Source organism: Python bivittatus, unplaced genomic scaffold, assembly GCF_059951505.1.
Source record: "Python bivittatus isolate LINGU-HERP-01145 unplaced genomic scaffold, Pbiv_v1 ctg000480_np1212, whole genome shotgun sequence".
Classification (NCBI taxonomy): domain Eukaryota; kingdom Metazoa; phylum Chordata; class Lepidosauria; order Squamata; family Pythonidae; genus Python; species Python bivittatus.
Genome location: NW_028277075.1, coordinates 26,268,464 through 26,340,552, shown reverse-complemented (window position 1 = coordinate 26,340,552; position 72,089 = coordinate 26,268,464). Strand labels below are relative to the sequence as shown.

Below are 72,089 nucleotides of genomic sequence, written 5' to 3'. Positions count from 1 at the left end.
GTGGCCGTGACTGCACAACTGAAGCCCTGTCCTTTTTTATGTATGTTGTATGACACATGGAAAAAAAGGAGCAGGACTTTGATGGTGCAGTTGTAGCTGTTATTTTGACTTTTTTTTAATTCACACTATAGAACCCCCTATTTTAGTAGCACATCATACAAAGTGATTTTGTCCTAAAATGCATGGAAGTTTTATTTTTAATTAATACTTTATTAAACTGATTTATATGGGTGCCCATCTTGCAAATGTGACTCTGGATGGCTAATGATGCTAAGAGATGGTAGAAATGATGAAAAAATGATGAAAAATGCTTTCTAAGGATGCAAGGATGCCCATTTATAAACACTTTGGGACTTTTAAACACTACACCCATGGTTGTTTTCTTAAGAAGAACAAGAATTTTTTTTTCTTTCAATATCTAATTCTATGTTAAACTGCCCCTTTACTTGTTCACCCAGTTACATAATAATGTCAGATTGGGTCCAGGCTGGAAATGGAATATCAAATCTTTACAGAATTTTTAAAGTATTCTGGATAGCTGCAACTAATGCAACATGGATACCAAGTCCATCTTGATTTTTTAATTTTAAAATAATAACAAAGAAGGAAAATGAAAAAAACACAAAAATAATTATAATGCAAATACATACCTTCTTAAAAAACAAAACAAAAACAAAACAGAGTGCTTTAAAAAAGGTGAGAAAAGAAAAAACAAAGTATAATATTATATATACTTATCTAGGGTAAATATAATTCAAGTACATACGTATATATTTCTAATACATGTATATAACTATCATTTGTCTTTGATCTACTGTATTTTGTATAAATGAGTTCTATATTTCATTATACTTGTTCCATACAAAGCCTACATCTATAGGCAATCCGCTCGTAAGTAGCAATTGCAATCAGGTCTTCAATCCATTGAGTGAATGGGGCCATCCATTTATCTTTCCAATGTCGCAATATCAGTCTTTTGACCATAGTAAGGGCATGGAGAATCCATTTACGTTGTTCGGTTGTCAATTTCCATGTAATAGGTATGTAATTCAAAATAATATTATCTTCTGAAAATTTTAATTTTTGTCACACAGTCATATTTATGTAATCCAGAACTTTTTCTCAGAATTTAGAAAGTATGGGACATTGTAAAAACATGTGTTTTAAAGAAGCATTATCCTTATTACATCTCCAACAAAATGCTGATTTAGACAGACCTTTTCTATTTAAATATAATGGTGTCCAATAAATCCTAAATATTATTTTGTGTTGTATAAATCTTAGATTAAGGCCCATTGACACTCTTGGCATAGAAATTAAAACACTTTCCCATTGTCTAGGCAATATAGGAACCTCTAATTCTTTATTCCATTTCTTAACATCTGCATATCAAATTGGTTTATTGATAACAAATATATATATAAATTAATAGTAGGGTTTTTTTAGTTTTAAAGGATTTAACAAGTTGTTCTAGTATCACAGGTATCTCCAAAGCTGAAAATGCTGCTGGTCCAAACAAAGTTGTTAACAAATGTTGTAGTTGTAAATATTGCCATTGGGCTACATCTGATAGTTGATATTTATCTCTTAACACAGTGTATGTTAAAAATTCATCTTCATCATCTATCAATTGGTCCAAAGTCCATATCCCCACCTCCATCCAATTTTTCCATATCACAATCTTTTCCCCAATTTTTAGAGTTTGGTTTCCCCATAAAGTCAATTTATTTATTTTATTTATTTATATATCAAATTTGTCACCACCCATCTCAACTCTGGGTGGTTTACAGAAGAGGTAAAATCAATTAAAATACAATATAAAACAATCTTAAATAAGTAATAAGTAAATTCCAGGGAATGATAAAATTAGTGAACAGCTTGGGGAGTGTCATCAGGGCACCAGCCACCCCCAGGACTGATTAAAACTCTTATCGGCCCTTGTAAGCTGATAGACCCAGGTCTTAAGTCCTTTCTGGAAAATTGGGAGGGTAGGGGCCCACAGCACCTCTGAGGGGAGAATATTCCAAAGGGTGGGGGCAATGGCAGAGAAGGCTCTCCTCCTGGGCCCTGCCAGCTGACATTCTCTCACTGATGGGGTCCACAACATGTCCTCTGCCTGACCGAGTGGGACAGGCTGATGTGATGGGGGGTGAGATGGTCCCTCAGGTTTAGCAGGGAGAAAGGGGTCAGATATTTTATTGGACATCACATTCAATAACTTTCTGACACAATTGTTTCTAGAGACACTAGAGTTCTAGTATATTTTGATGCTAATACTGTCCATCCAACTAAAGGTGCTATATATGTATATTCAAAGTTGCCCAACCCTAACCTTAACCCTAATGCAATAACATCTGGTGAAGGTGGATGCCAAGTCAATCTTCATCAGGTGTCATTGCATCAGATCCACCTTATTTAGGATCCACAGCAGGTAATTAGGATGGGCTCAGGATCAGATAGTTCTAATCACTATTATTTATCTGAAAAGTGCCACTAAGCCCTTTGAAATGAGAAACATTTCACAGTTGACATAACAAGGTAGTAGGTTCTATGGCTGCACGTTTCTAATTAGTACATGTTGCACTGGAATTAAGCTCCAAACTAGAAAGCCCTTGCAATCTTCAATTACCAGGTTAATGGTTTTCACCTAGCCAGCAAGGAGGAGCACCTGTCTTCAAGGGAGAGGTATCCACCTCTTTGCAATGAGAAACTACAGAGACCTCAACAGTTCAACAACAATAAAACTTTATATGATTCCAATCAAACCAGCAAATATCACACTCCTTGTACATGCCTCCCACTGGTAGGTGGGCCAAGGCCTTCTCCTTATTGGAGAAGACGGGATAGCAGCAAGAGGGAGGGGTTCATACAAGACCGACTTTTCACAAGCCTGGATTTTTTTTAGCAAGCTTTATAATTTTACATGCTTCAGGTTGAACAGTCCCACACCTATTTGCACATTCTTTGGAGCTGATGAAAAGTCTGGCATGTATCAAGCCATTTAACTCTTTGTTCTCAAGTGAAAAATGCTGTTAATCATTTTTCTAATAATAGCTTATCTAGTTTGACATACCTCGCCTCCTCAGTTCTCTCCTCATGGGTTACATGCAGTTACCATGATCCTTACCCTAGTCAGGTAATATGGAGTTAGTTTGGCCTATTTTATCACATACATAGTCACTTATTGTAAGAACAGTTTGTTTTAACTGTGCTATTCTTCATTCTTATTCACCCATTGTCTTTGTGCTGTGTTCCTAAGAAGAATATCATCCTTCTGCTTTATTGATGATTGTGGCAATTTAGACTGACTGGCTGACTGATGTGAGATCGCCCTGCAATTTCACAGAAATTTAGTCCTTCAGCCCTTGCCGTTCTTGATGGCGCACATGAATTTTTCCACCTCACCATTTGCATGTGGCCATGAGGCACTAATTTCCAAAGATAAATACCCAAATAACTACCAAAACATGAACAGTCAGTGTCACTGAAAGGAGGGCCATGGTTTTTTATGACAATTTCAGATACGCCATAGGCTAAAGGGTGATATTGAAATTTGATATGATAACCCAGAGAGAGATGGACATGACTAGCTGAGTGACTGGAAAATGAGAATTGTCACTGATGGTGGCAAGAAGGTGCAAACCCAAAGGGAGAATGCAAAAATCAATCCTGATTTCTTGTCAGGTGTAAGATGGTAAAACAGTCGTTTCAAGAGAGGCCCGTATAATCCAGCACCAATGACTGGCAAAGGGAGAAGATCTGATGTATGTGTCTCCTTTATCCATTGTTGAGAGCTCTAAGGAGCTGCTTTATTTTTATAATGCCTTTATGACCTTCACATGTTAAAGAGGCAGTATGTGCCCAAAAAGAGGAGAAAACATGAGAATTCTAGCTTGGAGCAGGAGGAGGAGGAGGAGGAGGAGGAGGAGGAGGAGGAGGAGGAGGAGGAGGAGGAGGAGATTTCCATTTCCATTATAGTCAGCCCTTGTCTGATATTATAAAAGGTTTGGAGGAGAAGGTGGTTCTGAGAGGAAATGCCATCCATCTCCTGCTGGACTATGGCAATTTTATGTTATAAATGGTAGTCAGTATCTGTAGCTTCTTCTATAATTTTAGGGTCATAGCTTTGGGAATGGCATTGAAAATGAGAAAGAATACATGTGCTTCTACTAAATCTCTTACAGGGTACCAATAAAGCCCTGAAAATAAGGGTGCCTAGGAACATTAGCATCAGGATTACTCCTGGCAGGATGACAGGTAAGGTGTAGTCATTAGCCTATGAAGCGTAACGTTCAACATCTAATACAAACAAGGAGTCAGGCCAAAAATTGGTAAACCTGGACTGTAAAATTATATGGAGGTGACTGTAAATGGCATGAATTAAAATGTAAACAGCCCCACACAACAGCGAGTGCCATGTATTCCATTTACAAATAGTGGAGCTCCACACCTGATAGAATTTTGCTGCCGTAAGCAATGGTTAAAACATATACATCATCCAGTCTTCTGTATCACTGCAAACCAACATGAATGGTGAATGTGGTGCTATATCATGACTCTGGTTACCTCTTAAGGTCTGGACTCCAGCTATCAAGATCTAGCATGGAAAATATTTGAGTGTGATTTGACATTCTCAGTTGATTGTCTGATCAGTTGTCTGCCAATGCATAGTCTAATTTTTCCAGGCTGTTTAGGTTTAGGGGCTACCCATGGCTCTCTGTCTAGTTTTTCTAGTCATACTTCTGCTAGCTTTTTGTGTGCAGTGGAATGTTGCAATATGGCAAGACAAAGGGTTTTACCAATATATCTATGTGGAGGCTCATTTGAGAAGCCTTGTGTTTTCCAAGTTCATAGAAACATAAAGTGGGAAGAGACCTCTGAGGTCATCTAGTCTTGAACTTAAACTAAGGAGAAGTTTTCTGACTGTGTGAGCTATTAAAAGAGCTGTTAGTAGCCTGCCTCCTGAAGTTGTAAGTTCCAGTTATTAAAATGGGGTATGATGAATCTGGTTATAGGTACATGTCCACAGGTTGTAGGGTATATCAAAAAGCAATACCATCAATACTTCCCACATTTTGTAGCTCTTCCCCAAAGAAGCTATAGATAAAGGTAGGAATTTGCATAGGATCTCATATGTGCAGATACTCTGCACTATTGGAATTCCTGCTCATATGGTGAGCATTATGTGTACAAATGCACATGTGCAGGATCACTCTTTACAGACATCTAGAGGAGTGACTACATAATGTAACAACTTTTGGAGAGGAGTTTCTAAATGCAGCTTGTTTATCTACCTGCATGTTCTGATAACCTGAATAAGACTATAGCTCTAAGAGCGGAGGTGGGCTACTGGTAATTTCTGGGGAATAATGACCCTGCAGTCACTTAATGAGTTCTAATATGTATTTCTTCATATATGCTTCAGTTCAGCTCACAAAGATTTGGGATTTGTGTTTGGGATTTGATCTCTCTAGAGAAGAGAAGGCTTTTCTACACAAAGGGAAGAAAGTGGTTGCAGAGTCAGTTAGATCATGAAGTATGATGGGTAGAATGCAAGGACTGAAACAAAGATGAGAACATATATAAGTATTTCTGTGTGTGTGTGTGTGTATTTTTATATATATACACACATACATACATAACATGTATTTCAAAAGGAAGATGGCAGTTTAGACTTAAATCAAATCATTTGCAATCTCATCAGATTTTTTAAAAAAATGAAGCTAAAACAATAAAGTGGGTAATAGCAGCGAAAGACATACTCTGTAGAAAATTTAGGTCTATTCTGCTATACAGCATTGCTTGGCTGCCCAGTTCTTCCTTTCTGTTCTCTGTATAGTAATTATAAGGTTATTTATTTATTTATTTATTTATTTATTTATTTATTTATTTTCAATATTTATAGCCTGTTCCAAACAATTAGAAGAATCATACACACCAATACAAAATAAAGATCAATAAGAACAAGTATCATAGGTGGCCATAAATGTTACTACTACACGCCTCCGAAGACATGTTGAGTGCAACTATTTCTTTAATGAAAGCTTCTGAAGGAATAAGTTGTATGTTCATTAACAACATTCCTCTGGAACTTGCTTTTAGCTTTTCCTGGTAAATGCTCATCATGCTGTGAGAAATGATAAAAGTGTTGTTTTTGCAAGTAAGCTAATTTGACCATATATGCTTTAAAATAAACTCTAATGAGCAATTAGTAGTGAAAGGGGATCTCCCAGGCCCCTGATTTTCTAAGCAAAACATATATAGTGACACAATCAAGTTACTAGTCCTCAATTGCATAGGGGGGTCTTAGCATAAAGTAGTACTGGATTGCTTAAAATAAGAAGAAGAGCTGAGATGCAGAAGATGTGGTAATATGTAAGGAAGCCTGTGTACGCGAGTCTCTAAATAGAGAGTTAACAAACCGACCTGAGTTGGTTTTGTAATAGTTGCACAAGATCTGAAACCACCTCGCTGAGCAAGTACTGCTAATGTCAAAAACTGCCATAGAAGGAAATAAATAAATATGGGAAAAGGGCTTCTAAAATAAGGGTAATGGGAGATGTAAACTAAGGCGGGACTTCCGTGAGTTGTATTAGGCGTATCAGATAGGTTGTAAACTCCTGAGTACCTAACCAATGGGGAAATGGAGGAGGGTCTTTTCTCTCGGGCATAGGGAATAAAAAGTGCATGCATCTTATCACAGGGTGTGCCTACTTGCTGGACACCTGCTGTTGCAACAACGTACTCTTTTAATAAATGGCCATGCCTTGCTGCTTCATTGGATCTTTGTCTTAATTCTTTGGAACTTGGGGTTTGTTTCTCACAATGCCATCCAACTGTATTGTGACTAGAAAATATGGGTGCAAGATTCGGTTACAAGATGTTTTTATTTTGTTTTCCCTGAAGCTCCACAGAACGAAAAAGCCTGAAGCCTACTGAACAAAAAAGAGTATTGATAAGGAAGAGACTGCTGTCTGGAATTGGGGCTTTTGTATGCAAATTTACTCATTTGCAGAGACTGGTTATACCACTGGGATGTGCTAGAACCACGGGCATCCACAGACTTCCACTGTTTTTGTCAAAAGGATGACAGCAGCACTGCACCTTTGTGCTACAAGCTCTGCCCCTTTTGGATGGGCACATGTCATCACAAGGCATTGATAAAGGGACACGGCTTGCATTGCAAAATGCCGCCTCATTGAACACTCCTCCACCCAGGTGTTGAAGATAAACAGTTGGATCCAATCTGTAAAAGCAGGATAAATAAATAATTATTCTTTTGAACGTGCAAGTGAGAACACGGTCCTTTGCCTCTCTCTGGCCCTACTTGCTTTGTAAGGTTTTGCATATTCAAAGCAGGTAATTATACTTGTAAGAATTAGCTATGCAGAAACACTGCAGGTGTTGTATCATGTTGCTTCCTGTAATCAATACGCAGAGTGCTCACCACTCTGTTAATCCGTGAAGTTGTTCAAGCTGGATTCCACAGAAGATTAGAGAATATAACAGTGCATATAGAGCTTATTCAAAGAGCAAGACGGCTTATTTAAAATAAAACGGGCCTACTGTATCCTATGGCAGTGTTTTTCAACTCAGCGACTTTAAAATGTGTGGACTTCAACTTCCAGAATTTCCCAGCTTATATTACCAGTTTACATCTCAAAGAGATGTTGACTCCAGCATGCTACTGTGTGGAAAGCTGAATGGGGCAAGTAAAAACACAGATGAAACTTCTCCACTGCTTTACAGTATTCCAACTGGAGAAGCCAGGCTGAACAAAAGTAGCAGGGAACTTTATTTCTTGAAGTGCTTATGAAGAACATTCATCTGAATGGCTGAGCAGCAAATACAGCAACACTTGTAAACTTTGTCTGCTTTCATAGTGGCAAGCCACAATGTGTTTGTTATCATGTAGCAAGGTAGAACACATTCTTGGTGTTGGACCAGCCCAACAGTGGGTTCGTTTTCACCCGCGTGATGAGCCAATAAATCACGCAGAGTCGAGGAAAATGGATTCCAACTCTTTATTTCTGTGCAGAAGCAAAGAGGCACGCTTGGGACCCAAATCCAAATCGAGCACCCCTTCATGAAGCTAGAACCATCTTTTATACAGTTTAAGCAAGGAAGTACAGTGGTACCTCTACTTATGAACGCCCCTACTTACGAAATTTTTGAGATACGGCCAGCTCCGGCCCCAAAAATTACCTCGATGTGCGAACTCTGCCTCGAGGTACGGCCATTTTTCCACCCTGACACGTGGTCTGTGGCCATTTTTCCACCCCTGACGTGTGGTCTGTGGGCGTTTTTCTGCCCTGCCGCGCGGTGCGCGGGCATTTTTCTGCCCTTGATGCGTGGTCCGCCAGAACGGATTAATGATAATTACATTGAACCTTATGGGAAAATTTGCTTCGGGGTGCGACCAAATTCAGAGGGCGGAACGGATTAACCATATTTACATTGAACCTTATGGGAAAATTTACCTCGACTTGCGACCAACTCGACTTGCGATCAGAGTCATGGAACGGATTAAGTTCGTAAGTAGAGGTATCATTGTAATAAGCTAATTGGTACAGTACACGTCTTAGACATGCACACAAAAGCATTCTATCCCACAATAGTCTGGGGTGTGTGGATATTAGCATATGAGATCTCCACCTCTGGGTGTGCTTTTTAGCATGCTAATTTTTGTTCACTTCTAGACCCTTGTCCAGACACCTCTAACCGCAGCTAGAGCTGAATGCCACGTCTCCTTTCTTTATTCCAGTAATGGGCTCACTTACACAATTTTTTTAGCAAGGTGTCAGAGCAACAACCTGCCAGCTAGTCCATGTATGGAATGTTTGTGGTCAGTCTACAAAGGCTTGGTGGTCAATTTTTCTAGCCCCTGCTAGCAAGTTAAGGAAGTGCTGATTCTTAATGAGCAAAAGCACAAAGTGATTACAATGGAATAACTCTAGCTGAAGCTAATTTATGGCTTACAAAAGCCTCTAATAGTTTGTTAATAAATTGATTCAGGTGGCCCTCACTGGCTTTCAGTTTACAGCATTATCCAAAGCTCTAATCTCCTTATTCACATTCCCAGCTGAGGAACTCATACTGTAATTTGCAGTTCTTTGTTCCTGTTTGTACTGGCAGCTGTTTATTCCTCAGTAACAATACAGGCCACGGGCCACAGCCCATGGAGCTGACCTAGAGCAATTCCATATTGAAGCCTAAGTTCCTTATGTCCTGTGCTGCTCTTAGCTGTTCCTGAAGCTGACCTTAAAAATTCCAGTCAAGATTGCAGTGATTTGACAACAGAGCAAGGTTAGTCCAGACTATCTCATAAATTTTCTTCAGAGGAATATGTTCCACAAAGACAAAACAAAAACAAAACACCCACCCACCTACTTGGGGACCTTTTGGATGTGTGCAAATGGAATAGATCATCAGGGATGTTTTAATGGATCATCCGTTGTGCCACCACATTCATAACTTTCTCAGAGGGTTTCATATGCATAAAGACCACTATCAAAAGAGCCAGTTCTCTAAATGGAAAGGTAGGTGCAGTTCTATAGGTTGCTTTCAGATGGAGCTTTTGCTTTTTATCCTCCTTAGCATACTCTTTTTTGATTAAAAACTAGATGAAAAAGGAGTAATAAAATGCATTTACTGTAAAATTTCACAGATGAGGCAGAGGGATTGCCCAATAAAAATCTTGTAGCGTCCCTAGCCTCTCTAAATGTCTTTCAAAGGCAGTCTCTTTTAAAGGTACAGTGGTACCTCAGGTCACGAACTTAATTCGTTCCGTGACTCTGGTCACGACCTGAATTGGTCGCGACCCAAATCAAATTTTCCCATAAGGTTCAATGTAAATACAGTTAATCCATTCTGACCCCTACGAATTTGGTTGCCAACCGATTTTGTACTAGAAATTATTTTCTTTACAGGTCATCTTAAGTAGCCAGAACAACATTTTCCTTTATATGTGTGAGAAGGAAATCAAGCCATGCTGTCTTCCTCTTTGCTGTTTCCTACCATACAGTTTTCCTCCCTTAATCAAGGCAAAAGATTAAAATTTACAATCAGAATGGGCTCGCACAAAAGATAAAAATGTGGCAGGAAGAGTTAACATTCCTTGAACTTAGCCAAAAGATCTCCTTAATCAAATAACAAAAGATCTCTTCCCTGAAGAAATTAGCATTCCAATCAAGCAGCACTAGACAGGCAAATACCACAGCTCAACAAGATGCCTGATTGCAGGAAACCACAACTCAGTGGGGTGCCTGACTTCAGAGTGCTCCCTCTAGGAACTCCAGCTAATTTCTAAGCATTCCTAGAGGGTGGGCACACTTTTACATGCTTCCAAAAGAACAAAAGCAGGGCTTCTCTATATAAAGGGCTTCCAGGGAAATCAAAGGTGCAACCGCATCGGACAGCTGACTTTGCATGTTGTGCTCTTGGAAATAAAACTTTATTTCTGTTTCAAGCAACTGCCTGCACATTTTTACTTCTGGCTTGGAAATGAACTTGGTAAGATTTCTTTCCAAAATATCAATCACTAAATCATAAATAAAGCATTAAAGGACTACAGTTTAAGTGAGGCCTCAACAAGGTGGCAAGGGTTCCCTTTAGATGGCATTTGCAGGACATCCAAATTAATCAAATATTAATTTAAAACTTTAAATGTCTGAAAACTCACACAATACTAAATCTCATGAGATTTTGTTGCATCAGTTTTGGATAGTCCTGGCAAAAATGTTGTTTGTGCATTCACAACTGGGAACAGCTTTTGAGATAGCTGCACCAACCTTGTAAAAGAGGTGTTAACATTTTGAAGAAGGTGCTTTGTTCATACTAACACACTTTTCACAGCACCTCTTTCAAATTTTTTGCACAGCCCTGAAAAATATGGCTTGACAGGTATGGTCTGTAAGGTTTGCCCCGTTCGACAGAGAAACTCCCGTGACATGTGTGGTTCACAAAAGAGGTTTACTCATGCGTAATGTAGCAGTCACAAGCAAAGCCAGGACTGGCTTGGTACAATTGCATCACTCGTTATATTCCCCCCTTCCTGCGCTTTTTTCCGCCCCGCGATCGCGTTACCGCTGCGGATTATCGGCCCCCCAATAATCCCTCTTGATTGTCCATGATGGCAGGTTCGGTCAGGGTCCGTTGTCCTTGATTGGCAGTCCCCCTCCGGCTTGGGTTGGTCCCCCCCGGTTACGTGCAAGCCCGAGGGTTCTGTGTTGCGCGGCGATCTTGTTTCGCTGCCTGCGGCCCCGTTCATTGTTGTCTCGCGCCGTTATCAGTGTATAGTTAAAACTTCCGCTGCGGTTTTCCTGTTTGGCTGGGCGCAGGTGGCCCATTAATTAGCGGCGCTTTCAGTTCTGCTTTCCCTCGCTAGCTGCCGCTGGTGGAGTTCGCGTGGTCTGGCTGCGAGCTTCCCCGAAGCCCCGTGCTGACCGAACCTGACATACTGCCCCCCTGAAGACAACTCCCCCCCCCGACTTTATTTCGGTTTCCTGGGGTATTTGTTGTAAAAGTCCCGCACTAGGTCCGGCGCTCTTATGTGGGTTTTGCTTACCCATTCGCTGTGGGACTTGGGAAAATGTTTCCATTGCACTAGGAGCTGGACCTGCCCCTTGTGCCTCCTGGCGTCCAGTATCTGGTTGATCTCGAAATGCTGCTCCCCACCGACCATGATGGGCGGTGGCACCCCCTCTGCCTTGTGCCAGGCGTTCCCCGGCTGGTGCAGCTTTAGCAGGCTGCAGTGGAACACTGGGTGGATCTTCCCGAGGCTTTTCGGGAGCGTCAGCCTGACGGTTACTGGATTGATGACCTCTGCGATGGGGAACGGCCCCACAAACCTCGGGCTGAGTTTTTTCGATGTCTGGTGTGTCTTTAGGTTTTTGGTTGACAAATACACCTGGTCCCCCACTTTCCACTGCCCCTCGGGGAGTCTCTTGCGGTCCGCGTGTTTTTTGTAATCGGCTTTGGCTCTTTGCAATGCTGCGTGCGCCGCTCGCCGGGTGGCGTTGATTTGGGCGAACCAGGCGTCCAGGGAGTTGATTTGGGATTCCGGCTGAGGCAACTCCGGCATGGGGACGAAGTCTCTCCCGGTGGCTACTTTGAATGGAGAAAAGCTGGTACTTTTGTGGACGGCGTTATTGTATGCTACTTCCGCGAATGGCAGTAGCTCCGCCCAATCGTCCTGTTGGTGTCCCACGTAGCAGCGCAGGTACTGTTTGAGCCCCCCGTTCAGGCTTTCTGTGGCTCCGTCCGTCTGCGGATGCGCTGCGGAGGAAAGGGCTTGCTTCGTCCCCACCCACTTCAGGAACTCCCTCCAGAACCGTGCAATGAAGTTGCCACCCCGATCGCTGATGACCCGTCAGGGCGCGCCGTGCAGCCGGTAAATATGTTGCACGAACAGCCTCGCCAACCTCTCTGCCGTGGGGACTTGCCGGCACGCTACAAAGTGCGCTTGTTTGGAGAATAAGTCCGTAACCACCCAAATGGCGGTCTTCCCCTTACTCTCCGGGAGCTCTACTATGAAGTCCATGGCGATCTCTTGCCATGGGCCGTCGGGCTCCGCTACCGACTGGAGTAACCCCCTAGGCTTGCCTTTGGCCCCTTTCGCCGTCGTGCACACCGGGCAACCCCCCGAGTATGCCTTCACGTCCTTCCAGAGCATTGGCCACCAGAACTGCCGCCGAATTAAGTGGAGCGTCTTCACGAAGCCGTAATGCCCCGCGTTCCGGCTGTCATGGGCTCTTTCCATGACCCCCCCGTCGGCACCCCTCGGGTACGTACAACTTCCCTTCGTGCCACCACAAACCCTCCTGGCTGGTTAGCGCTTCTCGGTTTTGCTTGAGCCAAGCGTCCCGCTCCGCCGCCTCCGCAAACCCTTGCTTTACCTCAGGCACCACGTCCCGTCGCTCCCCCTTGGTCTGGCTCCGGGTCACCGCCTTTGCAGCCAGCCTGCTGGCAGGGATGATGGAGTCCACGATCTCCTCTCGTAGGCTGGCATGCTGGGGCATGCGAGACAACCCGTCTGCTAGGAAGTTGCGCTTCCCGGGGATGTGTTTTAGGGTGAACTTGAACCTCCCGAAGTATTGGGACCACCGCGCCTGTTTGGGGGATAGCTTACGCGGGGCTTTCAGGGCCTCGAGGTTCTTGTGGTCCATCCACACCTCGAATGGTTCAGCTGCCCCCTCCAATAGATGCCTCCACGTGGCTAGCGCCCACTTGACGGCGTACGCCTCTTTCTCCCACACCATTGTCCTTGATTGGCAGTCCCCCCCGGTTACGTGCAAGCCCGAGGGTTCTGTGTTGCGCGGCGATCTTGTTTCGCTGCCTGCGGCCCCGTTCATTGCTGGCTCACACCATTATCAGTGTATAGTTAAAACTTCCGCTGCGGTTTTCCTGTTTGGCTGGGCGCAGGTGGCCCATTAATTAGCGGCGCTTTCAGTTCCTCTTTCCCTCGCTAGCTGCCGCCGGTGGAGTTCGCGTGGTCTGGCTGTGAGCTTCCCCGAAGCCCCGTGCTGACCGAACCTGACATGGTCATCAGACACCAAAACTCATTAATGAGCTAAAATTCATCCCAATTCCATTTAAATATATGTTCTAATTAACCCAACTGCTGCTATTGTATTTAATAAGAGAAATAGCACTGAATCCTCTTTGGAATTTGGAGTCAGAATCTAGTTGCTTGAAAGTATCTAGCTTAGGTGGAACATTAGTGTTTAGAGGGATAGGCCAGACTGCTTGGTGCTCTTTGAGTTTGGGGCTCACATTTTCTATATTGGGGCTATATAGGCCATTGCCATAGCTCTTTTTTATTTTGGCTGGCAGCTGCATGGTAGCATAGCGTACAGAAGAGTTGTCTGTTTTAAATCATAAACAGGTTCCTATCCTTATATATCAAACTATTTGCTATTTTCTTGCTTCCTATGACTTGAGATGTATTAAAAATGATTTGTGAAAAAAGAAGTCTGTGAGCTGGAGAAATCAGATCAGATGACTAGACTGAAAAGTAAATGGTCAGTCAGCTGGACAACTTCCCTAATCATACCACCAGAAGATCGAATCTGCTTGACTGATGCTGCATATTTTATCAATATGGGCTGTTTCCTACTCTTGAGAAAGGATAGGAAAGTGGATGTCATTTTATGTGATTATTCTCTGGACAACCCATTCCAGGTCAGTATTAAATTATCTTTCTGTGAAATGTTTATTTCTCTGGCAAAGTTCTAAAACTTAATAGTATTTATTACATAGTCTATATCTAGATTTGACCAGATCCAAAAATGAGTTGGACTCAATATAAGAGAATTTGTTTAATGTGTGATGGGGAAAAAGAAAAATATTTATACGAAGGCAGTTTTCTTGGGTAAACTATGTGGTTGGAGGATGGAACAGAATGGAGGAAATAACTAGAACCCAGAGCAAGCTAGGGAGGAGGATGTCCCAGGAAGAGGCTGCCAGATGAAGTGGTGAGTTCTTCTTTGCTAGAGGTCTTCAGATAGAGACTGGAAGATCATCTATTAGAGATGCTATAGTGGATTTTGCACTAAGTGGGGTGGTGGTGGTGGTGGTGGTGGTGGAAAAGATTACCTCTATAATCCCTTCCAACTCTATGTTTTTATAGCTTTTGTGTGTGGAGAGTCCTGAGGCCCATTTTGGGAACGCTGAATGTTGCATATGTCCCATGGGCTAGGTTCCTCATTTCTGATCTGAATCTCCATTCATCATGTTGAGGTGGGAGCTAAATGAAAAGTGCAGAACTCTTCCACACCAGTGATCTTTCCTAAATTCTTTAATGCTCATCTTGAAAGATACTCTGTTTATAGATCTGTTAAGACTTTAGGAATTAATCTTGTTTGTTTACTCAGTTTGAAAGGCTAGTTATGTCACTGGTGCAGCATCTAGTTATGTTTAACTTTGGAATATCACTTTGCCTATTCTTCTCCAGGGTATGTCCTGGATCTCTTGTCCCTACTTTTATCATGGAACATATTATTATAATCCTAAACAGATTAGTGTGAGATTGGTTTTGACCGAAATGCATATTTGGTAAGCTTTGTTAATTGGGCTATGTCCAAATTGGAGACTAGGAACTGGATGTTCAAGTAAAGCTGCTATCCCTATACTGTTGGAAAGAATTTTTTCTTCTTGTATGTTCCTTTGTTTAGAAGAAGAAAGTGTTATTTCTTTCAGAACATGAAAAGTTTGGACTACATCCAACATCATGCAAGTGCAACTCTCTTGAACAAGATTTCCTCTTCTCTTACTGTCACCTACTCCACTTCCATGGCAGAATTAGGGCATGTGCAAGAGAGAGGTAGGACTTCTTCTATTGTGGAAAGCTGAAATAAGGAATAAAAACCAAAGCTACATACAGGACAGAGCTTTCCCACTAGATGTCTCACAGCATATTTAACAGCATTCAACTCAATAAAATTCTATCTGGCCTAATTACAGATAATTATTTAGAGCTTTAAGAGATAATTTAGGATATGGGGCTCAGGTTGGCTGTAGTCCACAATGCTCCATCATTCCTCATACCTTTTTTTCCTCCCTTCAATTCACTCTTCATTGACTTTCCTGTCCACTCTCTAGTGCATTTTACTCAGCTGTTTTGTTCTTCTTGTCTTTTCCTTCCTTACCTTTTCATAGTAATGCTCAGGAAAAAGTGGACATAGAAAAAGCGAAAGAAATGAGAGTGAAAGCAGAACCCCCGCAAGAAGATAATATGTGAGTCATGTATGAAAAAGGATTAGAAGACAGATTAATCTTCCAACAGAATGAATGAAAAATGAAAGTAAGGAAATAGGATGTGAAAACTGCATTAGAGCCTTTTTGAGAAAATTGGGTCTTTGCATAATGTGTCCAAAGTAGGATAATTTGAGCTCAAAGAACAAAAAACAATATAGAAAGTTGTGGAGGAATGTGGTGGGTGGTGGAAACAAGGATGGTTTACAAGGACAGAAAGGTACAGAGAGGCAGAGTGAATAGAGTTAGAGTATACTGGTCTTAAGTATGTTTCCTTTTTTATGTATGTATGTATATTTTAAATTCTGTTTAATTATATCTATAATTCTACTTATTGATTTTTCAAATTATTAATGCAAATAAAGTGAAAAGCCTGTTTTGTTTGCATAAAGTTACCCCCTTTTTTATTGTCATTGCTGTCTATCACACAGACTAAAAACTTGGAACAAGAAATGCCTTTTCCCAGGATTTTATTACATGGGGAAACAAGAAGAACCCAAGAGAGTGTTGCTTGTTAATGGACAATGAAAATGAAATGAAAAACACCACTCCTACTTCATTTTCCATTTGTGAACAATCCTTTCTAGCAATTTAAAGAACTAGGTAAAACTTATGGGCAGTATAAGAGTTATGTAAGGATGAGCCACTCATCTAAATTAGCTTTAAACTTACTCCAGATTTTCTAAATGAGCTGATGCAGCTTTTTTATTTGTACATTTTTTGCAGGGATGGAATGTGAACTAAGAAAGATGGCAAAATGAAGAATCCCCTTTCTGGTGGTTCCTCACCGTATTATCTGAGGAATTTCACATATACCAAGAAAGACTTTGATAAACTTTTCAAACTGATTGACTACAACTTTCAGAATAACAAAGAGTTGATTCTTGAAGCTTCCTCCAGAACTATAGAATGGAAGAAAGGGAGGCAGTCAATGAAATGTGCAAGTGACTGGCTGAGAACTCCTTTAGTTGGAATCACACCCACTGCCTGGCTTCAGACAACGTTGTGCTTTTCCTTGCTTGGGGCTGTATACCCTGAAATAGCTGAAGATTCCATCCAAGAACAGCTTCTAGAGAATCATCTACATTAAACTATCTGGGAAATGCTTCTAAGTCAGTGTTTGTTGTGTTTTCACAATTAGTAGAGGAAAAAGAAGACATTTTGGCTTGTTTTGTGTCACAGGTTCTTTTTTAAATCATACCCGATTAGATTGACCCAGACTCAGGAGAGACACAAAAGCACTGAACCATGGACCGTGGGATGGGGAGATTTTTATGTTGTAAAACAAGGCATAAAAGTGACATGTGAAACTTACAAATATATAATAGGAGTGCTTCCTATTACCTCTATATTCTGTTATATTCTATTCATGAAAATTACAATTATTTCTATACTATATTCTACTACTATTACTTCTATACTGATACTATTATTATACAGCACTGTTTTCTTCCTACAGAGCCTGTTTCATCTTAATTCTCTGGGATTTCTTCTACTTTTTTCTTCTCTTTTGTTGCTTTTTAAGGGCCAGAACGTAGAGCTCTTGCACCTTTCCAAGTTCTTTCTCTTGCTGGGCCTCTTTACTTCTTTTTTCTCTAGACCATCCACTCCCTCTGAAGGAAAAATGCCTTCTGTCTTTTGGCTGCTGCACTCAGTTTAGTGGTGGCTGCAGAGCTCCCAAACTTCACCTCACTTCCCTCCTCATCCCACTCCTGGGCTAAGGTTGCTGCTTTATTGGCACTTCTGCTGGGCTGACACTGAGGGAAAGGCTCACATGAGAGGGAAAGAAGGCAGCACAAGTGCCTGCAATTTTCTCAAGCAGCCTGCTCTTCCACATTTGGTGCAAAGGAATATTTTAACAACGAACCAATAAGCAAATATCACATTCAAGATTTTTTTAAAAAAGCTGTTAAAAAAGTGTTTATCACATGATACATTCACTAGTTGTTATACTGGCTCAAAACCTGGGCAAGCAAGAAAGCCAAGGGGAAAGGGGATAAAAATGCACATTATGTTTTAAGGTACTTTTCTTCATCAATGGCAATCTCTAGGATGAAGCTTTGATAAGGTTAACCTGCCTCCTGAATATGATAGCATTGTTCAGGCAACTCAGGGCATATTTGTGCTGCACCCTTAAGCTGTTCCTATGCTGTCCTCATGCTGGCTAGATTCTAAGCTGTTTTAAGAAAATCCTTTTTGGTTGGGACACTTTGGTGGTGACTGGACTACCCCATTGGACAATTTCCCAGCTGTTGTGCCCTCCCAACTTTCCACACCAAGAAATAATTGCTGATTGCTTCTTATATGTGGGTGTGTATTTATTATAATCGCTCTTTCTCTCTCCACATACATACATACATACATTTATAGAGAGAAGCATCAACATGCATATATATGCAGGCAAACACTAAAAATTCCTTTCTTGCATTTTCCTAGGTTTGACTCAATAAAAATCTGCCACAACTGCTATTTTAGGAGTTTCTCAATAGCATAGATGGCACTTTAGTGTATTTTTTAAAACAAATTTACCAGTGCACCATTTCATTGTTTTTCCTGTCACTTGAGGTACAAGGCCTCAAGACCCCAACTCCCAAATAGTTCAAACGATTAAGCACTCCATCAGCAATACTTATTCATTTGGGCTGTTTGGTAGCTGGTAAAAAAATTAATAATAAAAAGCTATAATGTTTTAACAGTGCGCTGGTGGACTTACATATATTAAAAAAGCCCAGTGAAGAGTATGTAGCCCAGGAGAAGAAAAATAGTAATTAAAAAACTAAACAGAAATATCTGAAGCCTGCTATCATGTCTCTCCTTAGCTTTCTTTTCTTTTGGTTAAACACAGCAGTTCCTTTAACCATTCTTTTAAAATTTAACTTCCAATCTCCTCACCATCTTCATTGATATTCTCAGCACTGTCCAGTTTCTCAGCTTCTTTTTGTATTGTGGCAACCAGGGTTAAACACAGTATTCCTGGTTTGGTCTTACCAGTGTTCTGTAGAGCAGAATTATAACTTCTTACGATCTTGACACTGCATGCTGTATCCATTGATGCAACCCAACAGGATGCAACCCAGTTAAGCTTTTTTGGCACCTGCAGCATACTGCCACCTCATGCTGAATGTCTGGTCTGTCAGGATGCTCAGATCCTTCTCACAAGTATTATGCCACTCCAGCCACCACCTAACTTGTACTTGTGCAGCAAGTCTTTCCTACCTAAGTGCAGAATCCTATTGCATTTTTCTGGGTAGGATCCAATGTTCATGTTTACCAAGATCCTTTGAACTTTGAGTCTGTTGTCTGACATGTTAGCAATCCTCCTCTTTGCCAGCTATGGTAGTGTGATGGAGGACTTGGATGAGGAGGTTCAAGGCCATGGGGAGAAGCATCTCCTCAGCCCACAGGAGGAGTGTGTGAAAGCAAAGAGGATGAGACTGGCACCACCCTAAGGAATTCGTAATGTTTAGTTGCAGACTTTAGGAGTTAGAGTTAGTCTGGTAAGATTCTGTGTAGCAGGTGAAAGCTAATAAAGTAACTGAGCAATTCCAGGACCATCCCATGGAGTTTCTTGGGCTGAACCCGACATCAATCTCACCAGACTAACTCTAACCCCTAAAGTCTGCAACTAAACACTACGAATTCCTTAGGGTGGTGCCAGTCTCATCCTCTTTGCTTTCACACACTCAGGATGTGGGCTGAGAAGATGCTTCTTCCCATGACCTTGAACCTCCTCATCCAAGTCCTCCATCACAGGTAGTCTGCGAATGAGATGAACATCCCTTCTATACCCTCATCTAAGACATTTATGTAAACATCGGACATATTAAACCAAACACATCTGATGAGAATTAGACTTCCTGTAAATAAGTTTTCTTCCTATGATTCTTGTAAAATTAATCTCCTATGGTTTGAATATAGTGAACCCATGTTTTACCGAGAGTTCTAACAAACAAGAGTGAAGAAATAAGAATAGGAATTCAAGAAGTATGAAGAAAGGCTAAAGGAAATGAATTTGTTTTGCTTAAAACAAAAAAGAATAAGGATAGAGATATTTCAGGTCTATAGACTGAATGTCAGGGTCAAACATGTTCTAGTTTGGGAGAATAAATACTAGAAGCTAAATCCAGGATAAATTGGCCAGGATTCCCCCCCATCCCCCCACATAAAACCAATTGTTCAAGAGCATCGTGGACTCTTGAGGAAGCTAGATAATTTTCTACTTTTTAATACAAAAAATGTTCTCTCAGTAACTGGTTTGGATTTTTGTGGTTTAAGATCTATAAAATAAATATATTGATTTGTTAATATCTTAAAATATGCATATCTTTCATATAGATTGAAACGGAATGTAATCAATTTAACTTTTCCATTAACAAAATTCCACAGTGGTTCCACAGGATATGAACAACTGGGCTGAGTCAAAATGCACCTGATTATTCTCTGGGAGTCAGGCGGCATACAAATATAACAACCACAATGGTTCTGCAGTTCTGTCTCTGGTAAGCACAGGATGAGACTGCAAGAAACTTCTCATAGCTTCTGGTTATGATGATGGTTCTGGTACAGCTTGTGCACCTTTTTGATTTGTGAAGAGTGACATAATGGTCAGGCATCATAACAACCAATTAACCACCTTCTGCTGCTGATTATGCAGGCATATTCACCTCTGTTGGTATGCAGGGTCTTAGCTTACTGAAAACTAACATGTATACAGTCTCCAGGAAGCCAGCATCACCTGGGCGATGTGGATGGTGTGGGGTGTGTGGGAAACAGGCCTCATAAGGCAAATGCACATTTCAGAATGCCTGAATGGGGCTACAAGAAACAAATATCTGTATATCAGCTAATCAGAAGTATTGTTTTTGTTGTTTAGAGTTATATCCCATCTTTTTTCAGGAGCTCAAAGCAGCTTACATTTCATTTTATTCCCACAATAATCCTGTGAGGAAAGTTGAGCTGAGAGAGTACTTGGGCAAAAGTCATCAAGTGAGTTGCCATACCTGAAGGACGATTTGAACACAGGTGTCTCCTACTTCTAGTCCAATATCTTAGCCATTGTACTACATGGGCTGCTAAATCAGAGTCTTCTATATCTAATAGTCCAGTCTGAATGTAGAGTATCTGAGTCACTAGTGGAAACTTCCTGTGTCTTTCTCTGTCTCACATGGAAGATTCTCTTCCTAATCTAATAACTTGGTTGTTATGATTGGAGCAATTGTCTCTATAATTTGGGATTTCCAATTCTCCTGAATCATAAAGCAGGAGCCACTGTGTAACATAAGGAAGATTATAGAGCCTGCTTACCAGGAAACCCAGTCTGACAATTCCTCCTAGAACTCCGCAGAAATTGCACAATAGCATTTCTTTAGACAGTAAGCATACGATCTAGAGGATTAAAATGTACATAATAAATACCGCTCCAAGAGAATGCAACCTGCTTTTAATTTAGATTTCTCCCTACTTTCTACTATAAAAAAAAAGCACACAAATCAAATGCTTCAATATCATTTTATTGTGACCCAAGTTTTAGAACAAATATATACAACAGGGCAAAGGCTAGGTTATGGTTGGCTTGGATTGCAAACCCCTTACTGTAGGGGAGTGTTTCTCAATTGTGGGGGCTTTAAGATGCTGGCTAGAGAATTCTGGGAGTTGAAATCCACACATCTTAAAGCCACGAGAGTTGAGAAACATTGCTGTAGGGTATTGCTGTCAATTTCCTATTTTTATGTAGGTGCCCAAATCATGCCAGACTTGTGGGAGAAAATCAGAAGCCTCGCTGAAATAAAATAACCCACATTCTGACCTCCTGACCACTGATTTCTTCTCAGATAAAGTGAGTTAAAAGAAAAGCGTTGCCCCATTGGTTTCGCCTCTCACCCAAACTCTCAGGAGCATCTCGACCCTACCACAAGTGCCTTCATTTTCCCAGTTGGGGCTGGTCAGAGCTCCTTTTAGCTGACCATTGGGAAAGTGGTAAAAACAGCAGATAGCTCATTCCCTATACTCTTCCTAGTGCTTTCTTCACTGGCTTTGCTTTTCATAGTAAGGACAAACAGTTGTTGCTGTTGTCACCAACAAGCGCAACTAGCCCTTGGACAGGGGTGCTGCAAAGCTGCCTGCCTGAGCAGCCAGGAAGCAACAGAGACTGGGGTCACTGTGCCAGGTACCTTCACTCCAGGAAGGGACATCCCAGGCGGTGGCTTGCTTCCGCCCACTTCCCCAGCATTTCACTCATGGTTTGTAGGTTTGATTGGAAAAGGCACCCTGGAGTGGCAATTCTTTTGATTGATTCAGAATTTTTAATGGGGACACATTAGATTTCTTTAGTGTTTTGTTACTTCTGGATTTTATTTCTGATAATTGTATACCACTTCTCATTAAACACACACACACACACACACCTTGAAGCAGCTTCAAATCATCCAATATGAAACAACCATGTTGGAAAAAAGAAGTTGAGAAAGTTTTTACAACATTTATGTACCACCCCTTGTTTTCTAATTCTTTAAGAAGCATACAAGAGAGCTGCACCCCATTTTAAACTTGGTGATTTATTAGGACTCAGTGTGGAAAGTTGGAAGTAGTTTACTCTAATTTCTAGATCTGGAAAGAGGTGGAGCACCAAGTCAATTATGATACACCTGCTTGTCTTCCTAAACTGGTTCAAAGATTTTAGTTATGCTATAAGAATGGTTGGCAATCCCAGAATCTATTACCAAAGCACCACCCGGGACATCTGAAGTGTATTTGTCAAGATATATATATATGGGTTCACCAGTATTTATTGTTCAGGTAAGAAAAATTTTCTATGCCAACTGGCACATTTTGTTTTCCTAACAGAGCACTGAAGATGTTTGTTCTTATTGTATGTTGATTGCTGGGTGAATTGTGGTTTTGCATTGCAAAAACAGCTTAACTGTTAGTGTGCTTCTCTAGTCTGGATTTCATAGAAAGAAGGTAATAAGCACACAGATTCTTGACTTATATTTTTAAAAAGTTAAATATATCATAGCCCTCAATTTTCATATAAAGATGGTATCTGGCAGGCATTCCAACAAGGATCACTATAGAAAATGGTCTATTTTTCTCTTGGATCTAAAATAGGACCTAGCTAAAAATATATGAAAAGATGTATTTATTTATTTATTAGACCCTTAAGCTTCTTTTTCCTCTACTTCCCAGGACTCCCAAACTCAAATAAATCAATATGAAAATGAAGAAATGAAGAGAAACTACCATGAAAATGAAATTCCATATGGGACTGAATGTCAGGTAGTACAATGCAAAGTATATTGTTTTTAACAGGAGAGATGAATGAAGAAGTAATTATGCAACTCTGGACTTACCATTATGTCTTAATGTACATCCACTGTCTCTAGAGATTTTAAGTGTATGTACATTTAGTAAGATCTAGGAGTTGCATTTCTGAGTAATTTCTGAGACTGTAGATTGAATCTAACATTTTTATTCTGCTGCTGAGAATGCCTCTGTGCAGAGATAATTTTAAAATATCTCACAGGGAGAAAAGGGCAGGAGGTGATAGCATCATAGTCATTATTCATTTCCTCTCCCTTTAAAGCCCCAGTATGCTATTCTTTGGAGTGGATTCTGGGGAGAATAAACAGATGGCAGGAAGCTCTTCTTCCATTCTACTAGTAGAAAATTCTCCTGGATCAAAAGACTCCCATTAACCAAAGGAGTTTTTCCATTTGTAGAATGCTTTTGTAACCAGAACAACCAGTTGCCTCTGTCTGTTGATAAACTTTTCCTCACGTATTCCTCTGTATTCCATTTTTATAGCATTCCATTTTTCAAGATGGTGCTCTCTAGCCAACAGTGGCCCTGCTGGCTGGGGAGGATGGAAAGGGTGATACAACACATTGGAGGGTAGCAGATTGGAAAAGACAGCAGTGGAGGAAATTCAATCCTTCTCTCCCCTCCCTCATTGGTAGTAGGGCAAGTGTGATTGAAAAAAGTTATATGGAACACAATCTGCAAGTATTTTATGCATTGTGGATCATGTTACAGATGATAAACCATGCTGCTCCCATAAATTCCATATGTTGTGATTCTAACACTGGCATTCATACTAGCAAGCATGCTGGATATCACATTTCTCCCTCAGATTTTCACAAAGACCTTTTCAGACCTTCTAAAATTATTCCCAGTGAACATGAAGAAGGGGGAATGCTGCTGCTGACTCCAGCTATAATCTTTACATCCTGAATGTTGCTAAGTGCATGTAGATTAAGCACATATAAGGCAACCTGAGATACTGTACAACACATACTGTACTTCAGCCATAAAAGGTGGCATTTTCAATATTAGTATATTCAAATAGAATTGGGGTGACTCCTGTCTGGGACTGGAGAGCTGTTTCTTGTCAGGATAGTCTAGGTACTCAAGGATTGGGGTCTTGAGCATATAGAGACAGCTTATGTACAGGTCACATGTACTAGGTTCTGTGCATATTCCGTGTGTAAAGCTTAAGAGGAAGGGCAGTCAGTAAATATTGTCTTCTCCTTCAGTATCTTCCATACACATACCACAGTTTGAAAACCACTGATTTTGTGATAAATAACTTTATGTTATTATCTGGGAAATCTTTAGGTCGAAACACCAGCAGATGAAAAAGACAGAGGAAGTGTTGAAGGTTACAGAATGGAGAGCCACCTTTGTGTTGAAACTTCATTGCAGGTCAGTGTAATTCTTGAAAGTATTACAAAAAGATTTTCTGGCAACATTAAGAAAGTTTAATTCTCCCTCTATATACACTGTATGCTCTATATGGAATTCTCCATTCTCCATCATATACAAAATATTTTGATTAAATGGAAAACAGGGGGAAAAAGAATGATTGTTTAGGGCAAAATGACATGTTGCATTGATATCCAGGCATTAACAACAGACTATAGCTTTTCTTAGAACACACTGTTTCAAAAGCCACCCTGGTTGAAAATTCCGGCATTTACAATCCAGCGTAACTGGAGGGCCTTGGGTTAGTGAAGTGTGTTCTTGGTAGGAAGGAAAGATTTTGAGCAGAGGAAACTCAGAGGATAGAAACATTTAAACTCAATGTTTGAGCTGAAATTTCTCTCCCCATGCTGCTTACTTCTGCCATTCCAAAATGTTCCATATTTGCCAGATTAAACACTGTAGGAGGAAAAAAAAAGTTGAAGAGGGGGATTGAAAGGAGAAAAATGACTGGGTGGAAAAGTATTAAATTCCTGTCTATCCACTCATTCTCCACTTAGAACACTTAGGTATTTGTTATACACATTTTTTCTGTAATACGTGTATATCCCTAAGTGAACAACAACGACAGCAAGATTGCACAGATAGGCAAGAAAGACTGTACTAATTTTCTTCCTGGGCATCACTTGTACTGGCCACTCTATAGGCATCATTCGTTGAGAAATTTCAGTGCAACCTGGTGTGAGGTGGTTGTAAAACACTGATCCCTCCCAGAGCAATGCTTTCAGGGGTTTACAAGTAGCAACCAGTTTGTCCTGGTAGCAAATTAGAGGGCAGCAGATTGGTGTTTAGTCTGAATTTACCACCTATCCTATTGTTTAAAGCAGGTGCTTCATTTCATCTAATAATAAAGCTGGCTTTCTCCCAGAACACTAGTTCATTTTGTTATTAGATCCAAGGATTAGGTTCACTGTTCATGGGAGGAAAGTATAATATATTTCAGATGGGAGATGTTTAAACTCTTAATTCCCAAGACCATTTGTAAACAAAGAATGAGCAAACCCTGTTGGGTGTGGAGGTGAGGTTCATGTAAATCCGTAACTTTACTTCCACTAACATTTTATGAATGCTGATTTATTTTGTAGTTGTATTCCTGAATTTAGTTTTGAGGCTGAATAAATCTACATATTTGCATTGATTTCAGCAGAAGAACAATAAACAATTATAGTGTACACAGTGAAAATATACACACACATTTTTGTTGTAATCAGCACTAAAAGTAGCATTGCAAATATAATTTAATGTGTATCATTTCTTCTTTCCCAATTTCCAAAATGATAACTGATATCCCTGAAGTTTACCATCTGACAATGTCTGCTCTTTTTAAAATACTATAAGCCAAGGAAGGTTGCAATTTTGAGTTCCCTTCCATCAAAGGACCTTTGTTCCATTGGGACAATGACAAATCCCTTAAAGCGATTAAAATCCCTAATCACAAAAGCAGTATCTAGTATGGATTCACCAGTTAACCCCCCCCCAAGATTTTACTTAAATCAATAGACATATATATATTTCACCACACCACAGAAAGATCCTTTGATTTTGTAGCCCCTCCAACAATACCTTCAGCCACAGAGCTCTTTACGTGTGATTTTTAAAAAATTCTTGGTTTGGATTGGCTGGTTATATAGTGAATTGTCTCAAGTTTTGCCAGGAAATGTTGAAGGTGTTTATGGCTTCTATTGTACTCTCTTTTAGGGACAGGTACCTCTTTTCTATTTGTTGTCTGTACGTATCATAAGAATGAGAAACCTCAGAGAAGCAGATGTGTGTGAGTATTTCTGAATCAGCAATCATCAACGTGATATCCTCCAGCTATGTTAGACCGGAAATCTCTGAGCTGCTAGGCCATCTTAGTCCATGGCCAAGCTAGCTTGGTATTTTGGGAGTTGTAGTCCAATACACCTGGAAGCCTGCTCTAAATCTTATGGCTTGCTTATTTTATTAACTGCTTTCAAAAGTTGTAACAACATTTGTAGGAAATATTACTTACAGGAAGCCACTGGCGATAATTACTGCTGCAAGCTCTGTAGACATGTGGTGCTACTGTCATTGCCTTTGCTGAAAAACCTAATGCTTTCTTTTGTGGTCAGTGAGAAATGAAAATGGAGATGCCCTTTCCATCTCGTATGTTTGGGATGAGGCTGGGAACAAAGGCTTTTGTTAGTTGCTGGAAAATATCACTGCATTAAGAGTCATGCAACTAATTTTTTTAAAAAATGTTAACTGCTGGGGGAAAAAAGCTCTCACACACCAAGGCTTTTTTACATACTGAAACCAATGCTTATAACTTAACAGTTCCGTCTACTCCTCCCATTCCAAACTATGCTTGTTTTTTCTTACCTTGCTAACATCTACAAATAGCTTTGGGGATTAAATCCTGCTGCAGTACAGTGAAGTAGACTAAAACATATGCAGATGTATATCAGGTTATCTCTTCCGTCATATTATTCCATATTGTATGTTGCAATATAACATTTCTCCCTAGGTGGTAGGGTGGAGGGAAAACAGATGTTATATGAATGATGAATAATTTCAAAGAATAATTTCTTAATAGTAGCTTTCAGGCCTTCCTCCATTCCAACAGTGATTAATGTAGACATTCTTTCTTCATGCAGTTTATACTTATGAAATAACTCCAGAAAGTTTGATTCTATGATGAGCTATACCATTTTGTCAGAAGAACAGAATGTAATTCTATAGGATTCACATAGAATATGGAAATAAATAGGTTCATATTATATTATATTATATTATATTATATTATATTATATTATATTATATCATATTATATCATATCATATCATATCATATCATATCATATCATATCATATCATATCATATCTTCATATTATGGCCAAAATGAAATATCATTACGAAGTCAGTAGAACAGCCTTCCCTAATTTGATGCTCTCCAGATGTGTTAAGACTACAATCCTCAGAAATCTTTAGTTATCTTTAGCTTTCAGATATGCTTGGACTGCAACTCTCAGAAATCCCAGCCAGCACCCAGAATGGCTGGGAATTCTGGGAAGCTGTCAGATTATAGAAGGCTGTAAAAAGCATCACATTTCCAGTACAGGTAGTCCTCGCTATCTGACCACAACTGGGACCAGAATTTAGGTTGCTAAGCTATGTGGTTGTTACGTGAATTATCATGTGACTGCTTTGCTTAGCGACTGCAATCCCAGCACTCCCAGCTGCTGTCATTTGGCGAGAATCATGGGTCATTAAGCAGATGAGTCCCAGGTAAAGGTAAAGAGTGTGGGGATGCCTCAGGGGATGGGGGAGGCCCAGCGCAGGCCACACATGAGTTGGGGGGATGCTGCAGTACAGCACAAAGCGACAGCCACCCCTGGAAGTTTCAGCCGCCTCAGCAGCACGCATGACTGCAGGGGTGCTGCAACTCCCGCCCACCTATCTCCCCCCCCATCTACGCCCTTTTGGCTGCTCTGCACAGTGGCACTCGTCGCCAGCAGGGCTGGGGCTGAAGTAGAGGCCTGAGGTCTTCAGCAGTCTCAGCCAGCTGCCACCTCCCCCAGGCCTTCACTTCAGCCCCAGCACTGCTGCTGCCATTGAGAAATGCCGCCTCATGCCCCGCACTGCTGATCTTTGCTGATCAGTGCCACTGTGCAAGGTGGCCAAAAGGACATAGATGTGGGGGATATAGGCGGGCAGGGGGAGTTGCAGCTCCCCTGTGGTCATAAATGCAGGCAGGCTGCCAAGTGCTCAAATTTTGATCACTTGACTACAGGGGTGCTGCAATGACCATATCTTCAGGCTTGGCTCGAAAGTCCATTTTTTCAGCCCTGTTGTAATTTCAAACGGTCACTGAATGAATGGTTGGATACTGAAGACTATCTGTAGATGTTCCACTACACTTTACCTAACATCTGTTTTGGAATAGTAACTGCAATTCTCTTAAAATAAGAAAAAGCCTTATATCTGCTTTTTAAAAGAAGCTGTGCTGTTGTTATTACTGAAAAACTCACAAAAGAAACACCAATAGCCCAAAATAGCAGGTTATAGTGAGTCCCGGGTCTCTTCTACCCAGATAAGCCAAGAGGAAGATCAAGGACAGCTTGAGCATTTGTGTATGTAAATATGAGACTCCCCAACTGAGGGAATCACTTTACAATGAATAAAAAGATGAGATAACCACAAAGAGAGACCCAACCATCCTTTGTAGTGTAAAAACATTGCAGATACATTCCCTGAAAGGCAACAGAGCAGCCAGGATATGTGACCCTCACTAAGGCTCTGTTCTTTATTGCAAAAAGTGATAACAACACACAGCAGTACTCATTCTTGAATGTATTGCCTCTGCTTAAGGCATGAACTCTAAATCAATTAGAAACCAGCAGCAAGAAATTCCATTGTAAAGATGCTACATGGGAGATATACAAGGCACACATTATATCAGTACTTGAAAGCGCATGCTTATAGAATTACTTCATCTTGAGTTCAAATCCAACTCTCCACAATTACATTTTTGTTTTGAAATCTGCAGTAAGCCAAAGTGATTGTTATGTAACTTTGAGATTGCCATCCTCTTCCTTCATCACTGCACGGACAAAAACAATTTCAAATTGCAGAAATCCAGTCTGGAATGAAACATTCTTCTTCAAGATTCAGAATATGGCTAAGGTGAGGAGCTAATAACTATCTTTCCCATTAGGATGCCTTTTTTTGTTTACGTTGGGGGTGGGTGGGAATTTCATTCACATAATATATAAAGTGTTAGAATCTTGGATAATCTTTTGTGGCTTAACATGGTGTGTGAGTCCAGGCAGTATGAATACCTTATGGTTTAATACATTATGCAGGCTGGGTTAATTTAGTAACCATGTTGAATCTGTTTTTGAATGCAGCCCCTGAAATTATTCCTATAGGTTAGGAATGGAACCAATGTAATGATAGCCCCAATCCTTAGCTCTTGGAGATAGCCCAAGAGAATCCCATATTTAATAACATCACAAACCACCAAGAGATTAACAAAGTCATGCTCCTTCTATCTCTCTCCCTCAAGAGATCATCCATTAGGATGAGTAAGGCTGATTCTGGCCCCAAACCAGGCCTGAACTCAGACTATAAAGAGGCAAGATAATTGATGCCTTTCACTACCATGCAGAATTCCACACATTCCATCTTCTTAAGATCTTGCCCCAAAATGGGCATCTATGACTTTGTGATAGTTGGATATTCCTCTGGTTCCAAGGAAGGCTTTTTCAGGATTGGGCATATCACTGTCTCCTTTAAGACTGGAAACTATACTTTATCACACAAACATGCATTCACCACACTTGAGATCCAGTAACCTCCACCCCTAGCTCTAATAAGCCAGGATGGACAAGGGGATGAAAGTAATTGTTAGAACTGAAATCTATAACCATATTGTCTATGTCCTCAGTTCCTTACTACCTCATAGTAGACATGATTGTGTTCTCAAACATGTTTCTAGTCACTCTCATGGCAAGTCTAATACCCTTTGTCTCCTGGCTTATTTTGTAACATGGAACATCCTAGAAAACAAGGGCAATCCTTCACAGAGAGGGCACTTAGGATCAATGGTATCAATAGTGTTCTCCATTCCATATGTCAACAACGACCTTAACAGGATTACCAGCTTTATTTCTGGAAATTCTCTCAGAATATTTGAGAATGAATCAGAACCTTTTGAGTAAATAAGTCCCATGACATTTAATTTCACTAGATAGTGGTCTCACCATGATAACAGGATAGCTATGTTCATCATCCTCCAACCCCACTCCCAGTTCAGGTCATCCCCTCACAATGCAAGGCAAAAACTAATTGAGGGCATCCCTTGTCTTATGTATTAATCTGATGACAGTTTGAGACAAATCCATGGCTGTTCTAAGTCTATGAAATGCCAAACTGTCCCTGGTGGGATAGTCTCAGCATTAATGATTAGGTACCTGAAGACCATTGTCTTGTTTTTCCGACACCGTATTTGAGACCATTTCAGGGAGACTATAGGCAATAGCATAAGCAATATACAAATAGTATTTGCAGCATATCTCACTGACTTATTACCAGGGTAAGGCCTTTACAGACTGCCCCAATTCAGAAATGGCATATTTATGGACCATAAGGATTCTCCTCTAACCTCCAAACCTGGATTGAGAAATCAGATAGGTAGAGTTGATTGGATTTAATCCATCCAGTTCACTCATCTGGACCCATTATGTCATGGTGGCCCACTCATCCATACTGAAGTCTTACCTGGTGTTTAGCAACAGCAGTTGGACAAGGAGGGGGCAGAAACTATGTCTCAGATATCCAGTGGATGGGGGAGGGGCCAAAGAGAAGAAAAGCTGTGATCTTTTGTTTTCAGGCCCTCTGATTTCTTCTCCTCCAAATTGCTAACCTTTTATTACATCCCTTTTGTGACCTAGAGCATTATTATTGTCTTCTTCACGATGGGGACGTCCCCCTATCTTCACACAAACATTTAATGCATACACAGAATAGAAGGGAAATACATAAAGAATTCCACAGAGAGGTATGGACAACCATACATCATGGGATCTGAATTAAAACAGAGGCCTGACTCTCACTGCAGCTCTGAGCAGAGGTAGAACTTTGTACCCCACTTTGGGAAACTTTTTTCTCACCTGAAAGTATCCACAAACATCTTCCTCCAAAAAACAAAGGAGTCTAGTTCTCATACCCACAAAGGGAAAATTCCTTTTCAAGGCATCCTTTTGGTATTGCTGTTACCCACATTGGATTGCTTTAAATGCAATTCTGTTGGAAACAGCCAATAGCTGGGCAGTAGGAACCTTCAGGCTGAACCTCCAGCTGCTTTAGGATGCTAACAACTGTGATCCTCTTCCTTCTAATAAACCTGGTTGCCATCAAAGCAATAGAATGGGGAGGGAGTAGGTGGTAAATTACCAGTTAGGCAAATATCTCTCATGAGCCCTCTGGTCTCTTTACTGCTGGAGGAATTCTTGTTCTTATTCTGCTGGGCTGGCTGATTCAAAGACCAAACCTTGGTCTTGCCCTAAATGCTGCCCTGCTGAGAAGAAAACCTGTACCTCAGTGGCCAGAGAAACCCCAGCCTGAGTCCCCAACTACTTCAGAGAACCAGCAGCCTAAATTTGGACTATAATCTCTGAAGTATTGATTGTTTTTATCTTCTCTGATATTCATGTTTTAACAATCTAACGTGGAAGATGTTTAGAATATCAAGGTTAATCCTTTGTTATAAAGATTTAGTTTTGCTTAGCTAAAGATTGCAGCTATTTTTTTTCTGGCTTGAATGAAATTCCTACTACACTACACCCAATGATTGATTGATTGATTGATTGATTGATACACACACACACACAGGTAGTCCTTTTTTAGTGACTGCAATTGGGACTGGCAAAATGGTTGCTAAGTGAAAATCATGTGACTGTGTTTATGATTTTACTTTTTCCTTTGCTTTACTGTATCAGAAGGATACGGCCCCAAACAGCTGGGTGAGCCCAAATTGTGGGGAAGGTTTCCAGAACTGAAATCACAAGGAAGCTGGTTAAAAGGGCGAATCTTATATTGCTTAGGAGGCAAACAAAAGCCAAAGGTGTGAAAGTAATTAAAATCTTGTCAGTTACAGCAGCCTAATTAAATATATATATATTAAGAAATGGGAACCTGTTATGCCACTAAGTAAAGTGCTAACTTTTAATATCATATTTTCCGGTAGCGCCTTTGGGATGCAAAAGAGTTCCGCCAGCTTTCTCAGGAAATAAAAACAGTGAGGTGCTGCTTCCCAGTGCTGTGTTTGGAAGTGTAGCATCTGAGGAGAAAAAACCAGAAGAAGATTGTGTGTGTATGTGCTTACATCATAAGCATCATGGCAAATCTCTGATTTCTAGTTGCTTATATCCACCATGACAACCCTTTGTGGAAAGTTTTTCTCCCAGGCAGTATGTTCCCAGCATGCCCTCCAGATCCCAAATTTGCCCTGTGCAAGACTTAGATCCGAGTTAGTTTGTCTCCACATATTACAATGAAGTTCTAAAGTAATAGAACTTCATCGTAATAAGTTCAGTATTGTCCCCAATATTTATATAGAGATATTAAGATAATGCAGAGACAAAAATGAATATTTAACTAAGTATGCTTATAGCTTATGAATGAAAGTATGTGAAACAGACAGGATGGAAATCAGGGTTTTGACTTTTCTTTCTGAAAGCAGTTAATCCTGCAAGTTCAACACCTCCAACCTTTAATACTTGTCTGATTTGCCCTCATGCATACAGTAGTTCTGCTGGTGTTCAAAACAGTTTATATATCTCCTCCATCTTTGTTTTGTTTTTTTAAAAAAACAATCCTGTCCCTCCTATTCCCCAGAATATACTTGAAATAACGATCTATGATGAAGACAGCCCATTCAGTGATGAGGAACTCTCCACAGTTGTATTTGATATAGCAAATCTTCAGCCTGAAGAAAGAGTTTGCAAACATTTTGAACTGAACAAAGAGGTGAGAATTGTAATTATATATTCAGATGGGTGGTTACTGTACCAATTAATATAAGTTTCTGAAATGTGGTTTATATTTAATTGTTCATTGCAGTGTGTCATTTCACTTTTATTCACTATTACCTGACTGTCACGCAGAGTAATTTTCCAAGATTACTGTTTCCTTTAGAAAAATATACCTGAAATAATTGCTGTTGACCAGTAATACCCTTATTTCACATTAATCGTTTTAAACAGATGTGGAATCTTCAATACAACTCTTTTGGTAGAACATATAAAAAGAAATTTGGCAGATGTGGTTCCTTCACTATCTTATAAAAAATGTGCAAATTGGAAAGATCTGGTCTTTAGAATATTCCATTTGTCCCAGAACAGATCAAACTGAGAATTTTTACAAAGGTAGATTGCCCACAACAAGAAATGGTTTATGGTGTTCTAACCCCAAATTGGACTATTTTGTACATTTCTACTTTCATATCACTTTTCCAACACCCAGTGCAATTGTAGTGCAACATGAGGCTTTCAGATGCTTTCAGATGCTTTCATGTTTTCTTTTAGAGATAAGCCATGATAATATGGAAATCTTGATAAGACAGCTGTGAGGCTCTGTCTTGAGCAATGCCCCTGAAGAAGCACAGCTGCTTTCATTCCCACTGTCACCATGTTGCTCAAGTTCTGAACTGCTGATCCAGCTGTCTTTGAATATGCTGCCTGTACAACTTAAAACCCTGAGGAATCAGGACCTACATTATGCAAGAAAACACCATAAGTATTAGAAGTTCCCCAGTATAGAAGCAATACTACATGTGGAAATGGGTAGAAGGAATAGTGAGATGTTGGTGGCAGGATTAAACAGGCACTGCCTACACCCATCATATGCCAATTTCCTATTCATATGAATACAGGTATGTTGTTGTTGTTTAGTCGTTAAGTCGTGTCCGACTCTCCGTGACCCCATGAACCATACTGCGCCAGGCCTTCCGGTCCTTCACTGCCTCCCTGAGTTTGCTCAGTTTCATGCTCATTGCTTCAGTGATGCTATCTAACCATCTCATCCTCTGCCGTCCTCTTCTCCTTTTGCCTTCAATCTTTCCCAGCATCAGGGTCTTTTCCAAAGAGTCCTCTCTTCGCATTAGGTGACCAAAGTATCTGAGCTTGAGCTTCATTATCGATCCTTCCAATGAGCAATCAGGGTTGATTTCCTTTAAGATTGACTGGTTTGACCTCCTAGCAGTCCAGGGGACTCTCAAGAGTCTTCTCCAGCACCACAGTTCAAAGGCATCAATTCTTCGGCGCTCCGCCTTCTTTATGGTCCAGCTCTCACAGCCATACATTACTACTGGAAAAACCATAGCTTTGACTATGCGGATCTTTGTCGGCAAGGTGACGTCTCTGCTTTTTAATATGCTATCTAGGCTTGCCATAGCTTTCCTCCCAAGGAGCAAGCGTCTTTTAATTTCATGGCTGCAGTCTCCATCTGCGGTGATCTTGGAGCCCAAATAAATGAAGTCTGTTACTGCTTCCATTTCTACCCCTTCTATTTGCCAGGAATTGATGGGTCCAGATGCCATGATCTTAGTTTTTTTAATGTTGAGTTTCAAACCAGCTTTCGCACTCTCCTCTTTCACCCTCATCAAGAGGCTCTTTAGTTCTTCTTCACTTTCTGCCATTAGGGTGGTATCGTCTGCATATCTGAGGTTGTTGACGATTCTCCCTGCAATCTTAATTCCGGCTTGTGATTCTTCCAGCCTGGCATTTCTCATGATGTACTCTGCATATAGGTTAAATAAGCAGGGTGACAGTATACAGCCTTGTCGTACACCTTTCCCTATTTTGAACCAATCGGTTGTTCCGTGACTGGTTCTAACTGTTGCTTCTTGGCCTGCATACAGATTTCTCAGGAGACAGGTAAGGTGGTCTGGTACTCCCATCTCTTTAAGAATTTGCCACAGTTTGTTGTGATCCACACAATCAAAGGCTTTTGCATAGTCAATGAAGCAGAAGTAGATATTTTTCTGGAACTCTCGTGCTTTCTCCATGATCCAGCGAATGTTGGCGATTTGATCTCTAGTTCCTCTGCCTCTTCGAAACCCAGCTTGTACATCCGGTAGTTCTCGGTTCATGTATTGCTGAAGCCTAGCTTGTAGGATTTTGAGCATAACCTTGCTAGCATGTGAAATGAGTGCAATTGTGCGATAGTTTGAGCATTCTTTGGCATTGCCCTTCTTTGGAATTGGAACATAAACTGACCTTTTCCAATCCCGTGGCCACTGTTGCGTTTTCCAAACTTGCTGGCATATTGAGTGCAGCACTTTAACACCATCGTCTTTTAGTATTTTAAATAACTCAGCTGGAATACTGTCATCTCCACTAGCTTTGTTGTTAGCAATGCTTCCTAAGGCCCACTTGACTTCACTCTCTAGGATGTCTGGCTCAAGGTCAGCGATCACACCAGCGTGGACATCAGGGACATTAAGATCTTTCTTGTATAGTTCTTCTGTGTATTCTTGCCACCTCTTCTTAATCTCTTCTGCTTCTGTTAGGTCCCTGCCTTTTTTGTCCTTTATCATGCCCATCTTTGCACTAAACGTTCCTTTCATATCTCCAATTTTCTTGAAGAGATCTCTAGTCTTCCCCATTCTATTGTTTTCCTCAATTTCTTTGCATTGTTCATTTAAGAAGGCTTTCTTATCTCTCCTTGCTATTCTCTGGAAATCTGCATTCAGTTGCTTATATCTTTCCCTTTCACCCTTGCTTTTCGCATTCCTTCTTTCCACAGCTATTTGTAAAGCCTCATCAGACAGCCATTTTGCTTTCTTGCATTTCTTTTTCTTTGGGATGGTTTTAGTTGCTGCCTCCTGTACAATGTTACGGATCTCCGTCCATAGTTCTTCAGGCACTCTGTCTACCAAATCTAATCCTCTAAATCTATTCATCACCTTCACTGTGTACTCACAAGGAATATGATCTAAGTCATACCTGAGTGGTCTAGTGGTTTTCCCTACATTCTTCAATTTAAGCCTAAATTTTGCAGTAAGAAGCTCATGATCTGAGCCACAGTCAGCTCCTGGTCTTGTTTTTGCTGTCTGTATAGAGCTTCTCCATCTTTGGCTGCAAAGTATGTAATCAATCTGGTTTCGGTATTGACCATCTGGTGATGTCCATGTGTAGAGTCGTCTCTTGTGTTGTTGGAAAAGAGTGTTTGCTATGACTAGCTTGTTCTCTTGACAGAACTCTATTAGCCTTTGCCCTGCTTCATTTTGTACTCCAAGGCCAAACTTGCCTGTTATTCCGATTACTCCTTGACTTCCTACTTTAGCATTCCAATCCCCTATGATGAAAAGGACATCTTTTTTTGGTGCTAGTTCTAGAAGATGTTGTAGGTCTTCATAGAAGCGGTCAACCTCAGCTTCTTCAGCATCAGTGGTTGGGGCATAGACTTGGATGACTGTGATATTGAATGGTTTGCCTTGGATACGCACTGAGATCATTCTGTCGTTTTTGAGGTTGTACCCCATTACTGCCTTTCCCACTCTCTTATTGACTATGAGTGCAACTCCATTTCTTCTAAGGGTTTCTTGCCCACAGTAGTAGATATAATGGTCACCCGAATTAAATTCACCCATTCCCGTCCATTTCAGTTCGCTGATTCCCAAGATGTCGATGTTCAGTCTTGTCATCTCATGCTTGACCACATCCAGCTTGCCTTGGTTCATAGATCTTACATTCCAGGTACCTATACAATATTGTTCTTTGCAGCATCGGACCTTCTTTTCGCTTCCAGATACATCCACAGCTGAACGTCCTTTCGGCTTTGGCCCAGCCGCTTCACTCTTTCTGGAGCTACTTGGAATTGCCCTCCGCTCTTCCCCAGTAGCATATTGGACACCTTCCGACCTGAGGGGCTCATCTTCCGGCGTCATATCTTTTAGCCTTTTAACATTGTCCATGGGGTTTTCTTGGCAAGGATACTGGAGTGGGTTGCCATTTCCTTCTCCAGTGGACCACATTTTGTCAGAACTCTCTGTCATGACCTGTCCGTCTTGGGTGGCCCTGCACGGTATAGCTCATGGCTTCACTGAGTTACGCAAGCCCCTTCGCCACGACAAGGCAGTGATCCATGAAGGGGGAATACAGGTATAGTTTAAAAAAAAAAAAAAAAAAAATGAACCTGTATTTAAGGATGGGTAACTAAACTTTAATTACATAAATTGTGTTCTTGGGTACAGAAATGGAGACCCCAGGATTGCATTCATCCCTAGAAAGCCTTGGCTATGTCCAGGCCAGGCCTAGCAGATTTGGGTGTGGTCCCAAAATGTTACTCCAAAATAAAATGTTAATGCAGTGGAAAATTTGTACATTCAGGGAAATTAATCAGGTTAAATGCATTTAATTAATGCAAATTCATTTAAATTAATATTACATTTAGTGAAACTTAATCTTAGCTCTATCATTTCCTGCCAGAAAAAAGTTAAGTGCAGCTCTCCCCCAGATATTGGGCTAGGATGGGGCTGAACTGCGAGGATGTTTGGTCTGGCGCCTGGAGAGAAGAGTACTTTTGTTTTTAACTATGTTTTATGAGCTGCCTAGAGTTATTGCATGAGATAGGTGGCCATATAAGTCTTGTAAACAAATAAACAAACTGAGGAAAGGTTATGCATCCTGGCTTAGGTGATGCTTGCTTACCATTTAACCAATTCTGATTTGTGACTGAAGCTACATTGGGCAGGTCCTTAGTGTATTTTGCAGAAGATAATGGGGATTATATTTTCAACCACATGAACCTGAGTAGAAGGTAATAACAAAGTATCAGGGCAAGGCAGGTTGAGCTGAGAAATCACCAGTGAGCTCCAGACCTATATGGGAATTGATCCTAGGCGTCTCTCATAGAAAGGCCCACACCTTAACCATGACATTGCACTGGTTTTCCTTAACCTAAAGCATATGGTGTAAAACTGTAGTTCTGCTTGCAGCCATGCCCTCTAGAGTTATATTTAGTATATAGTACAGTACAGCTTTGGGAACAAATATTTTAATGTTCTTAGAATTTATATGATTTTTTTTCAGTAAGGATCTACCTTCCAGAGACAACTTTTCTGTTATCATTCTCCCATTCCAGGAGCTTCTTTAGAATGCTTTTTCTTATATACTGTTTTTAATACTGTTTTTGGCAAACTTGCAATCATTTACATATTACTGTTATAGTTGTGTTGTAGTTACGTAAATGTGTACGAATGCAGTCATGCAAAATTGCAACTATTGAGAGTCATACTGCATTATCCATATGCCATTAATAATACAACAGACTAAAAAGGGTTAAAAGAGATAGTTTTGACTGTTCATCAGCAGTCATATAATGCAATTAATTCTCCCTAGTTTCCAGAGCAAAATTACTAAAGTGTGGATTTTTTTCAAAGACATTGTGATGCCTCTTTTCCTTAAGATGCAGAATACCCAATTTTGGCACTTGAGAAAATAAAGCCCATCTCTTGGCTTTGTTGATGGTTATTTTACTAAGAATTTTAATTACATAGTAAAAACTAATATAAGCTAAACTTAGAGAAAGAGAAGAGAATGGAAAGAAAGAAAGAATAAAAAGTGCAAGAAGAAAGAAAAAGAAAGAAAGAAGAAAAAGAAAAAAAGAATATAATAAAAAAAGAAATATATAAAGAAGTAACTTCCAACCTTCATCACAACAAATATAGATACATTTAATAACTTTTGGGGGAGATCTGGCGAACTGAGGATAGCTCTGCAAAACAAGAGCCGATGACTGTGCCAAAGACCAAGAAATTGGTGAGTAGACTGGTCCCTTGGAAACTCTCCAGATAAGGAGAGGATGGGAGATCACCCACATGTGCTCTGGATGGCTGTTCCTTGTGAGGAGACCACAGGACAGCAATTTTCTGTGGGTTTGAGTCCCAGGAGACAATGGGATCAGCCATTTTGCTTGCAACTGTGGCAGAGACTTTTAAAGGACACTAAGTTCTCAAACCTCACTTTCTAATCACTTTCAGAAATTGCCTATTAACCATCTTAAAGCTATTAGAGACCTTCAGAATGACAAGTTTGAAAAGTCTTCATCAGGTGAGTTTATCTTCAACTCTGAACAAAAGAAAAATCAATTACAAGCTTAAGAACTTAAATGATTTGAAATAAACATCAAAAAGCTAAATAAGATTTTTTATCTAAGATTATAAACAGATTAAGGGTCCAGATAAATTTGGAATATTGACTTTTACTATAATATTTCAGAATTAACTATAAAAAATAAACAACTTCTCATGGGAAACAGACTTATTTTGGCTATCCTGGCTATGGCAAGTCATAAGATAAGTGATGATTTTAGAAATTGGGCACTAGAGGGGACTCAAGATTTTAAACAGAAGGAAAAAGCTACAAGCCTGTTCTTGATGTCAGTTAATACTGGGATTTGCAAAACGACACAAAACATTACAACATTGGAAATATTAAAGGAGATCTTTGAAGAATGGAGCCAGAAATTAGTAACTACAATATCAACAATGTCAGTAATGATGTCTGCTTCTATGGATAGACTATGTCTAAAAGATGTTAATGAAGGAATGCCAGATACGGAACAAATTTTATCTGACTAGACAGAGAAAGTACAGAATGTGGAATTACAAATGACAGGCTAAGAGAATGATTTGGAAAGGGACGCTTTACTGAATATAAAAAAGAAACTGGCTGAAGTTTTAAAAATTAAAAGGGAAATACAAATGATAAACCAAGAGAATGACCTGGAAAATGTTTTCTAATTGGAGCTACAAAAGAAGCTTGCTAAAGCCTTGAAGAAATCTGTGTGATGGAATAAAAAAGAATTGAAGAGAAATCAAATCCTACAACAATATTTGATTGAATTAAAGATTAATACTGTTAGAAGTAAAAGGAAGAAATATAAAGTTGGTTTATTTGATCAGAGTTACAATAAGATTTTTTCTTTTTGCAATGTCTAGCCAACCCTTTATGGACTTTTTGGTGACACCAGGATTGAAAAGTTGAAATCTTATGGATTTGCTTATGGATAAGGGATGGGATATGGGATGAAGAGATATCTGTTTAACCTTATAGAGGTGAAGAGTTGTTCATGGTTATTTTATGATGCTTGGCTGCTATGTGTTTTTATTTTATATTATGTATTTTATTTGTTTTTATCTATTCTATTGTATGAGTTGTGTATGTGAGATGGGCAGCTATATTAAATAAATAAACAAATTCCTAACTCTTTGTTGCCACCCATTGGCCATTTGAGGGAAGAATACCTTTTAAATTCCAGGAACAGGATCCTGAAATCTTCTCTCTCTCTCTCTCTCTCTCTCTCTGTATGTGTGTATTTGTATGTGTTTTGGGAGGAATTAATGATTGCTTTAAGTCCAGGAGCCAGGATTAGGCAAGAGTTCCTATCTTCCACCCCAAACACAGCTGAGTCATAGCGATTCAAGGGAATTAAATCAACTTACCCTCCCTCCCTCCAAAGAAGTCAACATCATGAGCTAGGAGGGATCTAGAGTTGATCCTGAACTGGTCTTTATTTTCTGATGTGATTCATGCTATGACATTTGGCAGAAGGGTTATTGTTTAGCATGGTACCTTGTGCAAGGTTGTCCTGCCTTAGATAAAGATCTCAAGAAAATAAGAGGACAAGGCAGGGCTCTGGCTGAACAAAGGACTCTCAGGACTTTAAAAAGCTTTGTTCAGAACACTATTAGCTGGAGTAACTCTCATTACAAAAGCTGTTTTGCTAGGATTTCCTGAGGCTCAACTGAGGTTCTTCTCAATTCTTCTTAATGAAAAACCATATTCTTCCATAGCTCCATCCCAGAGAAGCCTCTAACTCCTTCTGAAGCTTGAGTCATCTCACTCTTCAGACCCACATGGCTGGTAAACTGAAGACACTATGGAAAAGTATGAATGAAACCATTTGGATGATGGGAGGGTTACAACCCCAGACTGAGATATGATAAAAAGTTTAGGTTACTCTAAATACCCTTAACTCACTGAGTCCTCACTGGAACCCTACTGAATTCCTAACTCCAGGAGCATGACAAAGATGCTGGCTTGAAACATGGCTTTAACTTCATAGTAATCCAGATAGACAAAAATATGTTAATATCATTTATACCAGGGAGTTATATCTACAGATGGAAGCAACTTGACTGCAACTATTGGATAGATCTGTTTTTACATTTTGATGTCTTCTTTGTTTTAATGTGCATTCTGATTTTTTAAAAACACAGGTGAAATGCTACTGAATTTCTTTAATCTTCTGACAATTCTGAAATCACTGTAAGGTTTTTACTGAACATTAAGACTTGTTGAGTTCTCCTTGAAAAGAAACCATCTAGAAAAGAAACCATCTGAAAAGAAACCATCTAGAAAAATGACTTACCTGACTGTAAGGAAGAAGGCATGATAACATCCCTTGATGTTGACATAGGTTTATGTAATAAATCTGACATACTGTTCTGCCCTAACCTCACTTTCTGTTTTATTCATATTCCTGGTTGTAAAATACAGGTCCCCCAACAAGATTATAAAGGGGCCAAGAAAACAGTTAAAGACCTGCAATTTAGGATTTCACAATACCTCTGTTTAAAAATCTAAACCTGTTTCTGAAATTTGTGGCCCAGTTAGTGGAATTTTGCTTCCTCTTTCTTCTCAGGAAAATTTCTTTAAGGTTGACCTTGCACAAGTAACTTCTTCTGTTATTTCTTGTTTGTTCCTGCATGTCCTGCCTTCAAAGACTATTTGGAATTTATATGAAGTGCCTCCCGCTCAGGAGACCTTTGCAGCAGAACTCCACAGTCAAGCAGCAAAGTATCTAGTCATAATGGGTATTATTTTTTTTAGCCATTCAAGATGATTCTACATTACAGTTGTGGAGAAATCACAACTCTGCAGAAAAATAGACATAAATAATGCTGTTTTGCTTCAGTTGGGTATTCATAGTGTTTCACCATAAAAATACTGAATTAGCTGACTGTTGTCATCAGATATATAACTGTGTAACACAAATATCATGTATGAGATATTGCAAATGTGAAGCTGCTCCCAGTAAGTGAAGGAGTCATATCAGTTTAGATATGCATTTGAAGAAGCTAATATTTTAAACATTTGATTTCAATTTCAGAAAAATGAACTGCTAGAAGTGGAATTCTATTTGGAACACATGTGAGTAAAAGTTGAGCAAATATAATGGATGAGGAGTTTAGGTTATTAGCTTTAATGCCATACAGTATGAATCACATTTCATTCTACTACATATGCAAATGTCTTTGTATAATTCTTTTTTTTTTTTTTCAAAATGGCAAAACCTTTCTCACACTGGAATTTTTATATCTCAGCCATAGAAGTAAAAACTAAATTGAGTTAATCCTCCTTCAGGATCATCCCTAGGAGCAGGATCAAAAAATTAAGATGGAGGCCGCTACTGCATGAATAAAGCTGGACTCCATTTTTACATGTATTGCACATAAATGGGATGGAGCTTCAACCAGACTATTTTTGGTGCTCCCATTCTCCAAACATCCCTGGCCAGATTATATTTATTTCTTCACCCAAAACTAAGATCTCTAGGAAAACAAATGGCTGTAATTCTTTATCAGCTAAAACGTGTTGTGGGACCAGGTCAAACTGAGCATTTTTTCAATTGAAAAGTTAGGTAGAAAACAAAGAAATAAAATAATCTGAAACTGTAGGATGGAACATGTACTGTTGTTAACAGTGTGATCTCCTTTTAAATAAGCTTAGAATAATGTCAGATGAAATAAAAATAGATGACCAAGGCTTACATACAACCAGTAAACAATTTGGAACTAGGAAACTGTCCACTGCAGTCATCTGCAGATGTGCTCCTGGTTGTGTCATATCCTGTGAAAGTTAGGTGACCATCAACCTGGAAGAAAGTCTTTGTTGTGTTACCAGCTTTGTGGAACATTCTCCCAATAGGAATAACAAAACACCCCTAATGGTAGTGTTCAGCTTATGGCTGTTAGTTATATTTTTAAGTTATTTTATTATTTTATGTTTTGATATATGTTCATTGTATTTTATGTTGCACTGATCCTATTTTAGTATTGGATACTGCCTGGAGCTGCTGAACATTACAGGTCATAGATAAATATTTTAAATATTTAACTAACATGGTTGATAATCTTGAAATGATTACATGAATTAAGAAAAAAACATGTAAATACAGTAAGTGAGCAAGAATTGAGTAGAAACCAATTATACTTTTTCTTGCTTTTTTTTTTTCCTCCTCTAGGTCAGATATGCCAGAAAACCTTGTAACTAATGGAGTACTCTTGGTATGTTTATTGTTTTTTTACTTTTACTTACAATTTCTGTAGCCCGGGAAGATGCGTGTTTAAAATAGTTCAAACTGGAAACTTCAGAAACTTTGAACACTCCAGTTACATTTGAAAGAGTTGTTTCAAGCTTGAAATGAGTAGCTTTGATCATTTTGGAATGAAACTGCTTTGTTTTGAGTTGAAAGCAAGTTCCAAATAGGGCTTTTTCAAGACTGGAATACTTCCAGAATGACTGGAATAACCCATTTTGAAATAAAAACTGTTTTGCACTTGAAGCATTTTCTATAACTCCAGTTGTTACTTTGGAGAATAGGATATTTGGAACAAATTAATGAATGAATTGCTTAATAAAGTTTGGCTAAATTAGAGTAAGATGACTGTTAAAGTCATTCTTAATATATTCCTCCTCCTTGTAATACTGCAATGTTCCCCGATCTACTGATGTGTTTCATTTTAATCTTCATATTTCCAAAGCACCAAGGCCTTTGACCACGTTGGCTGATGACTGTGGAAGTTTCATTAGGGTGAAATGTGGTGCTGATAAATGGATCAACTTATTCTGTCATTTGGATTTTTTTTCCTTTTTTTTCCCTTTTCCTCTCTAGTCCCCATTCTTCAAAGCTTAGGTTTTTCCCAGTGTGGATTGAATTGGACCTTTTAGTGCACAGAATAGTTCTGATGCAGCAGACAACTTTGCTAGGAGAAGAAGAGGGCAGTTTTAACACCGTATAAAAATATGATCCTCCATAGCAGTATGGAAATTATTATAAGAGGCTATAGGAGAAAGTGGTCTTTTTTTTCCTTTTCTCTTAATGGAAGTGTTCATGGTTCAACAATCTTTGTGTGAATGGAATAAATACTTCCATTCAACCAGATGTCAGTGAAGAGGGAGGGTATATGTTTGTACAAATTTTTATCCATCCACCTAGGTGTATGTAGCCATGTTTGAAATTCATTTGAACAATGCACAAAACTCTTTTTGTAGTAGTCCTTTAAAACCAGCTTTTGAAATGGGGGATAGGATAATGCAGATTAACTACCATTATGTCATGTTACTGCCAGAGAACAGCTGTCAACAGTTTGTACTGAAGGAGACCATGAAGTGATCCTTAGTGTAAAATAATACATAGTGATAATCATACCTTGTTTTCATTTCTTGAACAGTTGGAGGTGTGTATAATTGTCTTTTCTCTTGTTAGTCTCGTGAACTTTGCTACCTAAAAGTAGAGGTGGATCACAGAGGAAGGAAGAAAAAAAGAAAAAGTAAGATTTGTATTGTTTTTCTTCATTGGATATAATGTAGGTGTGAAACTATAAACTATAGATTTCAGTATAATAAAATAAGATGTATCCAAAGACATGCTAGTTTCATGGGAATAGGAAATGCATACTTGTTTCATAAGTGGGCCACTATTCCCCCACTTCTCCCCAATGGCTGAGATGCTGAGACCATGTATCAAAGTCACTATATCATTCATTGCACTCTTCTTTGGGGCAAGTGATCCTGACAACCAACTCAGTTGCACGCTTATGCACAGGTGTGGATAGTTCTTTGAAATGAGTATTCCTTCAGTGCATAACCTCTCATTTTCTTGTAAAGAGAGATGAGTGACTTGAAAGGCAGAGTGGACTTGAACTGCAGCCAAGTGAGCTCCAGAGCCCACTTCAAGTTCAAGGAGAAGCTTTGAGAAAATCACTCTGCCTTGACTTACATTTTGAGGATAAAATGAAATAATGTACTGCATCCTACCCTGGTCATCCTGAAGAAAGGGAAGGATGCAAAGATTATCAATAAATACATGCTTCTGGATAGATAATTTTGAAGTTCTGTTTGTGTTTTCTACTCTGCACTCAGAGCAAAACTTTGCATGTACGGTGAAAGGTTCTTACGAAGATGTTCAGAATATTTTATTGGATACAAGTTCCAGAAATGCTCCGCCAAATCACACAGTTTTCCACCATGCCATGCACTGCAATTCCAAACTAGAGGTGCAATTACTGAAGAAACGTTCCATTTGTGTGAGTTTTTACTGATATCTGGGGACAAATGTACTACACATAACTAACTTCCATATTCTGCATCAATAAAGTATAAATGCTGTTTTGGATCAAAATTAAAAGACCGCAGTAAGTGTATTGCTTAATTAATTTGTTAATTGAAGTTTTATTTTTGCATTTGACATTGAGTATCATAGGAATTTGAATTTTTTCTGGAAGGGCTAGTCAAGCAGAAAGTTAGAAATAATAGTCTAAAGACAGGTGATAGTGGTGGTCCTGGGAAGGAACAAGAAGATGGACAGAATAATAAAGTTCATATCCCAAAATACTGAAGTGCTTCCCTTTCCAGCTATGCCTGTTTGCTGGAAATTTCTTTTCCAGATCACTTTTTCTTATCATCTCTAAGAACTCAATCATCTTTAGGTGAAAAAGTAACACCTCCCTACATCTGAGTTGCTATTCCAAAAATGGCAGATTTCATTGCAGTAAATAGCAAAGAAGCAGAAATAAAGCATGCACACAACCTGCTGGACTTTTATAGTCTCATTCCAGCTGCCTGGCCATCAATCAGTATAAAATATAAAAGCCCCAATCTAGCTATAACTGTTTGTGATTAAGATTCACAACCCAGTTATGTCATAAATGTTAGTTTCATTGATGCATGTAATCTCTCTCTGTCTCTTCCCATCACCAGCCACCAATCCTTCTACTCACCCACCTACTGTTCTCTTTTTAAGCTGCCTTTTAGTACAATTTATTTATTGTTACTACCATATCTGGACTGAGATAGCAGCAAAATATTAGAGTTTCTTATTTCTACTTGCTGCCATCGGTGCTCTCCCAGAGTTTTGCAGCCCAGATATGGTAGTCGTAATCTTAATGCATATCTGTCTGGATTGAAGCCTTTTATCTCTAATTAGAATCAATAATTCTCCCCCCTCCCCCAATAGAAAAGTTGTTAGCTTTTCACAATATATCCATTACTAGCTATTGCGTTACAGCCATTGTTATAATACTTCTTGGAATGCTGCTATTTCAAAAACATGTCTTCTGACCATTTGCTTTTTTTCTCCTTTAGTCTTCCTCAAATTCTGGGAAAACACTCTCCTTCACCTTGCCTTTGCATCAGATTCCTTTGGGAGAGAGAACAGAAGTAGCAAATGTGAGTCCTCTCTGTGAACAGTGCCCATTTTGTTTTCTGTACTGCTTCCCTACCACTGGTAGGGAATTATATTTTTATGTATGTATGTAGGTATGTATGTATGTAAGTATCAAATTTGTCACCACCCATCTCGTTGAAACGACTCTGGACAATTTACAGAAATTATATCTATATCCAACAGATAATATATACAATAATACTCTCAGTGCAAACTACTATGCACCTTCTGAAAAGCCATTCAGAAAGTGTTCTGTGTTTCTCCTACCTAAATGAGCCTAGGTGGTATCTTATTTCTGATGAGGATAACAGTGAATTTTCTAGCCAGCCATTGTCTACAACAGATTACTGTATTGGATTTCCATGTTTGGGATTGAGGAGGAAGAGAATCTAGAAGAGCCAGACTAATGAATTCAATGATCCACTAGCACAAGACTCACTCAACCTGAGACTGCTGAAAGGAGCACTTTCACTTCTGTGCTCCTTTTCCTGTTTAAATACTTTTTTCTATGTAATTGGGTTAAGTTTGTATTTTCAGCACATGGAATGGCTACTACAACATCTAGTTTAACTTGCAGTCACATCAGGAATGTTCCTCCAAGAGTATATTAAGCCTTTCTTGCTTGTTGAATACCTAGGAGAAATAGGGTTTTCCCTTTGGAAAAGCTCAGTTTTTAACATGGCTGTGTATTTAGTTCCAGTTTCCTAGAATAATTAGCAGCTATCTGGCTAGTTTATTCCCTCTAAAGGGACAATTTGCTTTAAGAATACCTGTACAATTTTATGTACAATTTCTGACAATGAAATATGGCATGTAAATAAAATCTAGATGCATATTTTATGTTAGATTTAGTATGAATATTTTCCCCAAAGTTCTGTAAATATCCAGAAAACCCATTTTATAAGAAGATAAATCAGCTAATCAGCTAGGAATTATTTCATTCTTCTATTTAATACATACAAAAATCCTTGTTCTCCTAAGTACTGAATCTTCATGTACAAATGGATATGTAGCAATCTGAAGAGCTTACTAACCAACTCATAAGATCATTCAATGAATATTTTGTTGTTATTGTCAAAGTAGACTAAGGAAGCAAGAGAGCAAACAATGCCTTTGAAATGATGGAAAGATTAAACATGTTTTAGAATCGTTCAATGTTAAGAGTATTCCTTTTTTTTTTTTTTTAGGATAAAGCACATGACGTCTTTGTGACAACAGCAAATTGGTAACCATTTATTTCCTTTATTTTTTGTATTTTTTCTGGTAACTTGGTAGTCCAGTTTTGTCAATTTTTAGAAATCAGGTCAAGTAGTTTGACCTTTTCCCTTCTTGTCTACTAAAGATATAAATAAAGCTCTAATTCTCATTCTGTACTTCTTCCATTTTTAGCTAGGAATACAAGGATAGGAACAGTGAGGTGTCTAGGCTCAACTTGTTTTAAACAAGAGCTGAAATAAACATTTGCTAATATTCAGAATTTGGTATAATTTCTCATGTTGTCATTTGAGTACAGTTTTTTAAAGTCTGAAATTTGAACTCAACTATGTGTGTAGAATTTTACTTTTATAGTTATAATGCTTTAGAGTGGTCTAGAGCTTCTCCCTTTTTTTAAAAAAAATAGCAATGATGAAATCTGAAATATTGGTCACCTATGAAATACAAAATAAAATTTCTAGTTATTTGCATATCACATTAAGTCATTCCAGGTGATAACATGAATAAAACTTCTCCATAGCCCTGCTCTATACAGCTCTATAACCATGATCGTGGCATCTCTCTACTTTCTGACTGCTGGATGGCTGTCACTTCTGATTAATTCTAATTTGGAATTTGAAACCATGTTTATTTACTAATTCCAAATTCTGCTTTATGCTAACCAGAAATGGCCACTTTTCAGCCTTCACAGGGTATATTTAATCACAAGGAAGCCAAAGATTGTGACTGCAGAGATGTATGGAAAAGAGAAAAAGAAATATTTATATTATCTGCCTGAAGCAATTTAAGGTGTCATGAAAATGAAACCAACAAATAGCATTACTCAGCTACAGTCAAAGATTCGTACTAGAGTCAAGTATTCTTCCCTTTTCACACTTACAAATTATATTGGTAAACAGTATATTGGTAAAAAAAATTGTGAATGTGCTCAAATCATGATACTTTCATTAGTGTGCATTATGATAGGAGTTTCTATTATCTAGCCAGAAAGACCCAGATATACGTTTGGGCTTTGATCTCTGTCCAGAGGAGCAGGATTTCATCTGTAAGCGCAAGAGACATGTTGCTGCTGCGTTGAAAAATATTCTTCAGCTAGAAGAACTGCAAGACAATGAGGTATGACCTGCCCCAGAGCAATGTAAAAGGAACAGAGAAAGTGATGGTGATGGGTAAGGCTGTGTCTATATGTATATATATGCACATATTAATGCATAACATATACTTAGGCCAGAGGCTGGAAGACTCAAATTCCTCATCGGTATCTAGTCTCTTCCCCAGTTCTTAATTCAAACATGTGAACTCAAGTTTGCCTTTAAGTGTCTGGTCCTATCATTTGGTATAAAGAAGTTGGCTTGTCTCAGGCACCTGATTTTGGATATCCTGAAAAATGGTTAGTTTTAAATCTTATTACTGAATTCTTATTTCCAGAGAAGGAGCTTTGAACTTTTCTGTCTCAAGTGTCTAAGTACATTAGAAATCCCATTTTTCTTCACCAATTATAGGCGTGGCTTATATTTTAAAAATATACAGAATATGCTTAATACATCATTTTATCCATATACAATAATTACATTTCTTGTTTAACCTTCAAAAAGGCCACTACCAAACTAGTGTGCATTTATTTTTATAAATATAATAACATACTTCTACTGTTTAAAATAATCTATACAACAAGTAAAACTAAAAAATTAAAGTAACAATAAAAGCAAAACAGCAATAATACATGGCGCTGCCCTGGAAGAGCATCTGGAAGCTACAGCTGGTACAAAATGCAGCAACGTAGGCAATTATGTGCACTCTTGATCAACACATGTTATACCTCTGCTCCATGAGCCACATTGGTTACACTTGTTTCTGGGTTCATTTCAAGGTGCTGGTTGTAACCTGCAAAGCTCTTCATGGCACTGGGCTGGGTTATTTGAGGGACCACCTCTGCATAATCACATCATTAGGTCCAGTAGGAGAGGCATGCTCCGATTCCCATCAATTACAGAGTGCCATCTGGCAGGGCCCAGGAAGAGAGCCTTTTCTGTTGTGACACCCATCCTTTGGAACGTCATTCCCTCAGAGATTAGATTGGTCCTGACCCTGCTGACCTTTTATAGGACCTTAAACACTTGGTTTTGTCACTGGGTCTGGGAGTTGGGAAGTGGGTTGAGCTCGTACATTGGTTATGCTAACTTGTGACTGATGGGTCTGTTATAACCCAGCTGCTGTTTTATGTGTGTCGTTTTTCTTTGTCTGGTTTTATAATTTCCTTTAACACTCTTAGCCGCCCAGAATCATGAACTTGAGATAGTGGCCATATAAATTGAAATAATAAATAAATTTTAACACGATATATATAAAAAGAGCAAAAGCTGCAACGTATAAAAAAGCATTTGAAATGCACTAGATTATAGACACCAAAAGATCTTAGACTTCATTAGAAGCTTGAATAAATATGAGTCTTTTTAATTGGTACCAAGAGACTAATAAGGAAGGTCTTGAACAAATGGACAGGGTAAAGGCATTTCATGGGATTTAGAGATTTTTGAGAATTTCTATACTAGCACCTGGTGTCTTTCTGCTACTGTATGGTGATTTATCATTAACATGGAAAAGCTGGGTGACAGTGAGCGGCTGTTTTCTTTGTGTCTCCTTGTTCTTACTGTTTGGAATGGAACATAACTGAGCAGAGCCCATGATCCAGTTGCTGTAGTAGCTGGGTTCATTTGACAGGAGGGCAGACCCTAGGGGTTTATTAGTCAATACCAATTTTAGATAATGTCTAAAAAGAAATGTATAGCTGGTATTTTGCTCTTACTTAGCTTCCAAAGAGTTTTCAAAGATGGTTTAATGTAAAACTCATTGCAATATCTGGGTTTGTGAGCCATGTACATAAAGTACTGATCTCATGTAAAATGTAGTGTAATGTCAGAGAGTTATGCTGGGAACCTTAAAGATGCTTGATAAGGTCTCTAGATATTATGCTTGATGTTCATGGATTTTGCCATATAATTTCCTTTATATCTGCTTGCATTATTCTGGGACAAGGGCTTGGTTCTAATCTACTTAACGTTATGTGTATGTATTTTTGAAAGAAAAATCTCTCGTGGAAATGATGCCATTTTGCAAAATAATATGCATAATGAACCTGGCTTCATTTGAGTTAGCTCTTTTGCAAATAGTGTGTTTATATATACATGCCCCTCTTTTATTCAAACATGAATTTTATTTATGAATAGAAGCATTTAATTTTATTTATACCTGTGTTTGTTCAGGTTCCAGTAGTGGCTGTGATGACTACAGCAGGTGGAGTAAGATCAATGACAGCCATGTATGGGAGCCTATTAGGTCTCCAGAAGCTCAATCTCTTACACTGTATTTCATACATCACTGGTTTATCTGGCACAACATGGTAAGGAAGCCATGAGCAAAATTATTCAGGGAATGTTGGTGTCAGTGGGAGTTGCTTTCTTCTAAGACTCACAGCTGTTCCTGGGGAGAGTTTTCATTGGGATCATCATGGGGAGGTAAAGGTAAAATCTCTTCTCCTCAAATATGTGCTTCTGATGAAATCTATATATTTAACCCATAATTAAATAAACAAACAAACAAAAACTAGACTAAATTACTAATGGTGCTCTAAGGTTTAGTTTCCGGTTCCTCCCAATTATCCTTTCCTTCCATCCTGTATTAGTAAAAATTGCAATAGTCTCTTTTGCAGTCAATTAAAAAACCAAACCAACCTGAATGTTTTTTTCTGCTGTAAATCTGATTTGGGAAGTCATTGCCCTGCATTCCCTATTATATCTGAAGTTTTAATAAAGGAAAATTGTGGCATTTTATCCAAGTATTTAAAAAAAAATACTTGCACCCCTCTGACTGTCCTTTTTTGGCATGCTGCATTATGTTTATTAACAGGCTACAGTTTTGGTTAATGTGGTAGAAAAACTGAAATAATTATGAAAGAAAATATACATTAGAATTTTCCTTCCTAGTTGGTCTACGACAATTCCCAGTGCCAATTTTTTTCAGAGGCGACAGTGTTTCCCTTGTGCTCAATGCCATAATTTTCCCCTTCCCTCCCTGCTCCCCCAACTTTACAGGCTGTATGTGCTCCTGTAAAGTGTTGAACATTCCTTTCCTTTCCTGGATATTTAATATTTAACCAGGTACAAATATGTGATAAAATTCTTTGGACTACTTGGTGGAATTGTACAGACCAACATGGTGAATATAGAGATAAGTTAATGTACTGGTAAGTGTCTGTCTCTGTTCAAAGTTACTAGCTAATTCAAATATAAATGCTAGCTTTTAAAATTCCTTTTCCCAGGACTATGATAAATTTATACAAAGATCCATATTGGTCACACAATAATCTGGAAGATGTGATCACTGATGTTCGGAAACAGGTGGTGAAAAATAAACTGTGCTGTTTTACTGGAGAGCGCTTGAAATATTATGAAAAGGAAATACAGAACAGGCATGTTGAGGGTCACACGTTATCATTCACAGATCTCTGGGGACTAATTCTTGAATCTATGCTTCACGATGAGGTACTGTATTCACATTTTTTCTTTAAAAGTGTAAGGCAACCTAAACCATGGAAAAATACAGGATAAAGTATATCCTGAGGGGGGAGGGAATGGTCCTTGTCACTGTTTCTTTAATTATAAGAATTATCTGCCTCAAAAGCAATTAAAATATTATTTGCTTATGCATTGGCTTGTTCGTTCATTCCCCACCATCCTTTCCAGGAGTGCTACTGTCATCTTGTAGCCAATATCTATGACAAGTTAGGTTAGGCCAGTGTTGTCCAAACTTGGCCACTTTAAGATGAGTGGACTTCAACTCCCAGAATTCTGGGAGTTGAAGTCCACTCATCTTAAAGTGGCCAAGTTTGGCCACACTGGGTTAGGCGCTTCCAAACACATCATGGAATGGCTGCCTTGGAAGCAGTGCCGGTCGCAAACTTTGGTGTCTGATAGCCGAGGCTGATGCTGAAAGAAAAGCTATTTGTCCAAGAATCTAAGTGCAAGGCAACATTGGGCTCTGAGGTCCACAATACCACACTGCTCTCTTGAACAACAATATTCTGCTCAACACCATTTTTACAATAGGAAAAGTGAGGCTGAGAGGCAAGTAGCTTCAATGAGGCCTTTTCCTCAAACGCCAATCATACGTAATCCATTCTGTTATTATTAAAAACAAAGTGCTTACTACCAAATGCTTCTTATCAGCTGGCACACAAACAACATGCTCAGCTATGCTGCTTTCCTTATTTTGAACTCAAATCTGTATCTTGAATCAACTGTACAAGAAATACTGTATTTTTCCATCAATAAGATGCACACACGTACAAGACGACTCCCACTTTTCCAACCCAAAATTAAGAAATCAATATTTTAAAGATAGTGCAGAACACATTTTTATTTAGTAATTAAGTAACATTTACCTGATACACTTGGTGGGAGGAGGTCCAAACCGCCTCTCTGCAGCTTTATTTCCATGCTCTTTTGCATAACTGATTACATTCAATCACAAGTGAAACTGCCGATAGTTTGTCTCTGCAAACAGACTTCCTCCAATTGGTTTGTTCAGCATCAGCTGGCGTCAGTTACATAAGGCTTGTGATTGGAAGAAGTCTGTTTGCAGAGACAGTAGGGGCAGTTTCACTCGTGATTGGAGGCTAGCAATAGGAGGAAGCCTGTTTGCAGGCGCGGTTCTCTCCTTGGCTTACTTCCTTGAATAAGACGCCCTTCAATTTTTAGCGTAAGGATTTTAGAAAAAAGTATCGTCTTATAGTCGGAAAAATACGGTATCTGTTGAGATGATTGAGTACAAATGGTATAACAGATGATCTTCAGAACCTTAATACCAAGTTTCATTGTAAATTGTCCATTGGAAAATGCAAATTTATATGAAATACGCTTGTGTTTATCCAAATTTCTGATTATCTCAGTATTTGGGTGATCATTTCCAAGTACAAGTACGATCTTGAAAAGATTTTTGACATGTGCTTTTTTATTAAAATCAGTAAGCAGAAGATTAAAAATCATGATACATTAAGTTGTATTAGATGATACAAACATTTATTTTTCATAAAAATGCAATAGGAATGCAAATTCCAGCATGCAGACAATGTGAGATATTTATGAACTTAAAAACAGGTTTATTCTGAAAATTGTCACGTGACTGCACATGGACCACTCAGCAATCAAATGGGAATAAGAGAATTAAACACAAATGACAATAAAATTTCTTCTTCCGCTGTTCATTCTTCTATTAACATTTGTTTTTCTTGCACAGCCAGATCCCCATAAGCTCTCAGATCAACGACAGGCAATAAATCGAGGTCAAAACCCTCTTCCTATCTACCTTGCTCTTAATGTCAAGAAAAAATATAGCACTCTAGATTTTAAAGGTAAGATATCATTTTCAAAGGACATGTAACATGAGTTTAATGTGAAGGCTGAATGCCAGGTGGTAAATGTCCATGAAGTTTTACTGGCCAAAAAAGAAGAATAGTAGTGGTTTTCTGTTGACTTCTCTAAGCTGATTTTTGAATCCCCAATCTAGCCTACCGTATTCCCTGGAATCTGTCCCTCTTCTGGGCACTAGCCAAGCATGACACTGCTTAGCTTCCAAGCCCAGACAAGATCACCCAACTGTTCTTATCTTCTTTTTTTCAAATAATTTTATTAAAGATTACAATTAGAAAGAATAAAAACTAATACAAACTACAAAAATATAAAAAGGAAAAAGTGTATAAAAAGGAAAAAGAAAAGAAAAAAGAAAAAAGAAGTGACTTCCCCCTTCAATACAAGTACAAACAATTTTAGTAACGTGTTACCATCTCTTAAGATACAACATATACTCTCTTCACCCCATATCTCATCTCTTAATTAAAAACAAAATCCAAAAGCCTCATCATTTGCTCCTTATCCACAAAAGGGTTACCAGATCTAACTGTCTATCTTAACCTTGATCAAATAAGCCAACTCTGTATTCCTTCCCTCTACTTTTAAAAATCAAGCCCTTCAAATAAAGTCCCAGAGGTTGATTTCTTGTCATCTTTTTTTGGGTCCTTTCTCAAAGAATCTTTCAAAACTTTAACAGACCTCTTTTGTACATCCAGTAAGAGAAGCTTGTCCTTTTTTTTTTTTTTCTTCTCAAAAGGTTCTTCAAAACTTTAGTAGATCTCATTTGTACATAGGTTATCCATATCTCTTTTCTGATTTAGTAGTTTGTATATCTCCTTTAGGCAATGGAACATCAACTGGTTTCATTATGTCCAATACATCTTTTTCCGTATCCTTCTCATTGCTTGTTACCTTTATATCCACATTCTAATTAATTTCAAACTTGTCCGGAGTAGCTTGTTCTTCTTCTACAACTTCTTTGACACTCCATCCATCTATCATATCAGATAATTTCAAAAAACATTTTTCAAAAATATCCATCAGAACACTCACTATTAGACTATTTTGCCCCATTCTTTATTCAATTATATTATCCTCTAACTTCCTCTAGTGTCCAACCTTCAAAGTCCCATCCTATCATATTTTAATTTAGAGAAACCCAATCAATCAGTTTCCCAGGGGAGAAATTCTTCTAATTAATTAATTAATTGTAATTCCAAGTCCATCTGGGCCCTTAACCCATTGTTAACTTTCCAAAATTCATATTCTAAACACCCTTTTGCCAAAAGTAATATTTTTCCAAATCTTTAAAATCATAGTTAAAAATTATTTCTCCAAGGAAAGGCGACTCACCCAGTGCCTGCAATAATACTTACTTTTCTGAAGGGTCTTAATATTTCCAAACCAATAAAAAAACAAATTCAAAGTGATTAAGAAGTATGGCTCAGTCGAGCTTTATGTCCTTAAAAAAGCTGCATTGACGGCTGTGAACATAGATATTTCCTCATAAGTGGACTGCAAAATATCAATTCCTGTGGTCTACTCACAAGGAGTGGCTATGTGCAGTACATGTGGGCTACCTCAAAGATCTCTCCTTATTCTAGAGAGAATTTTGGTGGCCTGGATCCTGCATCCAGCAGCTAATCTCCGTCATAATGCCATCCCACTCTGAAAGGGAGGTCTACTCACCATGGCTCTCAAACGGAAATCTAAGTGCTCTTATCTTCTGAGGCTAATTTGATTTAGGAAATCACAGAAATATCATGCATAACTATAAACCTATGGCTTTTATATCAAAGTTTAACATGAAACATTCTCTATTAAGTGGTGCTAATAAGCTTCTTTAGTTGTGTTAACAAAGGCAAAATTTAAAAATGCTTAGCAAGTGTAGCCCAGAATAGTCACTCTTGGTGTCCCTTGCAGAAATCATTTGCAGATCTGTGCATCTTAGTCTGAATACACATTCAGACTATACATTAAATTGACTAGAGCCCCAGAACATCAAGAATAATCTAAACACTGAATTTAAGACAGATTATCTAATGATGACAGATTGTGGTGAGTTTTGCTGGAAAATCAAAGATGATACCATTTAGATATGTTGGAGAATAATGAAGAATAATATGCCTAATACATGATAATATAATTGGTCAATGAATAACATGGAAAAACCCAGACCAGTGGAGGTAATCACAGTCTTATACTTGGTATAAGATAGTGGCAAGTCTTTGGGCTGAGTTGTATAGAGACCTCTGCTTCATGGAAATCTGGCTTAGAATCCAGGATAGAGAGGGAACAAGTACATTTTGTATGGATATACTCTTGTGGTTGTTTATTTCTCACTGAACTGAGTTTTTTTCAAATGATCAATAGTCATACCTTGAAAAGGAATTGCATTTGTGTGGTTTTATGTTATATAACTAATTTTTCTCTACTGTATGCATAATCACTTTATTTTTAAAATTGCTGATTATTAGATGATGATGATGATGATGATGATGATAATAATAATAATAATAATAATAATGTGTGTGTGTGTGTGTGTGTGTGTTTGTGCTATATCTGCAGAATGGGTGGAATTCACACCATATGAAGTGGGCTTCCTGAAATATGGAGGGTTCATTAATGCAGAAGATTTTGGAAGTGAGTTCTACACGGGTCACTTGATGAAGAAGATTCCAGAATCTCGGCTTTGTTTCATGCAAGGTAATCTAGCTAAACTAATAAAGTGGTGTATACTGCTCCATACATCTTAAATTAGATTCTTAACCTTTCATATGGCAAGAATGTGCTATATGCCCAATTTTCACACATTTCAGATGTACTTATTAACACATAATGCTTATGTAGCTTTCTACTGTTATATTACTGTTATATACACAACCTTGTACAGGTCAATAGCTAATATAACACCTAACAGCTAATATAACATCTATATAACCACTTCCCCGCTGAAGGGGAGGGGGTGTTCTGAGGCCTCTCGCATGAGGTCCAAACCAACAAAGACAAAAAAATAGAAACAAAAACAAAACCCTCTCTAGTATGAGAGAGTGTACTGTAGAAAAAAAGAAGGCATATTTGCATAGCTTCTATTCTTTTTACTGTGATTTCCATCTCAAGATAATGGGGCTAGCATATACTGTACTTATTACTATGATTTCCATCTCAAGATAATGGGGCTAGCATATACTGAAAAATCTAGTCAGCTCTTGTTAAATATTCTGTTTCCAGGCATGTGGAGTAATATCTATTCCCAGAGTATGCTGGATGCTTTATATTTAGCAGAATGTCCAGAAGACTTTTGGCACAAGTGGACAAGACCTAGAATCTATGATATTGGTCAGTAGAATGTTACTTCTCTTTTGGTTAATTTGCCCAGGAAATGCTTCCCTTTGCTGTGGATTTTGGAGATGATTTGGGTTCAAATTAATTAGTTGGAAGTGGAAAGTTTGGGGAAGTGTGGCAACTCCTTATCTTCCCTTCCAATATTACCATATACTATTTTTCCATCCCAATTTTACATGGAAGTATAGTGTATCCCTTTCCAGTCTTTCTCTCTCTCTCTCATTGTGTATAACTTTTTAAAACATCTAATAAACAATTGAAATAAAATACTTGCAAATGACTTGGGTGATGTGCAAATACATTAAAAACATATACAATAGAAAACAAAAAAATAAAAAATCAGAAAACTAAAGTCAAAATAGCAGTGAAACAACATGACTTCTAAAATCAAGTGAAAACCAGCCACAACTTAAAACAAGCAATGTGTTCAAAATAATTTTCAGAACAGGCAAGCTTTGAAAGGGAAATCATTCTCTAGAACAGGGGTCCCCACACTCTTCAGCTCATTGACCCCTTCATGAAGTTTCAGATTGTTCATCAACTACCAAACATTTATTGTATGAAAATAATTTAATAAATGCTACTTTAACTACTACTACTACTACTACTACTACCACTACTACTACTACTACTAATAATAATGACAACTCAAGGCTGCTTTCATTGGTGGCTGTCTAGCTGCTAGCTACCACACTTTCAGGACTAGGGACTGGCGTGGAGCTCTACAGAGACCCCAAAAGATTAATTGACCCCCTTTTTACCTCCCAGCCATTTCTTGACCCCTTGGATAAAACCCTCAACCCTTGGGGTTTGATACTGACCACTGTGGGGAACCCTGCTCTAGATGGACTGAAGTCTATATTTCCATAGCTCAGCAATAACAACTTGGTAGCCTTAGGGCAGCTTTGGTGGGTCCCCCAGATAATGGAGAGTTGAAATGATTAAGCAAATGACTGGAAAGAGGTTTGAATGAAATTAAAACATAACTGAAATGTAATTTTTGTCCTGGCCCCATGCAGAACTTTGGGGAGTGTGATACCTGGGACTTCATCTAAAGGCCAATTCCAGCCCTTGGCCTGAACTTGTTACCCTTGTCAGAGAAATGTGTTACAGAGATTAAAACGTTGGACTAGGGTTGGGAGGCTGTGTGGTTGGTATACTAGAAGACCCATCCACATGAGAAAACCTAAGAATATATTTGCTATTATGGAAATGATTATTTTTCTACAAAAGCAAAATCTGGTAAAATTGCAGGTATTGAACCTGATCTTTTAAGTAGCATTCAGTTTTACTTGACATTTATCTTTGCAAACTGGAGTTAAGAAAAACCTCTCAAATTGCCTTGGTTCGGGCTATGGTTAATTTCAGGAACAGAAATTAGGAACAGGTTGTATATACTGCCACTCTGAATGTGCTGTTTGAATAATGGATCTAAATAAAGCTTTCTCTGTTTCACAGAAGAAGATATTCCCCCTCGGCTTCCCAAGAGGCCATATGTGCAGCCAACACGTCTTTTTATCCCTAGTGGTTCTGTCACAAATGTGCTTAGAGATGTTATAACCTTGCGTCCAGTTGTTTCACAGTTTCACAATTTTATGAAAGGCCTGCAGTTGAACAACAAATACTTAGAGAATAACAGGTTTTCTACCTGGAAAGGTAATACAGTCAACATTTCTTTATCTCTTCAGCTTTCTCTTTCTGTTCATACTGGTTATTTCTCATGATATTTTGTCACAACAATATATAGCACTGGGTGATTGTAGAGAGCAGAGCTGTGCAAAAAGAAATTATAAGTGGAATAACTTAAAAAAGCTTGACTGTATTGTTTGACAGTCTTCTTCCTTGCTTAATGTGTTACCCTTTTTCCTTTGCTTTCTTTTTTCCTGTTGAAAAAAATCTTAATTCATATGTTGACCAATAAGACATGTGAACAATCCATTGCTGGAAATCCCATACCTGAAAAATCCATAATTCTTGATACTAGATTCCAAATTTCAGAAATACAGCCAATGTATAACAAATACAAATGCAATCAATACAAAGCATGAAGCAATACTAACTAATACTGTATTAACAGTATTACTTACACTTAGAAATTGTAACTCTAAAATTAACATAACCAATTCAAATCAATCCTGGTAGGGCTTATAAAACTTATAGGTAAAGTCTTATAGGTAAAAAAAAAAAGAAAAACCAAAATTTTGTTAATAGCAAATTGAGTATATTTGGTTATCTGGGATTAGCTGGGTCACTCAGCAATTTTAAAATAAAGGCTGATTTATCTTAGTTGCAATAAAAATTGACATGTAAAATTGTCTCAGTCTTGCCTGATTTGCATGGTGTAACAACTGGGGGATTGGGATAGTATATGCGCTCTCTAGAAATGCCAGCAGGAGAGCATTCAAGTGACTTCTAAAAATGCCCATAAAAGGAAACATTTCTGGGATTCCTTCAGTTAAAAAAAGGGTGAAAGATTTATATGATCTGAAGAGAAACCAGAGTTTGATAAATTTCTAAAATTTAATTTAGTTTGTTCTGAAATTCTATGTCTGAAATCCTCTCCTTGATAATATATTTAGCCTTTTCAAATCCTAAGAAAAATAGATGTTTGAACAAGAGGCTATAGTAGAGCAGATTTATTATGCGGTTCTACCACTTTCACCTTTAATACTCAAGTGATGAAAACAACCCAACTGCTAATCTTTATACAAGTAAATAAAAGGACTAGCCAAACTCTAACTTTGATTCTGAATAGACTGGTCTTTAGTCTCAAATCTTCATTAGGGCCACATCTAGGCTTCAATAAAAGAGATCTTTAAAAATGTGATTGTATTTTTTGAAGAACCCCAAGTTGGACTAGGGGCACCCCATATAAAAATTATGTGACTGATTTTGCAGATAATTTGATGGCAGCTGGAATAAAATATTCTCTTTGCATCTAATGACATCTTAAAATTGCTGTAGCTCATACACATGTGTAAATTGCTTGGTCTTGATCATTTCAATGCCCATTAAAAATTAATCTTAACAATTACAATGACAGTAATATATTACACTACTTACTAAAATCCTGTGTGGTCAGTCATTTTTCTATGTGGTTTCTTCAATTGTTGTCTCTCATTCTTGCACTCAGAATAAATTAAGCAGTTCATAGTGAGTATATTATTCTGATGATCAGTTTTTCCAGAAACTACTGTTAGTTGTTATAGTTGTTTTTTCCATGTCCAATGATGAAGAAAGGCAAAATGTGAGGAAGGAAAAGGCATGGATTTTGTCTGGGGAATTATCTTACAATTGCATTGCTTCATTGGTTATGGGAAGATGTCATTAATTTATCATTTCTCACATTGCCATCCCTGCAATAACACTTTTCTGGATCAAGTAATTAGACTATTGTATGAATGAGAGCTATATAAAGATTGCTGAACTTGTGTTGAGGGTCATATTTGATGCTTTGAAGATTTCCAGTTTCCATCCAAGTGATGCTGGAGATAGTCCATCCTAATTTGTTTGTGGTTCTGAAATATAGTTTATTAACACATACTTCTAAGAGTGTGTATTCCCTTCTTTTAATTTTTAACTGACAGGTTGCAGTGCAGACAGACTGCTCTTTCCCAGGTAGCTGATTGTTCTAATTTCTCAGGTTTAAGATTAAAGCTATGGAAGAAGTCACCTCCTCTAGATGACAGGTGGTCCTACTCCAATTCATGTCAGAGAAGTGGAAGAAGGGCTTTTTATGTAAGGACTGAGAGAGAGATGATATTTCTCTCCCAAAGACCAAACTTGATACTTCCCAGTCACCCCTTCTGACAAAACGGACTATAGTATATCACAAGCTAGATTTCAGTCTTTAGTTGTAGTAATCTTAATCTGTATTTTAAGTTTTTGACTAAAGAAATCACTTGCTCAGACCACTTTTCCCAGATCCTTTAACAAACAAACAAACAAATCAGCCAATAAATAAATAAATAGATAATAAACCAGTAAGTCACTGTCTATCAGTCCAACCCACTTCAGGGGACTACTGTGTGGATAGAACCAGGCTAGGAACCCTGTATGGTGCTCTGAGCAATTTGGAGGAAAAGTGGGAATACAAATGTAATACAATCAAGACTAATTCTAGGATTATTTGCATTCTCTTTGCTTTCATTATTTATAAACCTCCATTACAACAGGGATTGAAAACCTGTGGATCCCCAAATGTTGTTGGAAGCCCTAACAGCATGGCTAATAGTCAAGGATGATTTAAAAAAAAAAAAAAAACAGGCCAAGAGAACCAGAGATTACTTTAAAATACTGGGTATGTAAATATGCATGTTGTCTTTCAGATACTGTACTAGATTCTAGCGCCAATCAACTGACCATGTCTGAAGAACATTTGGAACTTGTAGACACAGCTTTCTTTATCAATACCAGCTGCCCACCTCTTTTAAGGCCAGAAAGACAAGTGGACATTATTATACATTTAAATTACAGTGGAGGATCACAGACATTGGTGAGAAGCTTCTTTATTGTCTTTAGCCATGTTTTTACTTCTAAATATCAAGAGAAGGTTATTTGAAAAACCTTGAAAAGCTTATTCATCCTTATTTAAAAATTTGGCACTGAAAGTGGTTCAACCTAATTTGAGTTTAATTTGTAAGAGGTGCTCCTTCCCTCTCTTGGGCAAACATTACTGCGTCTTCCTTCCTTATTGCTGTCTTACGAAACAGTAATGCTAGAAAGTACTTCTGCCAGGTATGACCTATGGCCTATGGTATTCCTGACAGTTGCATGTCCATAGTTTCTTTAGAACTTCTAACCTATGTGAAATGAAAGCTGTATTTATATATCTTGGGTCCTGATTCCTCTTGTGTTTGATACTTTAGCCACTGGACTTAAGCACAACGTACTATCAGGAGCAGGGCATCCCATACCCTAAGACTGTTATCACAGAAGAAGACAGGAAGCATCTCAAGGAATGTTATACCTTTGATGATGCAGAGAGTCCAAAGGCTCCTATACTGCTGTATTTCCCACTTGTATGTGACACCTTCCAAAAATACAAAGCACCTGGTAAGTTAAGAAGGCTACTTGAGGACCACTTTGCTTTCCTATCTGCTGATCTTAATTCCTATATGTGTTTCTTATTTATGTATATCCTGAGGGAATTGACAGTAATTTTAAAACAATGGTATAAAAAGAAAATAAAGACCAGTAGTAATGAGAGTTTCTTGCTGGAAAAATACAATATAGAAAGGGTGAATCTTTAGCAAATTCTAAAACTTAACAACATTAGGGCCTAGTGTTTCACGGAAGATATGTCAGTCTATAGTGTATATACCAATCTCCACAATATCTCAATTTAACTGACAGGAACTTACCTGAGGATCTCAATGTCTCAGGCCAAGGATGGTTGGTATAAGTGGAGGTGGTCTTTGAAGCAATCTGATCCCAAGTTGTTTGGAATTATTGTATCTACTAATGTCAGTAGCTTGACTATGGCTTGGTAGCATAAGGGAAATATATAAGCAGGAAAGCATTCTGCACTAGTTATAGCTTCCCAATTAGTTCCAAAGGAAATCCCACATAGAGTATACTCCATTAAGTTTAAATACATAAACCTTAATGTCCAAGACATCTCTCTCCAGGAACAGTGTTGCTAGCTTGCCAACCTAACATGGTAATAAACGCTTATAGCTACAGAGTTTCCTGAGCTTCCAAAAACAATGATGGATTCAGGAGCATTCCTATACTGTGGACTTATTCCTTTGTTGGATGTACAGTCCCTTCTGGGACATTCTTCTAATTCCCAGGGACTGGAACCACTTATCTACAATAATTCCACCTTATCAGGATTCTGTATTTTGGCCTCATCCAGTACACTTGATTATCAGTAGGATTCACGCTTGGATATGGGACTGGGATGGCATTGGTTGCACCAACTGATTACCTTTTGTAGGATCTGGATGGGGTAGTGCACCTCTGTTGGTCCTTTTAAGCCAGAGGCATTTGATATCACTGATCATGGTATCTTCCTGAAATGCCTGCTGGAGTTGGGGATTGGAAGCCTTATTCTGCTGTGGTTCTACTCCTTCCTTAGAGGGCGGTTCCAGTCTGTAGTGATGGGGGAGGAGAAGCAATAGGGGTTAATCCTCTTCCCCTTACCTTTTAACATCTATATGGAACCTCTGGGAGAGATCATCTGACAGTTCAGAGTGTGGCATAATCAGTTTGCTGATGATACCCAGCCATACATTGCCGCTCTGAGCTGTAAGAGGAATGCTGTTAATGTCTTATCATAGTGCCTGAAGGTTATAAAGGTTTGGATGGGAAAGAAAAAGCTGAAGTGTAAGATGGAGGTACTGTTTGTACATTGAGGTTCTCTATTGACACCGGTGTTGTCTCTGGATGAGCAAGTACTACCAGTGAAGGAGCAGTTTATGATCTTGGGGTCCTTCTGGACTCACAGCTTCTGGTTGAACTGCAGATAGATACCTTGGCTAGAAGGACCTTTGTGTAGTTTTGGCTGGTGTGCCAATTGTGGCCTTACCTGATGCAAGGCAACCTGGCTACAGTAACTCATGTCCTCATTACTACTTGGTTAGACTACTGCAATTCACTCTACATGGGGCTGCCTTTAAAGCCTAATCAGAAACTAGAAGTGAAAGGACCTAAAAGCAGGATGCGCTGCTTTTCAGTGGCAGTGACACCCATCTGGAATAGTCTCCCAGTAAAGATCAGAATGGCTCCCTCCTTGATAGCATTCATTATTTTATTTTGCTTTCAATTGTTTACTGCAGTATTTCTCAACCTCAGCCATCAGCCGAGGAATTCTAGGAGTTGAAGTCCACATATCTTGAAGTTGCTGATGTCGAGAAACATTGGTTTACCATATTTTAAGACTTACTATGGATATTTTAATGTTACTATATCATGTAAGTCACTGAGAGTCCCTTGAATTGTGGCAGGATAGAGATGGAATGGATAAATAAATAAATTATGGCTTCATAAAACGTTCTATGAAACGTTGAACAATTGCCTGAATGTATTATGCCAGTCGTGTTCAAGGATTATATAGACTAAAAAATATATGAGTAGTATTATTTCTCTACAACAGGTCTCTCTCCCGTAGTTTTAAATGAATAAAGTCCTTTACTGCTTCATCTATAATGAGGCTGTACATGATTGAGAATAATACATAATTAACACTTAACCTAAATAACTTTCTCCCACCATCTCGATTATCTTAAGTTTTAATTCCTGTGTCATTAGTTCTGTCTTTCAAATGCTGATAAAGAGATACAATATAATCATGATTTCAACTATGAGAATTTCATGTTACTTACCCATAAGCATCCTTTATTCCTCACTGCAAGCATCTGAACAACCAGTATGGAACTATTTAAAAGGCAGATGCTCCATTCTCCTCCTCCTTGACTGCTGTTACTAGTGAAGCTTGTATTATATATTGATGCAACATCCCTTTCTTCTAAGCTTATTTTCAATGCTTCATAAAGTGAACAGTTTTAGATCACTGCAGTGGCTATATTAAAATAAAATCTGCTTGCTGTACTCCTTTCCTCTTTTTGTTTCTGCAGGTGTGGAACGTGGTCCAAGTGAGATGGAGGATGGCCATGTTGATGTCACCAGCACTGTTTTTTCTCCATATGCTACTGGCATGGTGCAATACTCAGAGGAGAACTTCAACAAGCTGCTAAATTTGACCACCTATAACATTCTGAATAATGAACATTCGATTCTTCAGGCTTTACGGACAGTAATCGAAAGGAAGAAGCAGCAGAAGTCTTTCTGTTCCTCTTTTTAACCCACTCCAATGTCTTTCCCATTCTTTGTAACCTGGGAAGCTAACAGGTTTGGTTCATTTGTGCCATTGGCCAGTATTATATACATGGGAAATAGGGTAGGCATCAGATTTACAAAAATCAAATTGGAATATTGAAACAGATTTTAGAGCTGTCTGAATTTAAGCAGGGCTTACTGAAATGAATTCAAACCAATTGTTGTGGTCAATACATTTATTTGTTATGTTCCCCCCCACCTTCATTTGGGGCTAACATCAGAAGTGCTTTATCGTAATTCATATGCAAAAAAAGAGGAAACAGGTATATTGTGAGATAGTGCTCAGAGATTATGTATTCAAAACTTGCTTTGCAAGATAGATATTAGAGTAAGAGTTTAGGTTCTAGTCCAGCAGATTATAAACTTTACAAAAGTACAGTTATTAAATGGCAAGGGCTCTGAATTTCAAGTTTTGGGCTTAGTTTATGAATTTGAAGATGACTGTATCAAGTGAAGATATGCATTTATGTATCAGATGTTCATGTATGTATAAGATGTGCATCACAAACCAAACAGAGACTTCAAAAATGAGAGGGAACCAGAATAATGATTTTTGCAATTTTTTGGTACCTGAATTGCAGCTGTGAATTTCTGATATTTTTATTTCCATCCCTGCCCAGGATTGGCTGGAATTGTTATGGGGGAGGGGTCATCCTGCCCAAAATACCCACCACAGGAAATCCTGGTTTTTCCAACAACTTTTGAGAAGGCTGAATAGCCCAGGAGAGCTTGGAATGTGCTGTGAGTCATAGTGTGATGGACAGTGTTTCTCAGCTGCCTGGTGTGCTCTGCTTCCAGTCACTGCAAGAACTGCAAAATCAGTCCAAGCCCTGCTAATTCCCCCTAGGTGCTTCCCTTAGCCTGTGTTGCAAGGTGAAACTTGTCTATTTCAGTGATACAGGTAGTCCTCGACTTATGACCATAACTGGACCGGAATTTCCATTACTAAGTGATGTGGTCTTTATTGAGTCACGCCCAATTTTATGACATTTTTTGCTGTGGTTGTTAAGCAAATCATGGTTGTTAAGTGAATCATGTGATCGTTAAGCAAATCCAGCTTCCTTTATTAACTTTGCTTGTCAGAAGCCCCCTGGGAAGGTTGCAAATGGTGATCATGTGACCCAGGACACTGCAACCATTGTAAATATATGCCAGTTGATAAGTGCCCAAATTTTGATCACATAACTGCAGGGATGCTGCGATGGTCGTAAGTATGAGGACTGGTTGTAAGTCACTATTTTCAGTGATGTCATAACTTTGAATGGTCATTAAATTAATGGTCATATGTCGAGGACTACCTGTACCGTTCACCTGCTGTGAATGAGATATAGCCATGCTTTGCAAGAAAAGCACCAGGGCTCCATTTCTAACAGCCAGCAACCTCTGAAGAGGTGGGAAACTCTCAGGACTCTGCAAGTGCACCTCTAGGCCACTGTTTCTCAACCTTGGCAATTTTAAGGTGTGTGGATGTGCTGGCTGGGAATTCTGGGAGTTCAAGTCCACATCTCTTAAAGAGAGAAACAGTGCTGTAGGTACTACTGATACTTGGCAAAGGTGTGCACCATTACAGCATCCTCTTCCTTTCAGCCCTTTTAAATCTCTCCAGTCTTCACTTGGCTCATTTTTATTCTTGTTATTGTTATTTTGTTCAGGTAGTTTACTTGATTCAGATCAGGCATCAGAAAGATAAAAAGATAGGAAGCTCAACAGGGCTACAATATGGGGCATGCCCAGCACCTAAGTCCAACCTCAAAAAGTGTGTTTGTGGGGACAGGTGTGTTGGACAAGGTGGAACTGCCACTTGTGGCCTCTGTGAAGCTTTCTGATAGCCATGACTGGATTCACACAGAGGCTGATTGGTGGCATCTGTGCTAGCAATATCAGGGTAACGAGAGGTGGATTTGGCAGCAGCTGTTCAACTGAGAAGCTGTCAGGACCTGTATCAACCAACAATTGTGAATTTACAAAGCATAGCAGTCAATGGGAGTTCGTTTGATTTGCTTCTGCCAGTTGTGACTGGGGAGGGGGGCTAGTAGTTAAGGGTTGTAATAGGAGTAGTCACAGGAGATGGTGAGGAGCTTAACCTTATATGGGCAATGAGGCCGGGTCGGATTGCAGGCAAGGCCAGTGGGGGCCTGATGGCCAGGAAGGAGCTATGCATCCCTGGGAGGAAAGGAAGAGGTCACCACCAGGTGAAGAGGAATTGAGGCGCCAGGGTAATTAGGGGAGGGGGGATAAATAGAGGGAACTTTTTCAAGGCTTTAGTTTTAGCAATGTTTTGTTCAAAACGACATGTACCACAAAATAAAGGAGCATTTTCTGAACCAGGCCTAGTTGCATGAGAATTCTTTGGGATTGGGGCGTGGACATTGTGGACTTGACAGAAGCACTTAGTTGCTATGAGACAGGAGCCAGAAAGTGAGAGGAAGAATGTGCAGTAACGAGAAGCTCTCCTGTCACATGATGGACAGAGTGACCAGGAATACAAGGAGTGGGAATGGCCAGAATATGTAGCTGAAAGTACTGGCCAAGGAATAGCAGAAGACATGGAATTGTCTGGGGTTTGGGTAGATGTTAGTGAGCAGAATATTGGAGCACATTTGTGTGTGGTGATCAAGAACCTTCTTTTTCCAGAGTACACTTTGTTTTCAAAACAGTTTAAATGTTCCATTCAACCTCTTTTTAAATCCTGAACAGTGTTTGATTTTCAAAAGCTGCTGAAGTGGTCAAATCAGGGGCCTGTCTGATTTTCAGAATAGCTTCCTGTCTCAGTTTGGGTGCCAGCAATTCAATTATAATGACCTTCATGGTTTGGGGCTACAGAATCTGAAGGAAGACCTACTTATCCAAAGAGAAACGTCTGTGTAGTGCCCAGTGCTGTAGTTCAGTGAGTGATTTCCTGGGAGTAGGCATTGCAAGATTAACCCATCCCAGTTAGATATTCCTGGCACTGACTTTATTCTATTTTCAACGCCAGGCAAAGACATGTTATCCTCCCAGCACTTTTAATTAATTAATGTATAAACCTCAACCCCTTCATGGATCACTGCCTTGTCGTGGCGAAGGGGCTTGCGTAACTCAGTGAAGCCATGAGCTATACCGTGCAGGGCCACCCAAGACGGACAGGTCATGACAGAGAGTTCTGACAAAATGTGGTCCACTGGAGAAGAAAATGGCAACCCACTCCAGTATCCTTGCCAAGAAAACCCCATGGACAATGTCAAGAGGCTAAAAGATATGACGCCGGAGGATGAGCCCCTCAGGTCGGAAGGTGTCCAATATGCTACGGGGGAAGAGCGGAGGGCAATTCCAAGTAGCTCCAGAAAGAGTGAAGCGGCTGGGCCAAAGCCGAAAGGACGTTCAGCTGTGGATGTATCTGGAAGCGAAAAGAAGGTCCGATGCTGTAAAGAACAATATTGTATAGGTACCTGGAATGTAAGATCTATGAACCAAGGCAAGCTGGATGTGGTCAAACATGAGATGACAAGACTGAACATCGACATCTTGGGAATCAGTGAACTGAAATGGACGGGAATGGGTGAATTTAATTTGGGTGACCATTATATCTACTACTGTGGGCAAGAAACCCTTAGAAGAAATGGAGTTGCACTCATAGTCAATAAGAGAGTGGGAAAGGCAGTAATGGGGTACAACCTCAAAAACGACAGAATGATCTCAGTGCGTATCCAAGGCAAACCATTCAATATCACAGTCATCCAAGTCTATGCCCCATCCACTGATGCTGAAGAAGCTGAAGTTGACCACTTCTATGAAGACCTACAACACCTTCTAGAACTAGCACCAAAAAAAGATGTCCTTTTCATCATAGGGGATTGGAATGCTAAAGTAGGAAGTCAAGGAGTAATCGGAATAACAGGCAAGTTTGGCCTTGGAGTACAAAATGAAGCAGGGCAAAGGCTAATAGAGTTCTGTCAAGAGAACAAGCTAGTCATAGCAAACACTCTTTTCCAACAACACAAGAGACGACTCTACACATGGACATCACCAGATGGTCAATACCGAAACCAGATTGATTATATACTTTGCAGCCAAAGATGGAGAAGCAATATACAGACAGCAAAAACAAGACCAGGAGCTGACTGTGGCTCAGATCATGAGCTTCTTACTGCAAAATTTAGGCTTAAATTGAAGAATGTAGGGAAAACCACTAGACCACTCAGGTATGACTTAGATCATATTCCTTGTGAGTACACAGTGAAGGTGATGAATAGATTTAGAGGATTAGATTTGGTAGACAGAGTGCCTGAAGAACTATGGACGGAGGTCCGTAACATTGTACAGGAGGCAGCAACTAAAACCATCCCAAAGAAACAGAAATGCAAGAAAGCAAAATGGCTGTCTGATGAGGCTTTACAAATAGCTCTGGAAAGAAGGAATGCGAAAAGCAAGGGTGAAAGGGAAAGATATAAGCAACTGAATGCAGATTTCCAGAGAATAGCAAGGAGAGATAAGAAGGCCTTCTTAAATGAACAATGCAAAGAAATCGAGGAAAACAATAGAATGGGGAAGACTAGAGATCTCTACAAGAAAATTGGAGATATGAAAGGAACGTTTAGTGCAAAGATGGGCATGATAAAGGACAAAAAAGGCAGGGACCTAACAGAAGCAGAAGAGATTAAGAAGAGGTGGCAAGAATACACAGAAGAACTATACAAGAAAGATCTTAATGTCCCTGATGTCCACGCTGGTGTGATCACTGACCTTGAGCCAGACATCCTAGAGAGTGAAGTCAAGTGGGCCTTAGGAAGCATTGCTAACAACAAAGCTAGTGGAGATGACAGTATTCCAGCTGAGTTATTTAAAATACTAAAAGATGATGGTGTTAAAGTGCTGCACTCAATATGCCAGCAAGTTTGGAAAACGCAACAGTGGCCACGGGATTGGAAAAGGTCAGTTTAAGTTCTAATTCCAAAGAAGGGCAACGCCAAAGAATGCTCAAACTATCGCACAATTGCACTCATTTCACATGCTAGCAAGGTTATGCTCAAAATCCTACAAGCTAGGCTTCAGCAATACATGAACCGAGAACTACCGGATGTACAAGCTGGGTTTCGAAGAGGCAGAGGAACTAGAGATCAAATCGCCAACATTTGCTGGATCATGGAGAAAGCACGAGAGTTCCAGAAAAATATCTACTTCTGCTTCATTGACTATGCAAAAGCCTTTGATTGTGTGGATCACAACAAACTGTGGCAAATTCTTAAAGAGATGGGAGTACCAGACCACCTTACCTGTCTCCTGAGAAATCTGTATGCGGGCCAAGAAGCAACAGTCAGAACCGGTCATGGAACAACCGATTGGTTCAAAATAGGGAAAGGTGTACGACAAGGCTGTATACTGTCACCCTGCTTATTTAACCTATATGCACAGTACATCATGAGAAATGCCAGGCTGGAAGAATCACAAGCCGGAATTAAGATTGCAGGGAGAATCATCAACAACCTCAGATATGCGGACGATACCACCCTAATGGCAGAAAGTGAAGAAGAACTAAAGAGCCTCTTGATGAGGGTGAAAGAGGAGAGTGCAAATGCTGGCTTGAAACTCAACATTAAAAAAACTAAGATCATGGCATCTGGACCCATCAATTCCTGGCAAATAGAAGGGGTAGAAATGGAAGCAGTAACAGACTTCATTTATTTGGGCTCCAAGATCACCGCAGATGGAGACTGCAGCCATGAAATTAAAAGACGCTTGCTCCTTGGGAGGAAAGCTATGGCAAGCCTAGATAGCATATTACAAAGCAGAGACGTCACCTTGCCGACAAAGATCCGCATAGTCAAAGCTATGGTTTTTCCAGTAGTAATGTATGGCTGTGAGAGCTGGACCATAAAAAGGCCGAGCGCCGAAGAATTGATGCCTTTGAACTGTGGTGCTGGAGAAGACTCTTGAGAGTCCCCTGGACTGCTAGGAGGTCAAACCAGTCAATCTTAAAGGAAATCAACCCTGATTGCTCATTGGAAGGATCGATAATGAAGCTCAAGCTCAGATATTTTGGTCACCTAATGTGAAGAGAGATCTCTTTGGAGAAGACCCTGATGCTGGGAAAGATTGAAGGCAAAAGGAGAAGAGGACGGCAGAGGATGAGATGGTTAGATAGCATCACTGAAGCAATGAGCATGAAACTGAGCAAACTCAGGGAGGCAGTGAAGGACAGGAAGGCCTGGCGCAATATTGTTCATGGGGTCACGAAGAGTCGGACACGACTTAACGACTAAACAACAACATAAACCTCAAACAAGTCTGCTGCTTAGAAACTACTCAGATTCCTCCTTTTATTGTTTTACCATTTATGTGTCATTGTACACATAAATTATTGTAGTGTTTATTAACTTATTCAGAATTTTATTTGATGCTCTTAGTGTGTTAAAAACCATTCTGGGAAAATTTTGTAGGACACACAACAAATCTTAAAAATGAAAATGAAATAAATCTGCTTTATTATTCAGACCAGGGGTCTTGCTTATACAGAACAATGTTTTATTTTCAACATCTTATTGTTCTCCTATACCAAAATAAAAACATAATGGAACTGCATTCAGTTCCACTGATTGATTGATTGACTGATTGCAGGGGACAGGAAATTCATAAAGCTGTATGAAAAGAAACATGTATGTGGGACCCAGCTGACTTTTCTTGAAAAAGCTAAGCTGGGTCTGACCTAGTTAGTGTGTGGTGTGGATAGAGGAACCATCTGGGGAGACCAGAGCTAGAGGCTAGATTGGGAAGTCAAAAAAGATTCCCAGGAAAAGGCAATGACCAGCCACT

General features: G+C 39.1%; 1 protein-coding gene across 1 annotated transcript; it reads left to right on the top strand.

Annotated features, from left to right (window-relative positions):
* Window positions 1-32,853: 32,853 nt before the first annotated feature.
* Window positions 32,854-70,049, top strand: LOC103066807 (cytosolic phospholipase A2 epsilon-like; the record flags this gene model as incomplete). Its single annotated transcript, XM_088145063.1, has 18 exons — window positions 32,854-33,003; window positions 42,154-42,194; window positions 43,288-43,330; window positions 44,533-44,596; window positions 45,189-45,352; window positions 46,410-46,493; window positions 47,679-47,716; window positions 48,690-48,822; window positions 50,970-51,106; window positions 52,025-52,247; window positions 54,001-54,115; window positions 56,682-56,819; window positions 57,345-57,452; window positions 58,917-59,114; window positions 61,787-61,953; window positions 62,327-62,513; window positions 65,039-65,243; window positions 69,238-70,049. Coding segments are annotated over 18 exons (2,292 nt in total), but the record flags the coding sequence as incomplete, so codon positions are not given.
* Between the last annotated feature and the right edge of the window lie 2,040 nt (window positions 70,050-72,089).